The 72,089-nt window shown below is 45.1% G+C and overlaps 3 protein-coding genes across 5 annotated transcripts; 1 reads left to right on the forward strand and 2 right to left on the reverse strand.

Annotated features, from left to right (window-relative positions):
- The first annotated feature begins 2,878 nt into the window (after positions 1–2,878).
- LOC140104146 (methylcrotonoyl-CoA carboxylase beta chain, mitochondrial-like) lies at positions 2,879–18,215 on the forward strand. Of its 2 annotated transcripts, none has more exons than XM_072127534.1 (12): positions 2,879–3,219; positions 5,235–5,431; positions 5,639–5,817; positions 6,835–6,952; positions 7,037–7,211; positions 10,053–10,245; positions 10,482–10,573; positions 15,838–15,994; positions 16,076–16,198; positions 16,356–16,498; positions 16,741–16,822; positions 18,018–18,215. In XM_072127534.1, exons 1-12 carry the CDS (start codon positions 3,020–3,022, stop codon positions 18,096–18,098), a joined length of 1,740 nt encoding a protein of 579 aa, XP_071983635.1. In that variant the 5' UTR covers positions 2,879–3,019; the 3' UTR covers positions 18,099–18,215. The 2 variants fall into 2 exon arrangements, with proteins under 2 accessions (XP_071983635.1, XP_071983636.1); XM_072127535.1 differs by having other exon boundaries at positions 2,880–3,219; positions 6,835–6,915; positions 7,033–7,211.
- Positions 18,216–19,295: 1,080 nt separating this feature from the next.
- Positions 19,296–42,603, reverse strand: RPE65 (retinoid isomerohydrolase RPE65). The gene is made up of 14 exons (XM_072127270.1): positions 42,497–42,603; positions 39,438–39,520; positions 39,203–39,353; positions 33,643–33,750; positions 33,423–33,564; positions 31,863–32,010; positions 31,648–31,729; positions 22,888–23,020; positions 22,138–22,277; positions 21,674–21,803; positions 21,462–21,576; positions 20,551–20,645; positions 20,360–20,471; positions 19,296–19,602 (listed from the first exon to the last, which is right to left on the reverse strand). The coding sequence occupies exons 1-14, from the start codon at positions 42,505–42,507 to the stop codon at positions 19,451–19,453; spliced, it is 1,602 nt and encodes a 533-aa protein (XP_071983371.1). The 5' UTR covers positions 42,508–42,603; the 3' UTR covers positions 19,296–19,450.
- Positions 42,604–45,336: 2,733 nt separating this feature from the next.
- On the reverse strand, positions 45,337–54,799 carry DEPDC1 (DEP domain containing 1). Of its 2 annotated transcripts, XM_072127371.1 has the most exons (12): positions 54,585–54,799; positions 53,281–53,546; positions 52,968–53,124; positions 52,089–52,204; positions 51,475–51,605; positions 51,354–51,401; positions 51,016–51,156; positions 49,574–50,356; positions 47,924–48,096; positions 47,669–47,845; positions 46,769–46,933; positions 45,337–46,644 (listed from the first exon to the last, which is right to left on the reverse strand). In XM_072127371.1, exons 1-12 carry the CDS (start codon positions 54,630–54,632, stop codon positions 46,504–46,506), a joined length of 2,346 nt encoding a protein of 781 aa, XP_071983472.1. In that variant the 5' UTR covers positions 54,633–54,799; the 3' UTR covers positions 45,337–46,503. The 2 variants fall into 2 exon arrangements, with proteins under 2 accessions (XP_071983472.1, XP_071983473.1); XM_072127372.1 differs by lacking the exon at positions 49,574–50,356 and having other exon boundaries at positions 54,585–54,795.
- Positions 54,800–72,089: the final 17,290 nt, after the last annotated feature.

Raw genomic sequence — 72,089 nt, forward strand, 5'->3', positions numbered from 1 at the left:
GTGGTCACAGGAGTTTTACCTTCAGGCTGCCATCACAAGGGCACAAAAATATCTGGTAATTAAAATCTGTTCTCGGCTTCTTTGAATGAAAAAAAAAAAATTTCCATATCTATAGAAAATATAGTAACTATATTAAAGCTGCTAATTGGGTGTCTGTCCACGGTGGGGATGTATGTGACATATGATTTATATGTATTGTATACAGTTTATAGATTTTTTAGGATGATCATAATAACTGTCTAATGTTGCTGAGCAGCCAACAGACATGTTATATCACCTCTCATGTGTTCTTAGTCTCTGTGAGGGCCAGTAAAAATGTACCCAAAAGTCTCACTTACATTAGGGTTAACTGCCTTAAATAATTCCCCCCCCCCCAGGGGTTCAATAAAGTTGTATTATATTGTATTAATTAAGTAAGTCTTTATTGCACAGCATGGTTTTCAGGCCCGTCATTCCCCAGATTTTCTCCACATAAAGCCTGTTTACCAGTTGCAAGTTTGTTCCTACTATCTCGCAACATGGGTTTGCAGGAAATCCCTTACAGAACCTAGAATCACTGAACAGACATAATGGGGCACATTTATTTTCCTGTCCGGTCCGTGTATAATGCCCTCTGCCACGATTCACAAAGATCCTGCACCCGATATCCTGTGTCGCTTCCCGCTCAGGTCCCCGGAGTTCACCTTCTTCTTCCTGGTACATGTAAGTGCATTGTCCGTGTATAATGCGCTGTGCGGGGAGTCACTAAGATCATGCACCCGATATCCTGCATGTGTCGCTTCCCCGCTCAGGTCCCCGGAGTTCACCTTCTTCTTCCTGGTGCATGTAAGTGCATTGTCCGTGTATAATGCGCTGTGCGGGGAGTCACTAAGATCGTGCGTCCGATATCCTGCATGTGTCGCTTCCCCGCTCAGGTCCCTGGAGTTCACCTTCTTCTTCCTGGTGCATGTAAGTGCATTGTCCGTGTATAATGCGCTGTGCGGGGAGTCACTAAGATTGTGCGCCTGATATCCTGCATGTGTCGCTTCCCCGCTCAGGTCCCAGGAGTTCACCTTCTTCTTCCTGGTGCATGTAGGTGCATTGTCCGTGTATAATGCGCTGTGCGGGGAGTCACTAAGATCCTGCGCCTGATATCCTGCATGTGTCGCTTCCCCGCTCAGGTCCTTGGAATTCTCCTTCTTCTTGCTGGTGCATGTAAGTGCATTGTCCGTGTATAATGCGCTGTGCGGGGAGTCACTAAGATTGTGCGCCTGATATCCTGCATGTGTCGCTTCCCCGCTCAGGTCCCAGGAGTTCACCTTCTTCTTCCTGGTGCATGTAGGTGCATTGTCCGTGTATAATGCGCTGTGCGGGGAGTCACTAAGATCCTGCGCCCGATATCCTGCATGTGTCGCTTCCCTGCTCAGGTCCCTGGAATTCTCCTTCTTCTTGCTGGTGCATGTAAGTGCATTGTCTAGGCGACACAATTCGAATCTGGCACTCAGTGCGAATCCATCGGATTGTCCAACGTCCCCCCCCCCCCCCCGATTTCTGTCGCATGAAAGCAGCACAGCTGCGCCATGATCTGATTGCGTGCAGCACAATCCCCCAGCTAAATACCTGTCACAGCAACGCAAATCCTGAAAACGTCAGAAAATTTGACGAAAGTGCGATCCACGGACCCTTAGTAAATAAGCCCCACTGGGTTCAGTTCAGTGTTTCAAGGTTTTGTCCAGCAAATCCTGCAAGCGCATGGACCAAATTTCTGGGAGCAAACTTACAAAATAGCAAATTCTTATGTAAAGGGGCTGCAATTTGTGACAATACATCGTCCACAAGTCCTTATAAGTCTGAGGTCTGCCGCCCCAAATCTCCCTATTTTAGCTCTCTGTCATGAAGGTCCCTGAACAACAGAAGTGATGTCCCATTACCACTTGGATAAAATACTGCAGCAACGTCAGAGGGGGGCAAGTATTTGTTTTTTAAATTACCCTGTTTTCCATATTCACAGAAACCCCTTTGATAAAAGTAATGTTGTAACTAAAAGATACAACTAATCCCACAAAAAACAAGCCCTCAATCAACATTCATGAACAGAAAAGCGAAAAAATATAGAAATGACTCCTCAAAACTGTCGCCTCTTACTCCATGTTTCTCTCCCTAGAGTTAGATCTGACTAATTTATCATTTGCCCTCCGTGCACCAGAAATTCCACCTCATGTGAGTCCGTGTTTATCCAGAATTTACGATTTCCTTTGCTTTCATTTATTTTAAAGATATAAACTTTTTCCAAATTCCAACGACTGTGAGGATATTCTGGGAACGACTCATCTCATGTAGCACCATGGAATAACAGAGCCACGAGATGGGATTTATGGATTTTGTAAAAATATCCTCCCAGGTGTCGGAGTGGAAGTCACAGACCAAATAAATGAAGAAAACAGCTAAAAGTAGAAAACACGTAAATGTATTTAACAAAGATGGAGAGTCACGATCCGTAATGGAGACATATAAGTAACACTATCAGGGCCGCCACCGGAAATACCATCAAAATGCAGAATAATTTGCCATAAAGGAAGGAATTTTCTGGAATGTCTTAAATTTTTGTGGACTGCAGACAAATATGTATAAAATAAATATATATATATAATATTTATTAATGTGTGTAGCTGTGTACAATTCTACATTCTCTTAGTATTCACGTTTTTCATAAAAGATGACATTTTTGTACAAAATAAATCCCTAAAACCAAATCCACACAATATGGCAGTTGCTCATAGCAACCTATCGGCACGACGCTTTCATTTCCCAAACCGGCCTTTTACCAAAGTGACGCGTGATTTGATTGGTCGATGAGAGGAAGCGCTTCACTCTGTACTCGCCCTCTTGCGGCCGCTGCTCGAACTGCAACAACAATTTCCACCCTGCGATGACGAATCTGCGGAGGCGGAAGTGCAGGCTGTGGCGAATGTGCTGCGGGGGAGCGGGTGTTTGCCCTTCACTGTCAGACTTTGCCCTGCCATAGCCTGGCGCTGATGCCATGGCATCCCTGGGGTTACACAGGCTCCGGGCACCTGCGCTGGGCCGCTGCCCGCCTGCCCTGTGCCGTCCGCACAGCACCCAGGCTTCAGGGCGGAGGAGGGGGGCCCAGGCCTTCCCTGCCCTCCCAGGGGCTCTCCTGCCCATCCACACTCATGTATATGAAGCCAACAGCAGGAACAGTGCCAGGTGCAGGAGCAGGTGAGTCTCTGCCCCCCTCAGGCAGGGCAGGGAACTTCTACTTCTAAAAAAGTTCCTAAACTTTCCATTGCATCAGTTATCATATCATATACGTCATAATCCTAATTAATGAACATCTAATTAAAGGAAATCCATTATCACAATCCATCCTAATAAACTAGGGACATTACCCATAGATCCAGGCACCAGGACTTTTAAAATTATGCTAATGAGTCACAAGGGTTCTGGTGGGGTTGTTACCAGAGTCCCACCTTGCTGTAGTTTCACAGGCTGTTACACTGTGCAGAAGCACCTCTAGGGGAAGTCCCGAGGAGGAGACAGTGTAACAGCCTGTGAAGCTATAGTACAGGGGGCTCTGGAAACACCCACAGGAGCCCTTCTTGCTCATTAGTATTTGTTTAAAAGGAAGGAGGCCACGGAAAAGGGATATAAGAAGATTCCCACAGTCACAGTGTCTGGATCTAGGACCTGGTTTCTTTTAATAAATACAATATTTAAAAGAAATCTACCATTTGTTTTTATGCATTGTGAACCAACCATACCTTGTGAATGTTGTAGCTGCACTGATTCAGAAACATATCTTGTTTAATCCCTTAACTGAGTGGTTTAGTTCAAAAAACAATTACAAAATTCAGGACCTTGGGAAAGCTGGGTGCAGAATGGCTGCCGTACATAAACACATTACATGGAGCTTCCTCAACGGTCCAGACATGACTAATCAACCCTAGCTGGATGACTCATACACAGAAGCTGGGGGATGGTGCAGCGATTGATTATTTCTGCCTGTCAGGGACAACACAGTGATGTGTACTAGGCTTATGTTGGACAGGACAAGGCTGGAGCATAATTGGAGTAAGAGGAGAAGCGCCGGGGCAACCACAGGAGCAACAGAACCTCATTATCCTAATGTTTGTTTTTTCAGCAAAACCACTCAATTCGGGGATTAAACAAGATATGTTTCTGCATCAGTGTAGCTGCAGCATTCTCAGGGTATGTTTGGTTCATAATGCATCAAATCAAATGGTAGATTTCCTTTAAAGTTCACTTTTCTTCTTGGAAATCAATTGAATCTGGTCACAGAAAAGCTGGGTGACAACTGACATGACAACCTTTCAGCCTAAATGGTTTTGGTGTTCATGAGGTCTGGGAAAGCTGGGAGACTACTGACACTGGGCTCATTCCAGCTTTTGTAGAAGCCAGCACCTAGATTGCTGGGATTTGCAGCCTGTGCCAGGGGCCTGGGAAAGCTGGGTGACTACTCACAGTAGTCTGTTTCAGCCTTCCAAGGCAGAATCACCCACATTCCCAGGGTCAAGGGATTTACAGCTCCAAATACCTGGCAGGTTTATTGCTCAGGAGTCTGGGAAAGCTTGGTGACTGCTTGTATTGCAGGGTCTGTTATTTCTGCAGGTATCGTGTAATGTCCCTGTCCAGATATTACATGGTGGTGCTCCAGGATCTCTAGAATCATCCTCCCAAACCTGCTGAGCCTGTAGGGGGCGTCATGGTTGGTAATTATGTGCAAATCCCAGACATGAGCAGCGTCATGTCAGGAATCAATTATTAGACATGTGGTCACCCAGCTTTCCCAGAATACTGCACAGTGACCCTCGTCCTAGTCAGCTATAATGCAGGGAGCCCAGTCCTCTTATCTTCGCTCCTATCATACCCTTTTAGTTTTTGTTGAATTCCATCTTGCTAGCAACAAGACAGAAGTTCACAAAGTTATCGGATTACATAGAAGTCTATGGAGAGGGGAGGGGGATCAGTGAGTCGCAGCAGCGAGGTCTCCTCCGAGCAGCTATAGAGATGAGAACTGCTGGAAAATAAGGATGACAAGTCACATAATGAGCAGAAACTAAAATCAAGTTTTAAAATTATGCTAATAAGCCTGAAGGGCTCGTGGGAGGCGTTACTATTATGAACCCTATTATTTTCAGAATCTTCTGGTATACGGTGATTAGGGGCTCGTCACATTAGACAGGACGCTCTCATGTTACGTTTTTTTCCTCCAGATACATGGAATTGCTGGAGAAGGTGAAATTAGGAGGAGGTGAGAGCGCGATACTACGGCACACGCAGAGGAACAAGAAGCTGCTGGTGCGGGAGAGGCTGAAGAGGCTCCTGGATGATGACAACTTCCTAGAACTGTCCCCATTCGCCGGCCTCGCCCTGCCGTACGGTGACGTCCCCTCTGCCGGGTGCCTGTCTGGTGAGACCCTGAGACTTGATCTAATCATAGATCGGCCAGTAATGGGTTAAAGTGATGGCGTGAGCCGGTGTATGACATCACCAGGAGCGCTGCTCTGAAGGCTCAGCCATTGATTTCGGTTGCGCTGGTTAATGCCGGACAACCCCTTTAATAGTAATATTTGTATGTTCTATCGGCTCAGTGTTCCGGATGTTTTGTATCTTTTAGGTATTGGGAAGATCTGTGGGATTTGGTGCATGTTAATCGCTAATGACGCCACAGTGAAGGGGGGCACCGCTTACCCCATATCTGTAAAGAAGCAGCTGCGAGCCCAGGAGATCGCCATCCAGAACAGGCTGCCCACCGTGTACCTGGTGGACAGCGGGGGCGCCTTCCTGCCCCTGCAGGTATCACACCCACTACTGCTACATTGTATTCCTGATGGACCATTACAGGGCAACATAAAGGTCAGGTGTGACCCTGCAGACTGCAGCCAGTGCTACGCATGGTCCCTGGAGAGATGTGTAATCACACCTATGTGTTAGTAGCAGCAGGACTGTGATGTGTGCAATTATATTCCAGGATTGTAGCTTCTCACACTGCTGTGCTCTGTGATCTCTGCAGACAGACAGGTATTATCCCTAGAGAGATGTGTAATCATATATTTGTGTATGTTGTTAGTAGCAGCAGGACTGTGATATATGGATTACTATTCCAGGATTGTAGTTTCTCCAAGGGGGAAGGTTGTCCTCACACTGCTGTGCTCTGTGCTCTCAACAGACAGTGTTAGTTATTGTCTCTGGAGAGATGTGTAATCATATCATTGTGTATGTTGTTAGTAGCAGCAGGACTGTGAAGTAAGGATTTATATTATGGAATTGCCCTGACACTGCTGTGCTCTGACATGGCTCACCTGGCTTTCCCTCTAGTCCTAGTAAAACCTGTAGCATGCTTATGGCTGAATGCTATCATACTTATTCAGGAGAGTGATGTGCAGCAGTGTGAGGGACAAAAGCTAAAGCTGGACGCACAGAGCACAGCAGTGTGAGGAGATGCCCCAGTGAACTTGTAGAGGCTACAATCTGGGAATATAACTACATGTATCACAGTCCTGCTTCTACTAACACCATACACAAAGGTCTGATTACACACCTCTCTATGGACAATACCTAACACTGGATGCACTTATCATGGTCACACCTGCTGACAGGTTCCCTGTGAGATTGTGCTGCCTGTGTTACATCAGTGGATGTGGCCATGCAGATATCCAACCAGTTTTTGTTGAGACTAAGTAACGAGACCCTACAAGTGACTGTCTGGTTCTATTCTTAAAGGGTCATTCCAGTTTTATGTGCACAGATCTGGGTGGGTTATAGCAGTACAGCCTGGGTATCCGTGTGATATGTAGCGTCTTGTGTGCGCAGGCTCAGCTGTTTCCAGACAAGGAGCATGGCGGGAGGACGTTCTATAATGAAGCCATCATGTCAGCCATGAAGATCCCTCAGGTACGAGCAGCGGGGTCTTATTACCCTATCACCGGGGGTAAGTCCAGGCACCGTGTGACATCATGACTCCCTGTATATATGGAGCCCGTGTACCCTGACACCCGCTGTGTGCTGCATGTAGCCGTCGTGTGTGGCTCATGTACGGCCGGTGGGGCCTACATCCCAACCATGGCAGAGGAGACCATCATTGTAGACCGGATTGGCACCATATTTTTAGCCGGACCCCCGCTGGTCAAAGCTGCTACAGGGGAGGACGTCTCTGCCGAGGACCTGGGCGGAGCCAGGCTGCACTCCAGGTAAAAGCAGGAGGGATTTTACCAGCGTACCAAAGGGCCAACCTATTAAGCTGTGGAACAGCTCAATAGAGAGAGCTAAGAGCACAGCAGTGTGAGGACACACCCACTAGGAAGAGCTACAATTCTGGAATATAAATCTATATTTCACAGTTCTGGATCTACTGGCAACATAGACAGAGGTGTAGGTGTGATTACACATCGTTTCAGGGACCATGCATAACACAGGATGTAAAGAGCACAGAGCACAGCAGTGTGATGACCCCCTCCCTTCACTGCACTAGAAGAAGCAAAGATTTTGGACTATAATTCCATATAAATCCTGCTGTTACTAACATCATACACACCTGTATGATTATACATCTCTCCAAGGACAATGCCTAACACTGGCTGCAGAGAGCACAGAGCACAGCAGTGTGAGGTCTGATTACACATCTCTCCAGGGACAATACATAACACTGGCTGCAGATAGCACAGAGCACAGCAGTGTGAGGTCTGATTACACATCTCTCCAAGGACAATGCCTAACACTGGCTGCAGAGAGCACAGAGCACAGCAGTGTGAGGTCTGATTACACATCTCTCCAAGGACAATGCCTAAAAGTGGCTGCAGAAAGCACAGAGCACAGCAGTGCGAGGTCTGATTACACATCTCTCCAGGGACAATACATAACACTGGCTGCAGAGAGCACAGAGCACAGCAGTGCGAGGTCTGATTACACATCTCTCCAGGGACAATACATAACACTGGCTGCAGAGAGCACAGAGCACAGCAGTGTGAGGTCTGATTACACATCTCTCCAGGGACAATACATAACACTGGCTGCAGAGAGCACAGAGCACAGCAGTGTGAGGTCTGATTACACATCTCTCCAGGGACAATACATAACACTGGCTGCAGAGAGCACAGAGCACAGCAGTGTGAGGTCTGATTACACATCTCTCCGGGGATAATACATAACACTGGCTGCAGAGAGCCCAGAGCACAGCAGTGTGAGGTCTGATTACACATCTCTCCGGGGACAATACATAACACTGGCTGCAGAGAGCACAGAGCACAGCAGTGTGAGGTCTGATAACACATCTCTCCAGGGATAATACATAACACTGGCTGCAGGGAGCACAGAGCACAGCAGTGTGAGGTCTGATAACACATCTCTCCAGGGATAATACATAACACTGGCAGCAGAGAGCACAGAGCACAGCAGTGTGAGGTCTGATTACACATCTCTCCAAGGACAATGCCTAACACTGGCTGCAGAAAGCACAGAGCACAGCAGTGCGAGGTCTGATTACACATCTCTCCAGGGACAATACATAACACTGGCTGCAGAGAGCCCAGAGCACAGCAGTGTGAGGTCTGATTACACATCTCTCCAGGGACAATACATAACACTGGCTGCAGAGAGCCCAGAGCACAGCAGTGTGAGGTCTGATTACACATCTCTCCGGGGACAATACATAACACTGGCTGCAGAGAGCACAGCGCACAGCAGTGTGAGGTCTGATTACACATCTCTCCAGTGACAATACATAACACTGGCTGCAGAGAGCACAGAGCACAGCAGTGCGAGGTCTGATTACACATCTCTCCAGTGACAATACATAACACTGGCTGCAGAGAGCAGGGAGCACAGCAGTGTGAGGACTGATTATACATCTCTCCAAGGACAATACATAGCACTGGCTGCAGAGAGCACAGAGCACAGCAGTGTGAGGTCTGATTACACATCCCTCCAGGGACAATACATAACACTAGCTGCAGGGAGCACAGAGCACAGCAGTGTGAGGTCTGATTTCACATCTCTCAAGGGACTTTACATAACACTGGCTGCAGGGAGCACAGAGAACAGCAGTGCGAGGTCTGATTACACATCTCTCCAGGGACAATACATAACACTGGCTGCAGAGAGCACAGAGCACAGCAGTGTGAAGTCTGATTACACATCTCTCCTGGGACAATACATAACACTGGCTGCAGAGAGCACAGAGCACAGCAGTGTGAGGTCTGATTACACATCTCTCCAGGGACAATACATAACACTGGCTGCACAGAGCACAGCAGTGTGAGGTCTGATTACACATCTCTCCAGGGGCAATACATGACACTGGCTGCAGAGAGCACAGAGCACAGCAGTGTGAGGTCTGATTACACATCTCTCCAGGGACAATACATATCACTGGCTGCACAGAGCACAGCAGTGTGAGTCTGATTACACATCTCTCCAGGGACAATACATAACACTGGCTGCAGAGAGCACAGAACACAGCAGTGTGAGGTCTGATTACACATCTCTCCAGGGACAATACATAACACTGGCTGCAGAGAGCACAGAACACAGCAGTGTGAGGTATGATCACACATCTCTCCAGGGACAATACATAACACTGGCTGCAGAGAGCACAGAGCACAGCAGTGTGAGGTCTGATTACACATCTCTCCAGGGACAATACATAACACTGGCTGCAGAGAGCACAGAGCACAGCAGTGTGAGGTCTGATTACACATCTCTCCAGGGACAATATATAACACTGGCTGCAGAGAGCACAGAGCACAGCAGTGTGAGGTCTGATTACACATCTCTCCAGGGACAATACCTAACACTGGCTGCAGAGAGCACAGAGCACAGCAGTGTGAGGTCTGATTACACATCTCTCCAGGGACAATACATAGCACTGGCTGCAGAGAGCACAGAGCACAGCAGTGAGTGGATGCACCCACAATGCACATGGAGAAGCTACAACCCTGGAATATGTATCCATGTTTCACAGTTGCTACTCCCACCATACACAAGGTGTAATAGTGTTACTCCCATCTTATGCTGTGTCTCCCATCTCTGCCCAGAGTCAGCGGATGTGTCGATCACTTTGCGCCTAATGAGGCCGATGCGTATGACTGCGCCCGAATGATCATCTCCACGTTAAACTTTGAGCCTGAGCCCTCGGAGCACCCGGAGTATGAGGAGCCGGTGTACGATCCCGAGGAGCTGGCAGGACTGGCACCGTGCGACTACCAGCACAGTCTGGATGTGAAGCTGGTGAGTTATATATATATATCTGTATATATCACCTCCATACACCCTAGTAGTAAAGGGTTAATAAGCCGCAGCATCTTTGTTACATTTGCTCTTGTTGTTAAGTTATAACTGACATCAGGAGCAGCAAGAAGTTCTGCAGCTTCCCTTCCCGTGTCAGCGTTATGGAGGGAAGATGTGTGTCTTCTATCAGATAGTACATGGCGGTATAATATCCACTCATCTCATGGACTCTGCAGATACTCAGCCGCCTGCTAGATGGCAGTAAGTTCCTGGAGTTCAAAGCCGATTACGGGACCACCCTAGTGACGGGATTTGCATCAGTTGAAGGGTATGTGTAATTACATAGGGGGCAGTATTATAGTAATTATATTCCTGTACATAGGGGGTAGTATTATAGTAGTTATATTCCTGTACATAGGGAGCAGTATTATAGTAGTTATATTCCTGTACATAGAGGGCAGTATTATAGTAGTTATATTCCTGTACATAGAGGGCAGTATTATAGTAGTTATATTCCTGTACATAGGGGGCAGTATTATAGTAGTTATATTCTTGTACATAGGGTCAGTATTATAGTAGATATATTCCTGTACATAGGGGGCAGTATTATAGTAGTTATATTCTTGTACATAGGGGCAGTATTATAGTAGTTATATTCTTGTACATAGGGGCAGTATTATAGTAGTTATATTCTTGTACATAGGGGGCAGTATTATAGTAGTTATATTCTTGTACATAGGGGGCAGTATTATAGTAGTTATATTCCTGTACATAGGGGGCAGTATTATAGTAGTTATATCCCTGTACATAGGAGGCAGTATTATAGTAGTTATATTCCTGTACATAGAGGGCAGTATTATAGTAGTTATATTCCTGTACATAGGGGGCAGTATTATAGTAGTTATATCGCTTTACATAGGGGGCAGTATTATAGCAGTTATATTCCTGTACATAGGGGGCAGTATTATAGTAGTTATATTCCTGTACATAGGGGGCAGTATTATAGTAGTTATATTCCTGTACATAGGGGGTAGTATTATAGTAGTTATATTCCTGTACATAGGGAGCAGTATTATAGTAGTTATATTCCTGTACATAGAGGGCAGTATTATAGTAGTTATATTCCTGTACATAGAGGGCAGTATTATAGTAGTTATATTCCTGTACATAGGGGGCAGTATTATAGTAGTTATATTCTTGTACATAGGGTCAGTATTATAGTAGATATATTCCTGTACATAGGGGGCAGTATTATAGTAGTTATATTCTTGTACATAGGGGCAGTATTATAGTAGTTATATTCTTGTACATAGGGGCAGTATTATAGTAGTTATATTCTTGTACATAGGGGGCAGTATTATAGTAGTTATATTCTTGTACATAGGGGGCAGTATTATAGTAGTTATATTCCTGTACATAGGGGGCAGTATTATAGTAGTTATATCCCTGTACATAGGAGGCAGTATTATAGTAGTTATATTCCTGTACATAGAGGGCAGTATTATAGTAGTTATATTCCTGTACATAGGGGGCAGTATTATAGTAGTTATATCGCTTTACATAGGGGGCAGTATTATAGCAGTTATATTCCTGTACATAGGGGGCAGTATTATAGTAGTTATATTCCTGTACATAGGGGGCAGTATTATAGTAGTTATATTCCTGTACATAGGGGGCAGTATTATAGTAGTTATATTCTTGTACATAGGGGGCAGTATTATAGTAGTTATATTCCTGTACATAGGGGGCAGTATTATAGTAGTTATATTCCTGTACATAGGGGGCAGTATTATAGTAGTTATATTCCTGTACATAGGGGACAGTATTATAGTAGTTATATTCCTGTACATAGGGGGCAGTATTATAGTAGTTATATTCCTGTACATAGGGGGCAGTATTATAGTAGTTATATTCTTGTACATAGGGGGCAGTATTATAGTAGTTATATCGCTTTACATAGGGGGCAGTATTATAGTAGTTATATTCCTGTACATAGGGGGCAGTATTATAGTAGTTATATTCCTGTACATAGGGGGCAGTATTATAGTAGTTATATTCCTGTACATAGGGGGCAGTATTATAGTAGTTATATTCCTGTACATAGGGGGCAGTATTATAGTAGTTATATTCCTGTACATAGGGGACAGTATTATAGTAGTTATATTCCTGTACATAGGGGGCAGTATTATAGTAGTTATATTCCTGTACATAGGGGGCAGTATTATAGTAGTTATATTCTTGTACATAGGGGCAGTATTATAGTAGTTATATTCTTGTACATAGGGGGCAGTATTATAGTAGTTATATCGCTGTACATAGGGGGCAGTATTATAGTAGTTATATTCCTGTACATAGGGGGCAGTATTATAGTAGTTATATTCTTGTACATAGGGGGCAGTATTATAGTAGTTATATTCCTGTACATAGGGGGCAGTATTATAGTAGTTATATTCTTGTACATAGGGGGCAGTATTATAGTAGTTATATTCCTGTACATAGGGGGCAGTGTTATAGTAGTTATATTCTTGGACATAGGGGGCAGTATTATAGTAGTTATATTCCTGTACATAGGGGGCAGTATTATAGTAGTTATATTCCTGTACATAGGAGGCAGTATTATAGTAGTTATATTCCTGTACATAGAGGGCAGTATTATAGTAGTTATATTCCTGTACATAGGGGGCAGTATTATAGTAGTTATATCGCTTTACATAGGGGTCAGTATTATAGCAGTTATATTCCTGTACATAGGGGGCAGTATTATAGTAGTTATATTCCTGTACATAGGGGGCAGTATTATAGTAGTTATATTCCTGTACATAGGGGGCAGTATTATAGTAGTTATATTCCTGTACATAGGGGGCAGTATTATAGTAGTTATATTCCTGTACATAGGGGGCAGTATTATAGTAGTTATATTCCTGTACATAGGGGACAGTATTATAGTAGTTATATTCCTGTACATAGGGGGCAGTATTATAGTAGTTATATTCCTGTACATAGGGGGCAGTATTATAGTAGTTATATTCTTGTACATAGGGGCAGTATTATAGTAGTTATATTCTTGTACATAGGGGGCAGTATTATAGTAGTTATATCGCTGTACATAGGGGGCAGTATTATAGTAGTTATATTCCTGTACATAGGGGGCAGTATTATAGTAGTTATATTCTTGTACATAGGGGGCAGTATTATAGTAGTTATATTCCTGTACATAGGGGGCAGTATTATAGTAGTTATATTCTTGTACATAGGGGGCAGTATTATAGTAGTTATATTCCTGTACATAGGGGGCAGTGTTATAGTAGTTATATTCTTGGACATAGGGGGCAGTATTATAGTAGTTATATTCCTGTACATAGGGGCAGTATTATAGTAGTTATATTCCTGTACATAGGGGGCAGTATTATAGTAGTTATATTCCTGTACATAGGGGGCAGTATTATAGTAGTTATATTCTTGTACATAGGGGGCAGTATTATAGTAGTTATATTCCTGTACCTAGGGAGCAGTATTATAGTAGTTATATTCTTGTACATAGGGGGCAGTATTATAGTAGTTATATTCTTGTACATAGGGGGCAGTATTATAGTAGTTATATTCCTGTACATAGGGGGCAGTATTATAGTAGTTATATTCCTGTACATAGGGGGCAGTATTATAGTAGTTATATTCTTGTACATAGGGGGCAGTATTATAGTAGTTATATTCCTGTACATAGGGGGCAGTGTTATAGTAGTTATATTCTTGGACATAGGGGGCAGTATTATAGTAGTTATATTCCTGTACATAGGGGCAGTATTATAGTAGTTATATTCCTGTACATAGGGGGCAGTATTATAGTAGTTATATTCCTGTACATAGGAGGCAGTATTATAGTAGTTATATTCTTGTACATAGGGGGCAGTATTATAGTAGTTATATTTCTGTACATAGGGGGCAGTATTATAGTAGTTATATTCTTGTACATAGGGGGCAGTATTATAGTAGTTATATTCTTGTACATAGGGGGCAGTATTATAGCAGTTATATTCTTGTACATAGGGGACAGTATTATAGTAGTTATATTCTTGTACATAGGGGGCAGTATTATAGTAGTTATATTCTTGTACATAGGGGGCAGTATTATAGTAGTTATATTCTTGTACATAGGGGGCAGTATTATAGTAGTTATATTTCTGTACATAGGGGGCAGTATTATAGCAGTTATATTCTTGTACATAGGGGACAGTATTATAGTAGTTATATTCTTGTACATAGGGGGCAGTATTATAGTAGTTATATTCTTGTACATAGGGGGCAGTATTATAGTAGTTATATTCTTGTACATAGGGGGCAGTATTATAATAGTTATATTCTTGTACATAGGGGGCAGTATTATAGTAGTTATATTCTTGTACATAGGGGGCAGTATTATAATAGTTATATTCTTGTACACAGGGTGCAGTATTATAGTAGTTATATTCTTGTACATAGGGGGCAGTATTATAGTAGTTATATTTCTGTACATAGGGGGCAGTATTATAGTAGTTATATTCCTGTACATAGGGGTTAGTATTATAGTAGTTATATTCTTGTACATAGGGGGCAGTATTATAGTAGTTATATTCCTGTACATAGGGGGCAGTATTATAGTAGTTATATTCTTGTACATAGGCGGCAGTATTATAGTAGTTATATTTCTGTACATAGGGGGCAGTATTATAGCAGTTATATTCTTGTACATAGGGGACAGTATTATAGTAGTTATATTCTTGTACATAGGGGGCAGTATTATAGTAGTTATATTCTTGTACATAGGGGGCAGTATTATAGCAGTTATATTCTTGTACATAGGGGGCAGTATTATAGTAGTTATATTCCTGTACATTGGAGCAGTATTATAGTAGTTATATTTTCTTGTACATAGGGGGCAGTATTATAGTAGTTATATTCCTGTACATAGGGGGCAGTATTATAGTAGTTATATTCCTGTACATAGGGGGCAGTATTATAGTAGTTATATTCCTGTACATAGGGGGCAGTATTATAGTAGTTATATCCCTGTACATAGGGAGCAGTATTATAGTAGTTATATTCCTGTACATAGGGGGCAGTATTATAGTAGTTATATTCCTGTACATAGGGGGCAGTATTATAGTAGTTATATTCCTGTACATAGGGGGCAGTATTATAGTAGTTATATTCTTGTACATAGGGGGCAGTATTATAGTAGTTATATTCTTGTACATAGGGGGCAGTATTATAGTAGTTATATTCCTGTACATAGGGGGCAGTATTATAGTAGTTATATTCCTGTACATAGGGAGTGGTATTATAGTAGTTATATTCCTGTACATAGGGAGCAGTATTATAGTAGTTATATTCTTGTACATAGGGGGCAGTATTATAGTAGTTATATTCCTGTACATAGGGGGCAGTATTATAGTAGTTATATTCCTGTACATAGGGGGCAGTATTATAGTAGTTATATTCCTGTACATAGGGGGCAGTATCATTATAGCCATGTTATATGTAGGGGGTAGGTTGCAGTGTTTGTCTTGTTCTCTGTGCTTTGAGGTTATAATCTGTAGATTGTGTTTTCCCTCTTAGTAATCTGCTTGGGGTTGTGGCTAGTAATGGACATCTGACACATGACGCTGCTCTAAAAGGAAGCCACTTTGTCCAGATCTGTAACCAGCGTGCTATCCCTCTGCTGTTCCTTCAGAACACGACCTCTCAGGATCACCTACCTCCGAATGTGTCAAAGGTTGAGGCTCTTGAGTTGACTTGTGGAGAAAAACATTTGTTGTTCTGTTTCTTTAGAATAATTTTTCCCTTTGTTTTTCAGGCAGAACAACTTACAAACAGATTGAAGGCTCAGGCCTGTATGATGGCGGCTGTAGCCTGCGCCACGGTGCCCAAAATTACTTTGGTGGTCGGTGGCTGCCACGGAGGAGAGAGCTTTGCCATGGTGAGGAGGGACAGGGGGGCGGCTGCAGGGAAAGTTATTATCAATCTCTAGTCTCTGGATTATTAATTATTTTGGATTATTTTGGCCGGAGCTCGACAGATCTGATTAATCAGAGATTCCTGGAATATTCCTTCAAGGGTTTTTTTTCCTTTTGTAGTGCGGGAGATCATACGAGCCAAATTTTCTGTTCCTGTGGCCCAATGCAAGAGTCGGTCTGGTGGACCCGTACCGGTTGTCTTGGAGCAGTCAGAAGGACGAGGGTCGGACGGACGAGACTGAATTCAGGACTCTGCTGAGCAGGTGAGAAGATAATGGTGCCGCCTATCCTCGCAGGTGTCAGCCAGTCACTTTCCACCTGCAGGAGACTGATCTGACCCGGTTATGTCCGTGTTGTAGGATCCCTTGATGTGTTGTCCCCTCCGTGTGGACAGAATAACTTGGTACAACCAGTTTTAAGGGTTTTCCTGAGATTATAATGAGGAGTCGCTGTATAATCCATGAGGTGCCGGCTCCGGGATAACCTGTTACTGTGTTATTTTCAGATTGAAGGAGGAAAGTTCTGCGTTTTATTCATCGGCCAGACTCTGGGATGATGGAGTGATCCTTCCTCAGGACACGCGACATGTGAGTATTTACACTTCCATATATAAGGTCTTCCCTCGGGCGGCTCAGGTGTCGCTTTGCACTCGGTCTCCTTGTTGCTGTCGTTACACTTTGTTTGCAACGACTTTTACCATGTCTCCTGTTGTGAGTGGTTCTGACCCGTGCTCATCATCTGTTCTGTGCTTCCTCCTGTTGTGCATGGTTCTGACCCATTCCTCCTCCTGTTATGTGACCGGCGCTTATACTGTGCTTCCTCCTATAGTGTGATGTTCTGATCCGCGCTTATCGTGTGCCTCCTCCTGTTGTGCATGGTTCTGACCCGTGCTTATCCCATGCCTCCTCCTGTTCCTGTTGTGTAATGTTCTGACCCGCGCTCATTGTGTGCCTCCTCCTGTTGTGTAATGTTCTGACCCGCGCTCATTGTGTGCCTCCTCCTGTTGTGCATGGTTCTGACCCGCGCTCATTGTGTGCCTCCTCCTGTTGTGTAATGTTCTGACCCGCGCTCATTGTGTGCCTCCTCCTGTTGTGCATGGTTCTGACCCGCGCTCGTCCTGTGCCTCCTCCTGTTGTGTAATGTTCTGACCCGTGCTCATTGTGTGCCTCCTCCTGTTGTGTAATGTTCTGACCCGCGCTCATCGTGTGCCTCCTCCTGTTGTGCATGGTTCTGACCCGTGCTTATCCCATGCCTCCTCCTGTTCCTGTTGTGAAATGTTCTGACCCGTGCTCATTGTGTGCCTCCTCCTGTTGTGCATGGTTCTGACCCGTGCTTATCCCATGCCTCCTCCTGTTCCTGTTGTGTAATGTTCTGACCCGTGCTCATTGTGTGCCTCCCCCTGTTGTGCATGGTTCTGACCTGCGCTCATTGTGTGCCTCCCCCTGTTGTGCATGGTTCTGACCCGTGCTCATTGTGTGCCTCCCCCTGTTGTGCATGGTTCTGACCTGCGCTCATTGTGTGCCTCCCCCTGTTGTGCATGGTTCTGACCCGTGCTCATTGTGTGCCTCCCCCTGTTGTGCATGGTTCTGACCCGCGCTCATTGTGTGCCTCCTCCTGTTGTGCGTGGTTCTGACCCGCGCTCCTGTTGCAGATCTTCTTACTATATAGATCTGTCAGTAGTGCAGCCTCAGGCCTGTAACATCAGAAGTTCATATCTCAGGCAGATTTGGTCTTTGATGAAATAGTATAATTTATTTTTTCTTTGCTGTTTTTTCTTTCTAGGTTCTTGGCAAATGCTTAAAAATCATCAGACAACAAAGATATGAAACGCGTTTCCAGAGATCTCCGGTGCTGCGGATGTGACGGGCGATGGGTCTACCGCAGGAAGGTTATAAATATCATGTTATTATAATGAAACCCAGGATGGAAATCCCAAGGTGCCGTTTTTTTAGTTTAATAAATTATAATAATTGTAACAGATGAAGGTTGGGGACGTCTCCATCTCTCCGCGGCTGCTGATGGGTTCCCTCTTTCTCTTGTATTGAAGTCTCATGTAATTCAGCCCCTGGTTATATTATCGGAGCCGCTGCCTCCTCCCAATGACTTCCCATAGATGGAAGATAAAGACACCAACGAGGAAAATATAATTAATTGCATCTACAAAATTAATATGTTATAAACCGGAGCATCCATGTGGGTGGCAGCAACAATGCTATAGGTGATTGTATATAGCACCAGGGGGCAGATAGATGCAGTAGGTGACACTCGCGCCTGATTGACAGGTGATTGTTTTATAAGATTCTTCCTAGTCGTAGCGTGTAAAGGGCTCCACTACTGAAAACCACTTTATGTAAGAATTGCAGGACCCCAGTGAGGGTCCATTCCTTACATCTTTAAGTCTAGTGGTCACATGTCTTGCTGTTTGCACTTCAGTTACATTAAGGTGAATGTGGCTGAGATGCAATACCCTGCACGTCCACTATAATATCCAATGCACTGTACTTGGTGTGCAGTGAAAAGACACCAGTTATCCTAATGTTGCAGTCTCTTATCACAGCAGATCCCCCCTAAAACTTATCTGATATTCTGCTTAATGATCATCAATATCAAATCTACCAGCAAAATCCATCATGACAAATTGGGTAAAATTACCCATATATTCAGTTAACATGACTGTGGTATCTTCTTATATTTGTTATCAATGGCCTCCTTCCTTCTTAATCATCTTTTAAAATTAAAAGTCATAAAGGCTCCTTTGGGACAGTAGCAGAGCCCCTCCGTGCTGTAGCTTCACAGGCTGTTACACTGTCTCCCTTCCCCCTCCTTTTGCCTCATCTCACACGGTGGAAGTACTGTTGCACATTGTAACAACTTGTGAAGCTACAGCATTGGCTGATTATCACAGATGAGAAATATAAGAAGATCCCACAGTCGCGGTGCCCAGATCTATGAGTTATGTCCCTGGTTTATCAGGATGGATTGTGATGGGAGATTTCCTTTAACTTGCACTATTGATTTATCCAAATATTCTTATAAACAGACAAACATGAGCCGCCATCAGTCAATACAAAGCAAAATATATTTATTAATGGGGAGGAGGCAGATTGGATATATGAGAATATTCCTCCGGGATCAGGACAGATGAATAGATATATAAATATACAGACTGTATCTTCTATCTTACACTCCATGAGCCGCCAGATTTTCCGGTTTATTTAGGGTTTTTTAAACATTCCATGAAACGTGACCGGGATTAAGGTGTCGACCTCGGCCCGAGCAATTTCACTCATGTCCTTGGCGTCCAGGATCAGCAAGAACGAGGGCTTGTGCCCGACCGCTGGGGAGACGGCCACACTGAGTATTACACCTGTAGTAATATATACAAGGGAGGTTATAGGTGAGGTTCTAATGGGATCAACCTAAGCTCATCCTGCTCTATAACATGCTGCCTGCAGATAGGACACTATGTATAATGTGCTCAGCTCATCCTGCTCTATAACATGCTGCCTGCAGATAGGGCACTATGTACAATGTGCTCAGCTCCTCCTGCTCTATAACATGCTGCCTGCAGATAGGGCACTACTTACAATCTGCTCAGCTCCTCCTACTCTATAACATGCTGCCTGCAGATAGGACACTATGTACAATCTGCTCAGCTCCTCCTACTCTATAACATGCTGCCTGCAGATAGGACACCATGTACAATGTGCTCAGCTCCTCTGCTCTATAACATACTGCCTGCAGATAGGACACTATGTAGAATCTGATCAGCTCCTCCTGCTCCATAACATGCTGCCTGCAGATATGACACTATGTACAATCTGATCAGCTCCTCCTGCTCTATAACATGCTGCCTGCAGATAGGGCACTATGTACAATGTGCTCAGCTCCTCCTGCTCTATAACATGCTGCCTGCAGATAGGACACTGTACAATGTGCTCAGCTCCTCCTGCTCTATAACATGCTGCCTGCATATTATATTGCATTTTCCTTGTGTGTGTTCCCTTTAAATCCCATTTCTATGTATCTTTGCTTAATTTCTTCCATAATTTTGTAGCAAATGTTTCCATTAATCCTGTGACTAAGGAGAATGAAGTATCTGCGTGTCTGCCCGGTGTCCTTACCATCATCTTCCTCCAGGGCATCGGGGGTCGGCACGAATATGGGCTCGGAGGGGTAAGTGTTGGGCTCCTGCCACACCCAGGTTTCTTTGCTCTTGACGTTCAGTTTCATGAGCTGCGATTCAACATACGGCGATCACCTACCCTGAGCCTCCGCCATGCTACATACTGACTGTATATATGTATGTACTTACCCTGTCAGGAATGAAGTGGTTGAGCCCCAGTCCGTAAGCGTATTTGTAATCCTTACCGCCGTACGCCTTGTAGTTGATTTGTGGGAATTCAAAAGCTGACGGAATAAAATATAGGAAATATAAATAATATTAATATCACAATTTATTCTAAAATTCCATAGTTTTTAGCTTATGATCCCGGGGACGTCCGTATGAGGTTTGTCCCATTACCCCAGTGACTGTGTACACGGCTGCGGTATATGCTGGCGCTATCCCAGCCTCATACTATCTGCAGTCTAGAAGACTAGCAAGCACTGCCACCTAGTGGCCAGAAACATAGTGGCAGCTCCTGAACTTTCAATGAATGAACCAATGCGATCTGCAAAGTCGCCCTGCACGGGGCACCCAGCTTTCCTGGACTCCTAAATGGGAACTGTCTCCAGCTTTGCAGTAATCTATCCTCCGCTTTTTGGTTGGATCATGAACTTATCTCTATCCTGTATCAGTGGGGCTTGTTCATTGTCTATCCGACCACTGGGGCCCCACCAATTGCTGGAACAGGGGTCTGTAGATCCTCTGTATAATATGAGAGGTGGAACTGGGGGGCTATCCCCAGCAGTGATGTGTGACCACTGCCTTATTCACATAGAGGGACTGGAGACCCCCAAGACCAGTGCTCATATCATCACTACCAACCAAACTACAAGCTTAAAGGGCATCTACCAACAGGATCAAGGGCTGTATGCAAATGAGCCTGAGGGGCTCCATGCTCCATGGGTGTTAACGGTGGCTGGAGCCCCTGAGGCTCATTCACATACAGTCCTTCATCTTTGATGTAGATGCCCTTTAAATTCTGTCAACAATCTGCAGTCTCTTAGGAGGCTTCTTCTCCAGACTGTGGTGAATGGGATCTACATTCGGGTCATACAGACCTTGTCGTGGGCCGGAGAAGAGCACCTCGGGTTCCAGCCAGATGGTGTCGTCGCTGCGCAGGGTGGCGGTGGCGGTAGTGTACGGCAGCGTCACCAGGTTCTTTCCTGCGTCGCTCTGAGAGGAGAAGTCACAGAAGGAGTTATGTGAGCAGAGCCGCAGTGTAAAGCACAGGGGGGGCAATATTATAGGGCCTATAGGGGGCGCACTTTACCTTCTGGATGTCCAGCGGCAGGACGTATCTCCGCACTTCTGGCTGCGGCGCCTTCTCCGCAAGTCTCTTCACTTCATCCCAGTTCTCCCGTAAGTTGGCCAGATACAAATAATTGTAGATGAATTCAAAGCTGCGGAGATAGAAGGTCACGGTGACTGCAGGAGGGGCCTCCGCGGTGATGACCTTTATTATGGGGTCATCCAACAGTGAAGGAGACCCCTATAAACTTCATTTCAGAGGAGGGGGTCACAAAAATCAAAGTTATAGAAAAGCGAGTGTCTCCCTCTGCAGGACCCAGGGCGTCAGTACATCAATGTAACAGACGTGTAATACCACTTCTCCCCAGTGGAGGCAGTGCAGAGACTGAACACCTTGTGCTGGGGGTCATTCACTATGTACAGTATCTGATCTGTATCCCCCTTTAATTATCACCCGCCCTGGAGATTATAGGGTGATGATGTTACCCCTTCCAGCAGCAGACGTCCGCTATGAGAAATCCATTGTCTTCATATGTGTTAATGTGATGGAAAATGTTGAAGGCCGACGTCCTGTATTTTATGTTGAGGTATTCCCCGGTGTGCTTCTCAGCCACATGCATCCACACCTAGGAAGCAGAGAGGATTACAAATAATTGGTTTCACTATTTCTTGTATTGATCGCCTATTCATGTAAATGGGACTGAGGTGCAGTTCCAGGCACCACTACTATACAATGTACGGCGCTGTGCTAAAAAAAACCCCCTCTGAAACAACCCTAATGAGGACATAACTGGATAGTGACCGGCCTTCTAACTTGAGATACAAGAATGGGGTCCTGCCTCTGCATAGACGTGTAACTGCCCGTGCCTTCTATGAGGGGGTGTAACCACCAAGCGAGCTGCCCCGTATACAACCATTACCATAACCTGGCTCCTTATCAACAATCCGTGTAACCATCAAGTCTAGGGCCTTTATTCCTGAGTAAACACTCATATCTACTTGTGTGTGGCTCAATAATGATTCTACAAATGTCTGCACCTCCTCCCCTCTCACAGCAAAACTCACAGCTGCAAGGAGAAGCTCCATCTCCCTCTGATTGGTCTGGAAATACAATAAACTATTACAGGGAGATGTTACGGATATATGAGGCCGATTCCCCTGCCCCGAGAGGTCTGAGTATACAGCATGTGCCGCCATATGGTGCATATATCATGGAAAAGCTGAGACCCCCCTTACCCCCATAGTCTCATGAGACTCAAAGCAATCCATGTAATTCGCCCCCCAGATGCTCCAGGCAGAGAGGAACTTGAAAAGATTAATCTTCACAGGTTGTTCTACAAAGAGGAGATAATTTGAAGACATCCCGAAACTGCAAGAGAGAAGGAGACTCAGCGGATGTCACCTGCATTATAATAGTAGTTATATTCCTGTACATAGGGGGCAGTATTATAGTAGTTATATTCCTGTACATAGGGGGCAGTATTATAGTAGTTATATTCCTGTACATAGGGGGCAGTATTATAGTAGTTATATTCCTGTACATAGGGGGCAGTATTATAGTAGTTATATTCTTGTACATAGGGGGCAGTATTATAGTACAGGCAGTCCCCGGGTTACATACAAGATAGGGTCTGGAGGTTTGTTCTTAAGTTGAATTTGTATGTAAGTCGAAACTGTATATTTTATAATGGAAGTTTTAGACAATTTTTTTTCTTTTGCCCCAGTGACAATTGGAGTTTCAAAATTTTTGGTGTAATTGGACCAATAATTATCAATAAAGCTTCATTACAGACATCTTACAGCTGATCATTGCAGTCTGGGACTATAGTAAAGCATCCAGAGAGCTTCACCAGAGGTCACATGGGGCAGAGGGGTCCGTCTGTAACTATGGGTTGTCTGTAAGTCGGGTGTCCTTAAGTAGGGGACCGCCTGTAGTTATATTCTTGTACATAGGGAGCAGTATTATAGTAGTTATATTCCTGTACATAGAGGGCAGTATTATAGTAGTTATATTCCTGTACATAGGGGGCAGTATTATAGTAGTTATATTCCTGTACATAGGGGGCATTATTATAGTAGTTATATCTCTGTACATAGGGGGCAGTATTATAGTAGTTATATTCCTGTACATAGGGGGCAGTATTATAGTAGTTATATTCCTGTACATAGGCGTCAGTATTATAGTAGTTATATTCCTGTACATAGGGGGCAGTATTATAGTAGTTATATTCTTGTACATAGGGGGCAGTATTATAGTAGTTATATTCCTGTACATAGGGGGCAGTATTATAGTAGTTATATTCCTGTACATAGGGGGCAGTATTATAGTAGTTATATTCTTGTACATAGGGGGCAGTATTATAGTAGTTATATTCCTGTACATAGGGGGCAGTATTATAGTAGTTATATTCTTGTACATAGGGGGCAGTATTATAGTAGTTATATTCTTGTACATAGGGGGCAGTATTATAGTAGTTATATTCCTGTACATAGGGGGCAGTATTATAGTAGTTATATTCCTGTACATAGGGGGCAGTATTATAGTAGTTATATTCCTGTACATAGGGGGCAGTATTATAGTAGTTATATTCCTGTACATAGGGGGCAGTATTATAGTAGTTATATTCCTGTACATAGGGGGCAGTATTATAGTAGTTATATTCCTGTACATAGGGGGCAGTATTATAGTAGTTATATTCCTGTACATAGGGGGCAGTATTATAGTAGTTATATTCCTGTACATAGGGGGCAGTATTATAGTAGTTATATTCCTGTACATAGGGGGCAGTATTATAGTAGTTATATTCCTGTACATAGGGGGCAGTATTATAGTAGTTATATTCCTGTACATAGGGGGCAGTATTATAGTAGTTATATTCCTGTACATAGGGGGCAGTATTATAGTAGTTATATTCCTGTACATAGGGGGCAGTATTATAGTAGTTATATTCTTGTACATAGGGGGCAGTATTATAGTAGTTATATTCTTGTACATAGGGGGCAGTATTATAGTAGTTATATTTCTGTACATAGGGGGCAGTATTATAGTAGTTATATTCTTGTACATAGGGGGCAGTATTATAGTAGTTATATTCCTGTACATAGGGGCAGTATTATAGTAGTTATATTCTTGTACATAGGGGGCAGTATTATAGCAGTTATATTCCAGTACATAGGGGGCAGTATTATAGTAGTTATATTCTTGTACATAGGGGGCAGTATTATAGTAGTTATATTCTTGTACATAGGGGGCAGTATTATAGTAGTTATATTCTTGTACATAGGGGGCAGTATTATAGTAGTTATATTCCTGTACATAGGGGGCAGTATTATAGTAGTTATATTCTTGTACATAGGGGCAGTATTATAGTAGTTATATTCTTGTACATAGGGGGCAGTATTATAGTAGTTATATTCTTGTACATAGGGGGCAGTATTATAATAGTTATATTCTTGTACATAGGGGGCAGTATTATAGTAGTTATATTCCTGTACATAGGGGGCAGTATTATAGTAGTTATATTCTTGTACATAGGGGCAGTATTATAGTAGTTATATTCTTGTACATAGGGGGCAGTATTATAGTAGTTATATTCTTGTACATAGGGGGCAGTATTATAGTAGTTATATTCTTGTACATAGGGGGCAGTATTATAGTAGTTATATTCCTGTACATAGGAGCAGTATTATAGTAATTATATTCTTTTACATAGGGGGGCAGTATTATAGTAGTTATATTCTTGTACATAGGCGGCAGTATTATAGTAGTTATATTCTTGTACATAGGGGGCAGTATTATAGTAGTTATATTCTTGTACATAGGGGGCAGTATTATAGTAGTTATATTCCTGTACATAGGGACAGTATTATAGTAGTTATATTCCTGTACATAGGGGCAGTATTATAGTAGTTATATTCCTGTACATAGGGACAGTATTATAGTAGTTATATTCCTGTACATAGGGGCAGTATTATAGTAGTTATATTCCTGTACATAGGGGGCAGTATTATAGTAGTTATATTCCTGTACATAGGGGGCAGTATTATAGCAGTTATATTCCTGTACATAGGGGCAGTATTATAGTAGTTATATTCTTGTACATAAAGAGCAGTATTATAGTAGTTATGTTCCTGTACATAGGGGGCAGTATTATAGTAGTTATATTCTTGTACATAGGGGGCAGTATTATAGTAGTTATATTCCTGTACATAGGGGGCAGTATTATAGTAGTTATATTCCTGTACATAGGGGGCAGTATTATAGTAGTTATATTCTTGTACATAGGGGGCAGTATTATAGTAGTTATATTCCTGTACATAGGGACAGTATTATAGTAGTTATATTCCTGTACATAGGGGCAGTATTATAGTAGTTATATTCCTGTACATAGGTGGCAGTATTATAGTAGATATATTCTTGTACATAGGGGGCAGTATTATAGTAGTTATATTCCTGTACATAGGGGGCAGTATTATAGTAGTTATATTCCTGTACATAGGGGGCAGTATTATAGTAGTTATATTCCTGTACATAGGGGGCAGTATTATAGTAGTTATATTCTTGTACATAGGGGGCAGTATTATAGTAGTTATATTCTTGTACATAGGGGGCAGTATTATAGTAGTTATATTCCTGTACATAGGGGGCAGTATTATAGTAGTTATATTCTTGTACATAGGGGGCAGTATTATAGTAGTTATATTTCTGTACATAGGGGGCAGTATTATAGTAGTTATATTCTTGTACATAGGGGGCAGTATTATAGTAGTTATATTCCTGTACATAGGGGCAGTATTATAGTAGTTATATTCTTGTACATAGGGGGCAGTATTATAGTAGTTATATTCCAGTACATAGGGGGCAGTATTATAGTAGTTATATTCTTGTACATAGGGGGCAGTATTATAGTAGTTATATTCTTGTACATAGGGGGCAGTATTATAGTAATTATATTCTTGTACATAGGGGGCAGTATTATAGTAGTTATATTCCTGTACATAGGGGGCAGTATTATAGTAGTTATATTCTTGTACATAGGGGCAGTATTATAGTAGTTATATTCTTGTACATAGGGGGCAGTATTATAGTAGTTATATTCTTGTACATAGGGGGCAGTATTATAATAGTTATATTCTTGTACATAGGGGGCAGTATTATAGTAGTTATATTCCTGTACATAGGGGGCAGTATTATAGTAGTTATATTCTTGTACATAGGGGCAGTATTATAGTAGTTATATTCTTGTACATAGGGGGCAGTATTATAGTAGTTATATTCTTGTACATAGGGGGCAGTATTATAGTAGTTATATTCTTGTACATAGGGGGCAGTATTATAGTAGTTATATTCCTGTACATAGGAGCAGTATTATAGTAGTTATATTCTTTTACATAGGGGGGCAGTATTATAGTAGTTATATTCTTGTACATAGGCGGCAGTATTATAGTAGTTATATTCTTGTACATAGGGGGCAGTATTATAGTAGTTATATTCTTGTACATAGGGGGCAGTATTATAGTAGTTATATTCCTGTACATAGGGACAGTATTATAGTAGTTATATTCCTGTACATAGGGGCAGTATTATAGTAGTTATATTCCTGTACATAGGGACAGTATTATAGTAGTTATATTCCTGTACATAGGGGCAGTATTATAGTAGTTATATTCCTGTACATAGGTGGCAGTATTATAGTAGATATATTCTTGTACATAGGGGGCAGTATTATAGTAGTTATATTCCTGTACGTAGGGGGCAGTATTATAGTAGTTATATTCCTGTACATAGGGGGCAGTATTATAGTAGTTATATTCTTGTACATAGGGGCAGTATTATAGTAGTTATATTCCTGTACATAGGGGGCAGTATTATAGTAGTTATATTCCTGTACATAGGGGCAGTATTATAGTAGTTATATTCACGTACATAGGGGGCAGTATTATAGTAGTTATATTCTTGTACATAGGGGCAGTATTATAGTAGTTATATTCCTGTACATAGGGGGCAGTATTATAGTAGTTATATTCTTGTACATAGGGGGCAGTATTATAGTAGTTATATTCTTGTACATAGGGGGCAGTATTATAGTAGTTAGATTCTTGTACATAGGGGGCAGTATTATAGTAGTTAGATTCTTGTACATAGGGGGCAGTATTATAGTAGTTATATTCCTGTACATAGGGGGCAGTATTATAGTAGTTATATTCCTGTACATAGGGGCAGTATTATAGCAGTTATATTCTTGTACATAGGGGGCAGTATTATAGTAGTTAGATTCCTGTACATAGAGGGCAGTATTATAGTAGTTATATTCCTGTACATAGGGGTGCAGTATTATAGTAGTTACATTCTTGTACATAGGGGGCAGTATTATAGTAGTTATATTCCTGTACATAGGGGGCAGTAATATAGTAGTTATATTCCTGTACATAGGGGCAGTATTATAGTAGTTATATTCTCGTACAAAGAGGGCAGTATTATAGTAGTTATATTCTTGTACATAGGGGGCAGTATTATAGCAGTTATATTCTCATACATAGGGGCAGTATTATAGTAGTTATATTGCTGTACATAGGGGGAAGTATTATGGTAGTTATATTCCTGTACATAGGGGGCAGTATTATAGTAGTTATATTCCTGTACATAGGGGGCAGTATTATAGTAGTTATATTCCTGTACATAGGGGGCAGTTTTATAGTAGTTATATTCTTGTACATAGGGGGCAGTATTATAGTAGTTATATTCCTGTACATAGGGGGCAGTATTATAGTAGTTATATTCCTGTACATAGGGGGCAGTATTATAGTAGTTATATTCTTGTACATAGGGGCAGTATTATAGTAGTTATATTTTTGTACATAGGAGGCAGTATTATAGTAGTTATATTCTTGTACATAGGGGGGAGTATTATAGTAGTTATATTCCTGTACATAGGGGGCAGTATTATAGTAGTTATATTCCTGTACATAGGGGGTAGTAGTATAGTAGTTATATTCTTGTACATAGGGGGCAGTATTATAGTAGTTATATTCTTGTACATAGGGGCAGTATTATAGTAGTTATATTCTAGTACATAGGGGCAGTATTATAGTAGTTATATTCTTGTACATAGGGGCAGTATTATAGTAGTTATATTCTTGTACATAGGGGGCAGTATTATAGTAGTTATATTCTTGTACATAGGGGGCAGTATTATAGTAGTTATATTCCTGTACATAGGGGGCAGTATTATAGTAGTTATATTCTTGTACATAGGGGGCAGTATTATAGTAGTTATATTCTTGTACATAGGGGGCAGTATTATAGTAGTTATATTCTTGTACATAGGGGGCAGTATTATAGTAGTTATATTCTTGTACATAGGGGCAGTATTATAGTAGTTATATTCTTGTACATAGGGGGCAGTATTATAGTAGTTATATTCTTGTACATAGGGGCAGTATTATAGTAGTTATATTCTTGTACATAGGGGGCAGTATTATAGTAGTTATATTCCTGTACATAGGGGGCAGTATTATAGTAGTTATATTCTTGTACATAGGGGGCAGTATTATAGTAGTTATATCCTTGTACATAGGGGGCAGTATTATAGTAGTTATATTCCTGTACATAGGAGGCAGTATTATAGTAGTTATATTCTTGTACATAGGGGGCAGTATTATAGTAGTTATATTCTTGTACATAGGGGCAGTATTATAGTAGTTATATCCTTGTACATAGGGGGCAGTATTATAGTAGTTATATTCCTGTACATAGGAGGCAGTATTATAGTAGTTATATTCTTGTACATAGGGGGCAGTATTATAGTAGTTATATTCCTTTGCATAGGGGCAGTATTATAGTAGTTATATTCTTGTACATAAGGGCAGTAATATAGTAGTTATATCCCTGTACATAGGGGGCAGTATTATAGTAGTTATATCCCTGTACATAGGGGGCAGTATTATAGTAGTTATATTCTTGTACATAGGGGGCAGTATTATAGTAGTTATAGTCTTGTACATAGGGGCAGTATTATAATAGTTATATTCTTGTACATAGGGGGCAGTATTATAGTAGTTATATTCCTGTACATAGGGGGCAGTATTATAGTAGTTATATTCTTGTACATAGGGGGCAGTATTATAGTAGTTATATCCTTGTACATAGGGGGCAGTATTATAGTAGTTATATTCTTGTACATAGGGGGCAGTATTATAGTAGTTATATTCTTGTACAAAGGGGGCAGTATTATAGTAGTTATATTCTTGTACATAGGGGGCAGTATTATAGTAGTTATATTCTTGTACATAGGGGGCAGTATTATAGTAGTTATATTCTTGTACATAGGGGGCAGTATTATAGTAGTTATAGTCTTGTACATAGGGGGCAGTATTATAGTAGTTATATTCTTGTACATAGGGGGCAGTATTATAGTAGTTATATTCTTGTACATAGGGGGCAGTATTATAGTAGTTATATTCTTGTACATAGGGGGCAGTATTATAGTAGTTATATTCTTGTACATAGGGGGCAGTATTATAGTAGTTATATTCCTGTACATAGGGGGCAGTATTATAGTAGTTATATTCCTGTACATAGGGGGCAGTATTATAGTAGTTATATTCTTGTACATAGGGGCAGTATTATAGTAGTTATATTCCTGTACATAGGGGGCAGTATTATAGTAGTTATATTCTTGTACATAGGGGGCAGTATTATAGTAGTTATATTCCTGTACATAGGGGGCAGTATTATAGTAGTTATATTCTTGTACATAGGGGGCAGTATTATAGTACTTATATTCTTGTACATAGGAGGCAGTATTATAGTAGTTATATTCCTGTACATAGGGGGCAGTATTATAGTAGTTATATTCCTGTACATAGGGGGCAGTATTATAGTAGTTATATTCCTGTACATAGGGGGCAGTTTATAGTAGTTATATTCTTGTAAATAGGCGGCAGTATTATAGTAGTTATATTCCTGTACATAGGAGGCAGTGTTATAGTAGTTATATTCTTGTACAAAGGGGGCAGTATTATAGTAGTTATATTCCTGTACATAGGGGGCAGTATTATAGTAGTTATATTCCTGTATATTGGGTGCAGTATTATTGTAGTTATATTCCTGTACATAGGAGGCAGTATTATAGTAGTTATATTCCTGTACATAGGGGGCAGTATTATAGCAGTTATATTCTTGTACATAGGGGGCAGTATTATAGTAGTTATATTCCTGTACATAGGGGGCAGTATTATAGTAGGTATAGTCTTGTACATAGGGGGCAGTATTATAGTAGTTATATTCTTGTACATAGGGGACAGTATTATAGTAGTTATATTCCTGTACATAGGGGGCAGTATTATAGTAGTTATATTCTTGTACATAGGGGGCAGTATTATAGTAGTTATATTCCTGTACATAGGGGGCAGTATTATAGTAGTTATATTCCTGTACATAGGGGGCAGTATTATAGTAGTTATATTCCTGTACATAGGTGGGCATTATTATAGTAGTTATATTCCTGTACATAGGGGGCAGTATTATAGTAGTTATATTCCTGTACATAGGGGGCAGTATTATAGTAGTTATATTCTTGTACATAGGGGGCAGTATTATAGTAGCTATATTCTTGTACATAGGGGGCAGTATTATAGTAGTTATATTCTTGTACATAGGAGGCAGTATTATAGTAGTTATATCCCTGTACATAGGGGGCAGTATTATAGTAGTTATATTCTTGTACATAGGGAGGAGTATTATAGTAGTTATATTCCTGTACATAGGGAGCAGTATTATAGTAGTTATATTCCTGTACATAGGGGGCAGTATTATAGTAGTTATATTCTTGTACATAGGGGGCAGTATTATAGTAGCTATATTCTTGTACATAGGGGGCAGTATTATAGTAGTTATATTCTTGTACATAGGAGGCAGTATTATAGTAGTTATATCCCTGTACATAGGGGGTGTGTGCTTGGTACGGTGGGCAGGTGATGGAAGGGCTCGGTTACCTGTGGACATATGAGGGGGTGAATCTGTCGCTACATGGGAACTGTACGACCACTTTGGACTTTGTTATGGGATCTTCTTTGTCTGTAAGAGAATATTTGTAGAATTAGTAAACCTTCCGGTTGCTGTCTCGTGGTTTTCCGGTGCAGAATTGTTCCCTTTAAGTTATAACTTTTGTTTCCTGCCCCCTCCCCCTCCTCCTCCTGTGGCCACCTACCTGCATGTAAAGGTGGGATCTTGACAACATTATAAGCAATTGCAAAATTCTTCCCAAAACAGTTCCCGATGTTGTAGACGGTGCCGTCGTTCTCGATGTGCGGATGCGCGGTGACGCCATTAATGGAGACGTATTTACAGAGATCGACCTGAAAGTCGCGGAGCAAATGGAGAAATAATCATCTGAGCCTCCAAAATCCCCCAAAAATCTGACAAATATGTAAATATACAAGATGTAAAACCTTCTGCTTTGTATATACAGAACAATGTGACGCCGCGGTTACCGACGGCGACTATGAAGTCATATGTTACGTTACTCGTATCTTACACTCTGCTTATAAGAACTACAGGTCACATGACTATAGGGGTTATTTGTAGACTGTTACCATGGAGATACATAGGTTAGCAACGCAGATGTAAACACATGATAGAGGTTTAGTATTTTGCAGACAGTTTGCTTCTTTTGTTTAGTGTGGCCCGTGCCCCACGTGCTGTCCTGTGACCTGTGACCCACGAGCTGACCTGTGACCCACGAGCTGTCCTGTGACCCGCGCCCCACGTGCTGTCCTGTGACCTTTGTTTTCCTGTGACCCGTGCCCCACGTGCGGTCCTGTGACCCGTGCCCCACGTGCGGTCCTGTGACCCGTGACCCACGTGCGGTCCTGTGACCCGTGACCCACGTGCGGTCCTGTGACCCGTGACCCACGTGCGGTCCTGTGACCCGTGCCCCACGTGCTGTCCTGTGACCCGTGCCCCACGTGCGGTCCTGTGACCTTTGTTTTCCTGTGACCCGTGCCCCACGTGCGGTCCTGTGACCTTTGTTTTCCTGTGACCCGTGCCCCACGTGCGGTCCTGTGACCTTTGTTTTCCTGTGACCCGTGCCCCACGTGCGGTCCTGTGACCCGTGACCCACGTGCGGTCCTGTGACCCGTGACCCACGTGCGGTCCTGTGACCCGTGACCCACGTGCGGTCCTGTGACCCGTGACCCACGTGCTGTCCTGTGACCCGTGACCCACGTGCTGTCCTGTGACCCGTGACCCACGTGCTGTCCTGTGACCCGTGACCCACGTGCTGTCCTGTGACCCGTGACCCACCTGCTGTCCAGTGACCCGTGACCCACCTGCTGTCCAGTGACCCGTGACCCACCTGCTGTCCAGTGACCCGTGACCCACCTGCTGTCCAGTGACCCGTGACCCACGTGCTGTCCAGTGACCCGTGACCCACGTGCTGTCCAGTGACCCGTGACCCACGTGCTGTCCAGTGACCCGTGACCCACGTGCTGTCCAGTGACCCGTGACCCACGTGCTGTCCAGTGACCCGTGACCCACGTGCTGTCCAGTGACCCGTGACCCACGTGCTGTCCAGTGACCCGTGACCCACGTGCTGTCCTGTGACCCGTGACCCACGTGCTGTCCTGTGACCCGTGACCCACGTGCTGTCCTGTGACCCGTGACCCACGTGCTGTCCTGTGACCCGTGACCCACGTGCTGTCCTTTGACCTGTGCCCCGTGTTGTCCTGTGACCCGTGTCATGTGACTTCCATCCTCCTCCTTATTTTACCTTCTTGATTGTTTCTAGGGTCTCGGGATCCACCTTTGTGATATAATTGGTTTCTGTACAAGCGTAAAAATCCTCCCCCACCGGGTAAATGTTCACCAGCGCGTTATCCGTCACCTCTATGCCCTTAAAGTAGGAAAAGAACCTAAAGGAGGAATAATCGGAAAAATATATATAATTAATACTTTATACATAAAAATCCAGAAAATTTTGTTTTCCTCACCTGGAGAATATATTTTTGCAAGGATCTGGATAAGCAAAAGTCCCGAACTCTGTGATCACAATCCTCTTCTCCGTCATCGCTCGGACGTAGGCGTCAGTTTTTATAAACCTGAAGGTCAGAGGTAAAGAAGTGTAACATTATCCAGCCATATGTACCTATAGAGGGCAGTATTATAGCAGTTATATTCCTGTACATAGGGGGCAGTATTATAGTAGTTATAGTCCTGTACATAGGGGGCAGTATTATAGTAGTTATATTCTTGTACATAGGGGGCAGTATTATAGTAGTTATATTCCTGTACATAGGGGGCAGTATTATAGTAGTTAAAGTCCTGTACATAGGGGGCAGTATTATAGTAGTTATATTCTTGTACATAGGGGGCAGTATTATAGTAGTTATATTCTTGTACATAGGAGGCAGTATTATAGTAGTTATATTCTTGTACATAGGGAGCAGTATTATAGTAGTTATATTCTTGTACATAGGGGGCAGTATTATAGTAGTTATATTCCTGTACATAGGGGGCAGTATTATAGTAGTTATATTCCTGTACATAGGGGGCAGTATTATAGTAGTTATATTCTTGTACATAGGGAGCAGTATTATAGTAGTTATATTCTTGTACATAGGGAGCAGTATTATAGTAGTTATATTCCTGTACATAGGGGGCAGTATTATAGTAGTTATATTCTTGTACATAGGAGGCAGTATTATAGTAGTTATATTCCTGTACATAGGGGCAGTATTATAGTAGTTATATTCTTGTACATAGGGGGCAGTATTATAGTAGTTATATTCCTGTACATAGGGGGCAGTATTATAGTAGTTATATTCCTGTACATAGGGGGCAGTATTATAGTAGTTATATTCTTGTACATAGGGGGCAGTATTATAGCAGTTATATTCTTGTACATAGGGGGCAGTATTATAGTAGTTCTATTCTTGTACATAGGGGGCAGTATTATAGTAGTTATATTCTTGTACATAGGAGGCAGTATTATAGTAGTTATATTCTTGTACATAGGGGCAGTATTATAGGAGTTATATCCCTGTACATAGGGGCAGTATTATAGTAGTTATATTCTTGTACATGGGGGGCAGTATTATAGTAGTTATATTCCTGTACATAGGGGGCAGTATTATAGCAGTTATATTCTTGTACATAGGGGGCAGTATTATAGGAGTTATATCCCTGTACATAGGGGCAGTATTATAGTAGTTATATTCTTGTACATGGGGGGCAGTATTATAGTAGTTATATTCCTGTACATAGGGGGCAGTATTATAGTAGTTATATTCCTGTACATAGGGGGCAGTATTATAGCAGTTATATTCTTGTACATAGGGGGCAGTATTATAGTAGTTATAGTCCTGTACATAGGGGGCAGTATTATAGTAGTTATATTCTTGTACATAGGGGGCAGTATTATAGTAGTTATATTCTTGTACATAGGAGGCAGTATTATAGTAGTTATATTCTTGTACATAGGGAGCAGTATTATAGTAGTTATATTCTTGTACATAGGGGGCAGTATTATAGTAGTTATATTCCTGTACATAGGGGGCAGTATTATAGTAGTTATATTCTTGTACATAGGGGGCAGTATTATAGTAGTTATATTCTTGTACATAGGGAGCAGTATTATAGTAGTTATATTCTTGTACATAGGGAGCAGTATTATAGTAGTTATATTCCTGTACATAGGGGGCAGTATTATAGTAGTTATATTCTTGTACATAGGAGGCAGTATTATAGTAGTTATATTCCTGTACATAGGGGCAGTATTATAGTAGTTATATTCTTGTACATAGGGGGCAGTATTATAGTACAGGCGGCCCCCTACTTAAGGACACCCGACTTACAGACGACCCCTAGTTACAGACGGAACTCTCTGCCCACTGTGACCTCTGGTAATGATCTCAGAAAGCTTTACTTTAGTCCCAGACTGCAATAATCAGCTGTAAAGTGTCTGTAATGAAGCTTTATTGATAATCCTTGGTCTTACTACAGCAAAAAATTTTGAAAATCCAATTGTCACTGGGATAAAGAAAAATTTTGTGTGGAGCTACAATTGTAAAATATATAGTTCCGACTTACATACAAATTCAACTTAAGTACAAACCCAAGGAACCTATCTTGTACGATTCCCGGGGACTGCCTGTAGTTATATTCCTGTACATAGGGGGCAGTATTATAGTAGTTATATTCCTGTACATAGGGGGCAGTATTATAGTAGTTATATTCTTGTACATAGGGGGCAGTATTGTAGCAGTTCTATTCTTGTACATAGGGGGCAGTATTATAGTAGTTCTATTCTTGTACATAGGGGGCAGTATTATAGTAGTTATATTCTTGTACATAGGAGGCAGTATTATAGTAGTTATATTCTTGTACATAGGGGCAGTATTATAGGAGTTATATCCCTGTACATAGGGGCAGTATTATAGTAGTTATATTCCTGTACATAGGGGGCAGTATTATAGTAGTTATATTCCTGTACATAGGGGGCAGTATTATAGTAGTTATATTCTTGTACATAGGGGGCAGTATTATAGTAGTTATATTCCTGTACATAGGGGGCAGTATTATAGTAGTTATATTCCTGTACATAGGAGGCAGTATTATAGTAGTTATATTCTTGTACATAGGGGGCAGTATTATAGTAGTTATATTCTTGTATATAGGGGCAGTATTATAGTAGTTATATTCTTGTACATAGGGGGCAGTATTATAGTAGTTATATTCCTGTACATAGGAGGCAGTATTATAGTAGTTATATTCTTGTACATAGGGGGCAGTATTATAGTAGTTATATTCTTGTACATAGGGGGCAGTATTATAGTAGTTATATTCCTGTACATAGGGGGCAGTATTATAGTAGTTATAGCCCTGTACATAAGGGGCAGTATTATAGTAGTTATATTCTTGTACATAGGGGGCGGTATTATAGTAGTTATATTCTTGTACATAGGGGGCAGTATTATAGTAGTTATATTCCTGTACATAGGGGGCAGTATTATAGTAGTTATATTCCTGTACATAGGGGGCAGTATTATAGTAGTTATATTCCTGTACATAGGGGCAGTATTATAGTAGTTATATTCCTGTACATAGGGGCAGTATTATAGTAGTTATATTCCTGTACATAGGGGGCAGTATTATAGTAGTTATATTCCTGTACATAGGGGGCAGTATTATAGTAGTTATATTCTTGTACATAGGGGCAGTATTATAGTAGTTATATTCTTATACATAGGGGGCAGTATTATAGTAGTTATATTCCTGTACATAGGGGGCAGTATTATAGTAGTTATATTCCTGTACATAGGGGGCAGTATTATAGTAGTTATATTCCTGTACATAGGGGGCAGTATTATAGTAGTTATATTCTTGTACATAGGGGCAGTATTATAGTAGTTATATTCTTGTACATAGGGGGCAGTATTATAGTAGTTATATTCCTGTACATAGGGGGCAGTATTATAGTAGTTATATTCCTGTACATAGGGGGCAGTATTATAGTAGTTATATTCTTGTACATAGGGGCAGTATTATAGTAGTTATATTCTTATACATAGGGGGCAGTATTATAGTAGTTATATTCCTGTACATAGGGGGCAGTATTATAGTAGTTATATTCTTGTACATAGGGGCAGTATTATAGTAGTTATATTCTTATACATAGGGGGCAGTATTATAGTAGTTATATTCCTGTACATAGGGGGCAGTATTATAGTAGTTATATTCCTGTACATAGGGGGCAGTATTATAGTAGTTATATTCTTGTACATAGGGGGCAGTATTATAGTAGTTATATTCTTGTACATAGGGGGCAGTATTATAGTAGTTATATTCTTATACATAGGGGGCAGTATTATAGTAGTTATATTCTTGTACATAGGGGGCAGTATTATAGTAGTTATATTCTTGTACATAGGGGCAGTATTATAGTAGTTATATTCCTGTACATAGGGGGCAGTATTATAGTAGTTATATTCCTGTACATAGGGGGCAGTATTATAGTAGTTATATTCTTGTACATAGGGGGCAGTATTATAGTAGTTATATTCCTGTACATAGGGGGCAGTGTTATAGTAGTTATATTCCTGTACATAGGGGGCAGTATTATAGTAGTTATATTCCTGTACATAGGGGGCAGTATTATAGTAGTTATATTCCTGTACATAGGGGGCAGTATTATAGTAGTTATATTCTTGTACATAGGAGGCAGTATTATAGTAGTTATATTCCTGTACATAGGGGGCAGTATTATAGTAGTTATATTCCTGTACATAGGGGGCAGTATTATAGTAGTTATATTCCTGTACATAGGGGGCAGTATTATAGTAGTTATATTCTTGTACATAGGGGGCAGTATTATAGTAGTTATATTCCTGTACATAGGGGGCAGTATTATAGTAGTTATATTCTTGTACATAGGAGGCAGTATTATAGTAGTTATATTCCTGTACATAGGGGGCAGTATTATAGTAGTTATATTCCTGTACATAGGGGGCAGTATTATAGTAGTTATATTCCTGTACATGGGGGGCAGTATTATAGTGGTTATATTCTTGCACATGGGGGGCAGTATTATAGTAGTTATATTCTTGTACATAGGGGGCAGTATTATAGTAGTTATATTCGTGTACATAGGGGGCAGTATTATAGTAGTTATATTCTTATACATAGGGGGCAGTATTATAGTAGTTATATTCTTGTACATAGGGGGCAGTATTATAGTAGTTATATTCTTGTACATAGGGGGCAGTATTATAGTAGTTATATTCCTGTACATAGGGGGCAGTATTATAGTAGTTATATTCCTGTACATAGGGGGCAGTATTATAGTAGTTATATTCCTGTACATAGGGGGCAGTATTATAGCAGTTATATTCCTGTACATAGGGGGCAGTATTATAGCAGTTATATTCCTGTACATAGGGGGCAGTATTATAGTAGTTATATTCCTGTACATAGGGGGCAGTATTATAGTAGTTATATTCCTGTACATAGGGGGCAGTATTATAGTAGTTATATTCCTGTACATAGGGGGCAGTATTATAGTAGTTATATTCCTGTACATAGGGGGCAGTATTATAGTAGTTATATTCTTGTACATAGGGAGCAGTATTATAGCAGTTATATTCTTGTACATAGGGGGCAGTATTATAGCAGTTATATTCTTGTACATAGGGGGCAGTATTATAGTAGTTCTATTCCTGTACATAGGGGGAGTATTATAGTAGTTATATTCTGGTACATAGGGAGCAGTATTATAGTAGTTATATTCCTGTACATAGGGGGCAGTATTATAGTAGTTATATTCTTGTACATAGGGGGCAGTATTATGTGTGTGAGTGGTTGGGCAGTGATAATAGTAGATAATAATTCTAATGTCTGCGGCTTCTGTGTAATCTGTGCAGCTGTTCTTAGCCCCCGGTCCTCGGGGCCCCCCTGGCAGTACATGAGATGTGATCCAGTCTTCGCTGCTGTAGTTTATTTGACCTACACAACCACATTCAGATACAATATTCTGTGTATAGTTATGTGACTTACCTGCGGTGATAAGTCACTTGTCCCTCCTTGAACTCAAACTTATGTAGCAGCGCTTGTCCATCGAACAGGTGATAAAATTGCTCGGCGCCGACCTCGAACAGTCCGGGTCCACATCGCAGGAGACTCCCGGACAGCCACGGGGGCAGCCGACCTGTCCGAGAGGGAACGGATGAAGAACAGGCAAAGGGACAGCCCCAATATCTATTTATAGCTCAGGTATGTCAGGGGCACTTACCTGTGATGTGGACGCTCATCGGGGTGGCCAGCTCCTCCACCGTCTCAAAGAGTTTCTTATATCCGCCAGCCGGGTGCTCCACGCTGCACAACAACACAACGGGTGAGAGTGGGCGGGGCTGCCTGGAGACAGAGGACAACGGGAGGCGGGAATCATAGCCCCTCCCACTGTCTTCACAGCAGAAGAGAAATGCTTTACAGTCAACAGAAAACTCTCCCAGTGTACGGGGGAGAGTCCTCACACAGCTGTGCCCTGGGCTCTTTGAATTAAGCTATTCCATAGCTCCTCCTTCCGGCTCCAAACGACTGCTATAGTATCCAGCCTCCTACAGTCATTACTCAGAGCAGAAGGATAAGTAACAGAACAAAAAAACAGCAGTATGAGGAGATGCCCCCTGTGCACTTGGATAAGCTACAATCCTGGAATAAGTATCTATATTTCACAGTCCTGCTGCTACTAACAACATACACAAATGTCTTGTGTGATTACACATCTACCTTAGGACAATATTTAACACTATCTGCAGCAAGTACAGAGCACAGCAGTGTGAGGACACGCCCCCAATGCACTTGGAGAAGATAAAATCCCTGAATATAAATCCACAGTTCACAGTCCTGTTGCTACTGACAATATACACAGAGTTCAATACATAACAGTGGCTGCAGAGAACATAGAGCACAGCAGTGTCAGGACATGTTCCCCAATGCACTTGGAGAACCTACAGTCCAGGAATATAAATCCATATTTCACAGTCCAGCTGCTACTAACAACATCCACAAAGACGTCTGCAAAGAGAGCAACAGTGTGAAGACACGCCCCTAGTGCACTTGGAGAAGCTAAAATACTAATATATATTTATAATTCACAGTCCTGCTACTATTTATATACACAAATATTTCACATCTCTCCAGGGACAATACATAACACTGGCTGCAGGGAGCACAGAGCACAGCAGTGTTAGGACACGCCCCAGGTGCACTTGGAAATGTTACAATCCTGGAATATAAATCCATATATCACAGTGCTGCTGCTACTATTAACATACATAAAATGTTTGATTACACATTTCTCCAGGGACAATACATAACACTGGCTGCAGAGAGCACAGAGCACAGCAGTGTGAGGTCTGATTACACATCTCTCCAGGGACAGTACATAACACTGGCTGCAGGGAGCACAGAGCACAGCAGTGTGAGGTCTGATTACACATCTCTCCAGGGACAATACATAACACTGGCTGCAGAGAGCACAGAGCACAGCAGTGTGAGGTCTGATTACACATCTCTCCAGGGACAATACATAACACTGGCTGCAGAGAGTACAGAGCACAGCAGTGTGAGGTCTGATTACACATCTCTCCAGGGACAATACATAACACTGGCTGCAGAGAGTACAGAGCACAGCAGTGTGAGGTCTGATTACACATCTCTCCAGGGACAATACATAACACTGGCTGAAGAGAGCACAGAGCACAGCAGTGTGAGGTCTGATTACACATCTCTCCAGGGACCATACATAACACTGGATGCAGAGAGCACAGAGCACAGCAGTGTGAGGTCTGATTACACATCTCTCTAGGGACAGTACATAACACTGGCTGCAGAGAGCACAGAGCACAGCAGTGTGAGGTCTGATTACACATCTCTCCAGGGACAGTACCCAACACTGACTGCAGGGAGCACAGAGCACAGCAGTGTGAGGTCTGATTACACATCTCTCCAGGGACAATACATAACACTGACTGCAGAGAGCACAGAGCACAGCAGTGTGAGGTCTGATTACACATCTCTCCAGGGACCATGCATAACACTGGATGCAGAGAGCACAGAGCACAGCAGTGTGAGGTCTGATTACACATCTCTCCAGGGACCATGCATAACACTGGATGCAGAGAGCACAGAGCACAGCAGTGTGAGGTCTGATTACACATCTCTCCAGGGACAATACATAACACTGACTGCAGGGAGCACAGAGCACAGCAGTGTGAGGTCTGATTACACATCTCTCCAGGGACAATACATAACACTGACTGCAGAGAGCACAGCAGTGTGAGGTCTGATTACACATCTCTCCAGGGACAATACATAACACTGGCTGCAGAGAGCACAGAGCACAGCAGTGTGAGGTCTGATTACACATCTCTCCAGGGACCATGCATAACACTGGATGCAGAGAGCACAGAGCACAGCAGTGTGAGGTCTGATTACACATCTCTCCAGGGACCATGCATAACACTGGATGCAGAGAGCACAGAGCACAGCAGTGTGAGGTCTGATTACACATCTCTCCAGGGACCATGCATAACACTTGATGCAGAGAGCACAGAGCACAGCAGTGTGAGGTCTGATTACACATCTCTCCAGGGACCATGCATAACACTGGATGCAGAGAGCACAGAGCACAGCAGTGTGAGGTCTGATTACACATCTCTCCAGGGACAATACATAACACTGGCTGCAGAGAGCACAGAGCACAGCAGTGTGAGGTCTGATTACACATCTCTCCAGGGACAATACATAACACTGGCTGCAGAGAGCACAGAGCACAGCAGTGTGAGGTCTGATTACACATCTCTCCAGGGACCATGCATAACACTGGATGCAGAGAGCACAGAGCACAGCAGTGTGAGGTCTGATTACACATCTCTCCAGGGACCATGCATAACACTGGATGCAGAGAGCACAGAGCACAGCAGTGTGAGGTCTGATTACACATCTCTCCAGGGACCATGCATAACACTTGATGCAGAGAGCACAGAGCACAGCAGTGTGAGGTCTGATTACACATCTCTCCAGGGACAATACATAACACTGGCTGCAGAGAGCACAGAGCACAGCAGTGTGAGGTCTGATTACACATCTCTCCAGGGACCATGCATAACACTGGATGCAGAGAGCACAGAGCACAGCAGTGTGAGGACACACTGAAATTGATAGTTTTCTCAGCTGCAGAAACTTTTTGATACTTAAGAAAACATTGTGGCGAAATCTGAGCGTCTCCTACAAGACGCCTCTGCGGGTTGTGGGGCGAGGATGGGAATACGGATGGCGTCTACTTACCGACCGGCCATGATGCCTCCTAATACGGGACGAGCCGCTGCCGAGTCCCCGGGTCTGAAGTCCTCGTCTATTTATAGGGACTTTCATTTGTTTCCAGAGAATAATCTCCTTAAAGGGACGGCGCAGCCAATGAGCGACCGGAGGGGGAACAGAAGATCCTTTCAGGAGCCGCCATTCTCTCTCCGCTGAGTCTTCAGCCTCTTTGCTCCGTGGACAAGGAGATTCTTTGAAGAAATTGTTTTACTTCCAAATCCTTTGAAACCAGCAGTGGATTAAATGAAGGAATTCGGTCACAAGCGGCAAGTCCCGGGATTTTCTCAGCCTAATGAGTCGCCCTGCAGAAAGTGGCGCAGATACTTCTTATTCGTCCCAGAGACCGCGACCTCTCCGGGGATCCAGGAATCTGCTCAATAAAAGCCACAATTCTGTCGCTATTTTCTTATCAGTCACTGGGAAAGCTGGGTGACATCCAATACATCCCAGGTCCTACAGGGTTAATTAATACACAGCTTTTCCAAAACCCCCAGAACATCCGTAATGTCCTATCACTTAATATACACACACAAGAATTGGAGAGTCTGTAACATAAGGATAAAGTCAGGGAGGCATTCTTTACAGTAAATGCAGAGAAGCTCCTGATCTTCAGTGTTATCCACCAGTAGCGGGGTTCACCCATGTGGAGAAGCCGTATATATGATCTGACTACACACAGGGGTCCCTTGTAGTCTGGTGCCATGGAATCACATAACTCAGGGAGGGATTCTTTACAGAACATGCCTTCTATATAACATCACCAACACATAGGGAGGGAAGAGGCCCCTGTGGATAGAACAGCACACACGGGGTTTGGAGTCTTGAATTGTATCATCTCTGCAACATTTGGATTCTTTACAGTTTGTGTATTACAGTAAATTGTCTTCATTGTGATCCAAGTGTGGATAGGAATCCATGTGAAGGAACGGTATATCTGAGCAGAATGCACACATCTGTAACCATGGAGACACATCTGTAACCATGGAGACACATCTGTAACCATGGAGACACATGTTATATCCACAGGGGACTCTTCCCTCCCTTTGTGTGTACTCATCAGATTGGGGAGGGAATCTTCACAGTAAAAGCATCAACTTTATATTTTTTGAATGTCACCCATGCAGAGGTTCAACTAGATAACAGCCTCCGTGTGAACAAACCGTATACACCAGACCATAATACACACATGGTCTATAGTCCTGCATAGTCCTGCCTCACTGTATGGAGGGAGTCTTTACAGTACAAGCATTGAAGCCACTTATCTTCCATGTAATATCACCAATACAAGTCATCCCATCTGATCTATATCTGTAACCATTGAGTCACCTCACCAGCCGGAGATTCCATAAAATGTCCACAGATGGAGGGTCATGTGATCTCTGTCCCTGAGCAATCGCCCTGCCAGGACCTTCATGTTTTATTGCCCGGCTTCCAGATGCTGTCAACTTGCTGTGTGTCAGCGAAATGTCTCCGCAGATAGATTAGTCGTCAGTCACTGGTTTGTGACATACGGAAAATGCTTGTACTGATGAGAATCCCTCCGGAACTAGAGCAGATCTATTTATAAACCCCCCCCCCCTTGTTACCCAGGACAAGAAAACCCTCTGTGTCGTCTGTTTTATATTAAATGCTCCTTCCCGCTATTTGCCTCTTTATATTGGTGACCTAACACTGAAGATGCATCTACTGTAAAGAATCCTTCCCTAAACTGATCGGCTTCACTTTACATATCAGGAAAGCAAAATGTTAGATGTATATTGGTAAATTACCTAAAATCCTGCCCCCCCCCCCCCCCCCCCATATTATAAAAACCACAAGGTAAAGTGGACAACCCCTTTAAGACTATATACAATAAGGCATTGCAATAGTTTACATAAGGTTTAGAGAGAAGCCACCACTTCCCGCTGTCCTGTATGAGGCTCATTGTTCGGGGGGTTGTGTAAGGGGATTACAGGGGCTTATTACCGGGTTCTGTCCTCGGCCGCCGAGAACCAAGAACCTTTGTCCTGGAACATTTTATAACGAGATTATTAGGAGAATTATCCATGAACTTCCCAGAGTGTTCTATACATTCACTGATATGTATCATCCTCGACTCCGGACAGGAAGGGGTCAATGTCGCCAGTGCAGGGGGCAGCGGAGTCCAGCGACATTATAAAGGAGACTGTAATCACTGGTGTATGGAAGGTTAGTGCTCCATCACAGCTCCTCCCCTCTGCTCAGAGTGACTGCTGTAATATCCAACCAGAATCCTGCTAGAGGGGAGGAGCAGAGCGCAGAGAGCGACACCTTACAGATCTGCAGCAACTACCAACAACATGCACAATTACACATCTCTCCAGGGACAACACCCGGCACGGGCATGTCCTCACACTGCTGTGCTCTCTGCAGCCAAAGTGCTGCCACTAATATACAAATAGGTATGATTACACAACTCTCCAGGGACAATACCTGGCTGCACAGAGCACAGCAGTGTGAGGACATGTTCCCAGTGCATTTGGAGAAGCTACAAACCTGGAACATAAATCCATATCTCACAGTCCTGCGGTGATGATAGTTATGATTACACAATTCTCCAGTGACAATACCCAACACTAACTGCCAAGAACACATCGCACAGCAGTGTGAGGACACACCTCTAGCAGCTACAATCCCAAAATAGAAATCCATATTTCACAGTCCTGCTGCTACTAACAACATACCTACCCCCCAGTGTGCACAGACCCTTACACAATAACTCCCCAGACTCTGTAACACGAGCAGTAAATTTCCTGCTGGTTTCTATAATAATAAAACTACAACAACAATTATACAAAAAAATCATTTATTGATTTACCATTTATATAAATTCTTGCAAGTATAAAGCTCGTTTCTTCACGCAAAACGTATAAAACAAGAAACTTTCAGCGAAATAGAAGCACAAAACACACGAGACATAAATATAAGAGCAACTTTACACGGCGGAGTGCAACACACGGGGGGCGCGCGGGAGGAGGAGGCGCGCAAGGAGGAGGCGCGAGGGAGGCACAAGGATGAGGCACGAGGTTTATAAATGGCACCGGCCTCCCCCGCATCAGAGATTGCTTAAAGGGGAACTCCATGAATTCTCACTGGGAAATAGATGGAGTTCCCCTCTAAGCCTGTACATTAGCCTGCAGCCTGATTGGCCACTACAACTCTCAGCAGACTCGTGCAGGGGAGATGGTGCCAGTAATTGTGCAAATAGGCAAAGTTAGAAATGTCAGTAAAAAATATATATTAAAAAAAACACAAAACATTAAAAAACTGATTCCTGCCGGAGGCCACAGGTCCTGGTGCTGTACTGATGGGTCTGTGGGTCGGCTCCTCCAGCTGCAGGTCTTTGGTGTAGTGTAAAAAGAAATCCTTCCATACGACATGTGGAGCGGAGACTCATCTACTACATAGAATCACAGCCGCCATCGAAACGAAGGAGCAGGAAGGACCCACCGCGGGTCGGCATAGGGGCAGCTGCGGGGGTCTAATAGGTCATCACTATGGAAATGAGAGCAGCCGGTATGAACCTGGCGAAGAAGCTGCATGTACATGGAAAAATCCACAATACTCGGCCATTGCCATTTAAGCAATTGCCTAATACACGTACAGAAAGGCTTTCCTTCTGCCACTACTTGCAGTACCACTTCTCACCACAGCCACTGCACTTTCCCCATAGACTGCAATGCAACAGCGCCCCCCACAGAGAGGAAAATAATCTTATCAATTTACAGACATTTCAGGACAAATTTCACCCAATTTAACCCCATTTTTGGGACAATTCTGGAGCAGTTGTCTAATAACCAGTTACCTCATTGTAAACTTTTTCCTTAAAAGCCAAAATTTTTACAGATAAATAACCAATTCCCTGAAATTGTCAGAAAGATTTATGAAAAATCTTTCTGTAAACGGTGGAGACCCCGAAGGCAGCGGCGGGACCCTCCTCCTCACTGCGGCGATAGTCAATATCTTATGTTACGAAACTTTGGTCTCCTGAGGACCAGCATCGGCTGCTTGATGGTCGGCTTGTCCCCGAAGAGTCGCGCCTCGCTCTCGGTGGTCGGGAAGCGGCTGCGGTAAATCTCCGGATATTCTCTCTGAAACTAAATGTACAAGGAATCAGTAACTGATCTCCACCCTCTGATGCGCAGCTGCATATCCCCCGCCCCCATAACCCGCTGCTCCCGTCTAGTGTATACAGGACCCCTGCAGACGCATGGGACGCACCTGCTTCAGCTTTTTCTTCTTGTCCTTCATTGATAGATTCTTATCCTTCACGATGCCCTCCAGCAGCTCCATGATGGCGGCTTGTGACGTCACCACCTTCTGCTCTTCAAACTCCTGCGCGCTGATCTGCTTACAGAAGTAGAAGCCCGGGGTGGGGTCCTTCATCTGTATAAAAGGGGCAGAAATACTTAACTACTAAATGAGCAAGACGCAGGACCCCCAGCCTCTGCTGGAGATTTGTTGCCTTTCATAAGGTCCAACAAAATCAGAATACGAGACCGATCCAATTCCCTGCTCAGGTTAGATTTGTCCCTGCTGTAAGGCAACCGTCTGCAGCAGCCGCCCTCCCCCAGCCCCAGCCGTAAGGCAACCATCTGCAGCAGCCGCCCTCCCCCAGCCCCTGCCGTAAGGCAACCATCTGCAGCAGCCGCCCTCCCCCAGCCCCTGCCGTAAGGCAACCATCTGCAGCAGCCGCCCTCCCCCAGCCCCTGCCGTAAGGCAACCATCTGCAGCAGCCGCCCTCCCCCAGCCCCTGCCGTAAGGCAGCCGTCTGCAGCAGCCGCCCTCCCCCAGCCCCAGCCGTAAGGCAGCCGTCTGCAGCAGCCGCCCTCCCCCAGCCCCTGCCGTAAGGCAACCATCTGCAGCAGCCGCCCTCCCCCAGCCCCTGCCGTAAGGCAACCATCTGCAGCAGCCGCCCTCCCCCAGCCCCAGCCGTAAGGCAGCCATCTGCAGCAGCCGCCCTCCCCCAGCCCCAGCCGTAAGGCAACCATCTGCAGCAGCCGCCTTCCCCCAGCCGTAAGGCAACCATCTGCAGCAGCCGCCTTCCCCCAGCCGTAAGGCAACCATCTGCAGCAGCAGCCGCCCTCCCCTTGCACTATGTAGATAGGCTCAGGAACCTACATGGACTCTCTGCAGATACTGCACGTGGTCCTGTACGGCCGTCTGCAGGTAGCAGGGCACTTGGAGGATCTCCTGGTGGTGGTCCATGAGGAAGGAGACCAGTCTTGTCGCCAGCAGCTCGTCCAGATCCACCTCCTCGGAGCAGCACAAGACGCAGCGGGAGAACGTTTGGATCATCTGATTGGAAGACAAGAAGTTATAGCAGGTCCAGGATAAAGGGACCGGGCGCTGCCAGCTCCTCCCACAGCGACTTACCAGCGAGCGGGTGCCCATGGCGTCGTGCAGGCGCGGCATGTCCACGTTCTGGCTCATGCGGGAGATCATCCTCATCAGCAGCTGCAGCTTCCTGCGGTTGGGGGGCGGCAGCAGGAGGCAGCAGAGCTGAAGGGCATCGATGGCCACGCGCTCCAGGTGAGGCTGCAGCAAACCTGAGGATGACAGGAGGACAAGGTCTCCATGAGGAGGGACAGAAGCTCTTCTCTAGTCACACCCAGAGCTGCACTCACATTTATACTTTGATATCCATCAAACACTGTGGTTCGGTCGGTTCCGGTCACTCGTCAGGATTCTGGGTATTGAAAATGAACCAAAATCCATCCTGATAAACCCGGGACATTACTCCTAGATCCAAGCACCGGGACTGTGGTGTCTTCTTATATCTGTTATCCATGGCCTCCTGCCTTCTAAAATCAACTTTTAAAATTGTACTAATGCGCATGAAGGGCTCCTGGAGGCGTTACCAAAGCCCCTCCATGCTGTAGCTTCACAGGATATTACTCTGCACAGGAGCACTTCCCCCTCCCTCTGTGTGAGATTATAGCATGTAGCGGGAGGGGAAAGTGCTACATGATCAGGGGTGGGAGACCATGTAACAGCCTTTGAAGCTGTAGCACAGAGGGTCATTAGCAGGTGTCCCTGATTTATCATGCTTGATTTTGATGGCAGATTACGTAATAATGATAAAAGGCTGATAACTGAAGAATCAGAACATGTGAATGCAGCTTTGGATGTGAACAGAGAGAGAAAAAAAAAAATTAAATTGATGGATTTAAAAAAAAAAAAACAAAAAAACAAAAAAACAACAACAACAACAACAACAACAACCACAAGAATACCCACACACCAAAAACTGATATTTCTTTGCAGATTGACGGATACTAAATCAAGAAGGGATCAGCCATGAGCAGATGGACAAGAAGGTGGAGACCCGTGCAGCTGTGTCAGGGGGGAGGGGCATATAAAGCAAAGCATGAAAGACATTGGATTCGATTATTCTGATCCTCCACCTGGAGTCTTATATAGAAGAACATCCATTGAGTTGCAGCTCTGGATGTGACTGGAGAGACTATCTATAAATCACCTCCTGATCGTTGTATAAGCTGCAGGAATGAGCAGAATCCTAGGTGCAGCTTTAGAGGTGAGTGGAGAAGAGTTATGCATAGTATATAGGGCGAGGGGGTCCGTGGTCTGGTGCCCTAGGGGGGCAGTGACTGCAGGATTAGGGGGGCGCACATCACATAGATGAGCAGGAGAGCTGTGTACACATTCAGGTCTATGCACAATACATGGGGGCTGCAGGAAAATAGCTGACAATATGCTAATTACCCCGTCTAGTGGGCGGCCCCTTCCTGCTCCAGCCTTAGACCACCCACCCTGACATAGCGGTAACTGCCCCAGAATCTCCACCTATTGTGTGATGTACAAGGTCCTCGTATTCTAGGGGAGAATTAAAGGGGAGGTTATTGGGGGGGGGGGGGGGTGCTGGAAAGTCGTGCGCAGATTTGGTTACAGAAATCAGAGTTTGGGTTGTGATCACATTGGGTTAATGCGGGGAGGACTACAAGTCCCAGAAGGGATTAGAGCAGACACATGACACACACATGCAGGACACAGGGTTACCCTTACTTTGGGTGCAGGGAGCGTGCAGTGCAGGAGGGGGGGCAGGACTGGACAGCTCCATGCTGCTCTGGCACAAGCGTTTGGTGATGCCCGGCTCGGCCTCTTCCGTGGAGCTCAGCCGTTTCTGCAGTCTCCCTTGTCCGGCCTCCCCGGGTCGGATGGTGATCTCGGCCACCGGAGTGTTAATACTGGCACAAGACCCCAGACAGTCCCCCAGGCTTTGTGATCTGGACAGCGTCCTGCGGGCAGTCTTCGGAGCGCCCCCTGCTGCAGAAGTCTGAGTATTGCTGTCAGCAGAGGTCTGGTCTTCTCTGCCAGGGGCACCGCATGGAGGTAGATTTGGGGATCTGGTGGTTAGAGAAACTGGAGAACAAGTTTCCGAGGAATCGCTGCCATCATTTACTTCGGAATAGGAGGCGTCTGCGATTCCTTCCATGGAGCAGCTGCGCAGGGGGATCCTGGCATCTTTCCTGCATGTGGACAGGTTCTGGCAGCTGCCGCCTATGACCTGTGACCTCTGCCCCAGGCAGCTGTACAGCTTCTCTCTATCAGGATTGTGCAGGGCATAGTCCTTGTGCTCCCGGCCCAGCTCCCCAAAGCCGTGGTCATCCTCATCCTCCTCCTCCTCGTTGGGGACCTTCCGCACCAGGCTGAGGAGCAGACACTCCGTAGACTTAAAGTTTGTGTTGCTGAGTTTGGGGGAGCGGGAGGAGCGCGGGGCGGACGCCTCCTTCTGTACCTTCTGCGTCTTGTGACGCCTGCGGGGCACCGTAATGTAGCCACAAACAACTAACCAGGAGGAAAGACAAGTTAATATGTGCAGAGAGGAAGGAGAAACGTGAGGTTAGTAGCCGCAGGTTAGCGGAGAACAGCGGCAAAGCAAAAGGGACAGAACACAGCGATAAGCGGCATCAAATCCTGCACAGACACAAGGCCTGAAACACTCTGTGCTGCCAATCATCCTGCTGCTCTTACAGTACAGAAGTTATCTGTGCTCCATGCACTTGGGGAGGTCCTCACACTGCTGTGCGCTGTGCCTCTACCTGTCCTGAGTAAGAACCTCAGGTGGCTTCTGGTTGGAAACTACATTACTCACTGAGAAAGGGGCTATGCAGCACAGAGAAACGAGCACAGCAGTGTGAGGACACTACCGTGGTGCATGTGGAGCAGCTACAATCCTGGAATACAAGGTCACATGACTGGTGGACACATAGGATGGTGGATAACTCTCTATAGCGAGGATAACTCCCACCTTAGGACATATGCGGGTATTGGGACCCTTCTGCATCTGTGGTTAGCAGCCACCTCCATCAGCCAACAAGACGTCACCTAACCCCAGAGCGGAGCCACCAAGCGGCGGCCATGCAGGACCTCAGAGCGGCTGAGCGGGGCCCGGCGCACTACAATAACACAATGGTCTAGCGGGCGATCCGAGAGCAGAGACTTACCCAGAATATTCACAAAAAGCTCATAATACTCGTACGTGAGCAGCGGCTCCGGGAGGTTCAGGAAGTAGTCGGCCACCGTCCTGAAGACGTCTCGCTCGAAGCCCGGGTAGGTGGGCTGGCTCAGGTCGTTGTTTCTTGGCCCTTAACACACAATTGGTATATTAGATAGAAAGGAACAGGGAGAGTAGGATCAGACTACGGAGTTTGTGGTCTGTTACCATGGAGATGCAAAACACCAGAAAAGTTTACACTGTGCAGCCGGAGCATAGAAGGGCTCTGGTAACACCCCCAGAGCCCTTCAGGTCAAGGAAAGACACAGATGTCCACCCAATACTTACAATTGGCGAGACACTTCATTGCAGACAAGACCCAGTGAGGAAGATCATCTGTAAGACGACAAGACTCGTCAGGAGGACAACGAGGAACAATCAGAAGAGACGACGATGAGAGGACACTCACCGCTCTTGTCCTGCAGGAAGACCACTCCGTGTTTGCTGGTGTGCGTCATGTTATACATGATGTGCCCGGGGTTCATCTGGGCCGGATCCAGAACCTCATCCAGTGCCGGCAGCGCCAGGATTTTCTGGAGGCTGAGAAGACAAGACACAAGGATGAGCCAAAAATACGGATCAGCGGGACTACAACCCCCAGCTGTCAGGACATGATGGGTGTAGGAGAGGTAACATATAAGCAAGTGGATCAGAGAGGGGTCAGCACTTCCTTAAAGGGGAAAGTTCCACATAGTGGCAGATTCTGCAATAATAATCATCCAGTGACTGTAAGGAGTCTCATTCACCGATACATGAAGAGCATCACAGCAGGTACTGAACGTGCAGAGCTCCTGCAATGTAACTGGGCTCTTGCACAGCAGGACAACCCGGAGCTTTTGCTCCCCTGTGCTTTATACTGCAGCTCTGCTCCACACGAGACCAACAGAGTCCATAGAAGGAAAGAGAACCAACAACTCTAAGCCCCTATATACAGCACCTGCTATATATACACACTATACAGTACAAATTCCTATACACATGTAGCGACCCATAACAGCCCCCACCAGCAGGGGGCGTACTTACTGGATCAGGGTGATGTTTCCCCAGATATCTTCTACATCCTTCTTGGTGAGATCCTTTGCACCAGAGTCTTCTCCTTCCTTATCTACGTCCATCGCTTCCTCGGGTTCATTTTCTTGCTGATCAAACAAGAAGACAACGAGAGGTTAAAGGAACAATCCAGTCCGACGAGTCATTACCTGATACAGGACTCCGGGTACCAGGAATGTGATGACAATGAGCCCCGTCCCTGCAGGATTCCTGTAACACGTAGTCAGGGACAGCGAGAGGGCGACACGTGAAACAGCGACAATAACCCGATACAAGGTCCGACTCATAGGAACCAGTCATTAGAGAGGATGTCTGGATCTGTAGATGGGGAGAGCCGCTGGTATGTGCAGGACGGGTCTTTTGTAACTGTTGACTATTCTGAACATATTCGGACCTTATATTATTTAACCCTGACATTGCCGACTTAATAAAGCATGAGGGCAGCGACCTGCAGTGTAAGGCATGGCGGACGGAGAGGGCAGCGACCTGCAGTGTAAGGCATGGCGGACGGAGAGGGCAGCGACCTGCAGTGTAAGGCATGGCGGACGGAGAGGGCAGCGACCTGCAGTGTAAAGCATGGCGGACGGAGAGAGCAGCGACCTGCAGTGTAAAGCATGGCGGACGGAGAGAGCAGCGACCTGCAGTGTAAAGCATGGCGGACGGAGAGAGCAGCGACCTGCAGTGTAAAGCATGGCGGACGGAGAGAGCAGCGACCTGCAGTGTAAAGCATGGCGGACGGAGAGAGCAGCGACCTGCAGTGTAAAGCATGGCGGACGGAGAGAGCAGCGACCTGCAGTGTAAAGCATGGCGGATGGAGGGAGCAGCTGTACTAATGCTGATAGATTCTCCTACCCTGCTGTCCGCGGCGCTGCGCCTCTTCATGCTCCTCTTGGAGAAATGCGGCATCTTAAAGAGATTCTCCTTCTCCTTGAAGACATTCTCCAGGCTGCTCCTCTTCCACAGCGGCTGCCGGCTCGGAATGCTCTTTACTGGGGACGTGGAGGGGAACCTGCTCCAAGAATATTTAGTAGTTATAAAGTGGAACTCTGCGCCCCCCTAATCCTCTCTGCACCCCATAGAGCACCTGCCTCCCTCCGTAGCAGGACTACAACCCCCAGCATTCTGACTTATCAGGGCACGCTTGGAGTAGTAGTGCATGTGGTACCTGAACAGCTGGTGATTGTCCTCCAGGTCCTCCGAGCCCCACCGCCCCTTCAGGTCCTCTATCACGTGATTCTTCAGGAACTTGCGGAGGAGTTGGATCGTCTGCTGCCGCGTCACGTCCGACCCAAAGTTACTGTTATTCCGGAGGAGGTGATGCAGCCAATCCACCGCCTCCGAGGCCGCGAAGCAGTTCCCGTACGTCTTGAAGTTCTGCCGATGTCTCTTTAGGGGCATCCCGGCCCGGAAATACTTAGTGACCTCGTTCCACTGCGAGAGAGGAAGGAAAAGCGAAGTTACACGAGACCCGGAGGACGTCCCGGCCGCGTCCCGGATCAGGCAGTAACGAGATCCAGGGGTAGGACAGCGAGAAACCAGTCCGTGCACATCCCACACCACCCCCCTCTGTGTACACCCCCCAGTTGTCGGGGCCCTTCTGTGTACACCCCCCTGTAGTAGTCGGGACCCCTTCCCTGTACACCCCCCTCCCCCATTCTGTCGGCCACCAGAATTCCCAATAGTTGGACCCTTGGAATTAGACATTTCGGGGACATAGATCCATGGATGCCGCCTGCGCACATGATAACACTTCCTGTCACACATCCTCGGCTGGACAGATGGTGAGTATCGGCCCATTATACGCCATCTGTCCGTGGGCACCAGATGACATCGTACACGTGGCGTATAACCCGTCACCCAGCTTTCCCAGAGGCTGACACAACCAAAACATCTGGAACAAATCCGCCTGGAGACACCAGAGGGGACAGGATGTGACATTCCTATACGGAGCGGCTCCCGGGGGAGGGGCGATCTATAGGGGGACGCAGGGGGAAAGACCCAGAATGTACAACCGGGTGACAAGGGGAAGTGACAAGGGACACAAAACCACACACAACAATCTGTGCGCCCAAAACTGACGCAGAGACGGGTGTACGTGACGTGTAATGGGTGCAAGTACTGGGTGTATCCAGGTGTATGTGTGATGTATGGGGTACGGCCGGGTGTGCGTGTATGGGGTACGGCCGGGTGTGCGTGTATGGGGTACGGCCGGGTGTGCGTGTATGGGGTACGGCCGGGTGTGCGTGTATGGGGTACGGCCGGGTGTGCGTGTATGGGGTACGGCCGGGTGTACGTGTATGGGGTACGGCCGGGTGTACGTGTATGGGGTACGGCCGGGTGTACGTGTATGGGGTACGGCCGGGTGTACGTGACATGTGTCGCCGGGTGTGCGATGTAGTACGTGCATCTCCGGGGCTCCCGGTCCGCTCACCCCTCTGCCCGTCCCCCGCACTGCGGACCAGTCATTACCAGTTTGGTTGCCCGGTACGGGCCGGGGGTGATGATGCGACTCTCCATCTCCGGGTGTAGGTGACCCGAGCCGCCCGCGGCCCTTTAATCCGCCCGAGACACGTGACCCGATCCCGGAGCACAACCGTTCTCCGGACAAGTTTGAAAGACGAGCAAACACGGAGCTGAGCAGTGATTGGTTAAACAGGAAGACCATGTGATACACTAAGCACCAATCACCGTTTCATCAACTAGTGAGCCGGGTAGGGGCGGGGTCGGGAGCTGCAGCGTGTGACGTCATGTATGAGGAGTCCCGCCCCCCGCTACTGGCAAACTACAACTCCCAGCATCCCCCGGCCCTGTAACTCCGCTATTATACTACAACTCCCAGCATGTCCCAACCCTGTAACTCAGCTATTATACTACAACTCCCAGCATGTCCCGACCCTGTAACTCAGCTATTATACTACAACTCCCAGCATGTCCCGGCCCTGTAACTCCGCTATTATACTACAACTCCCAGCATGTCCCGGTTACTGTATCTGTAATACCTAAGCTCTTGTGTAACTACAACTCCCAGCATCCCCCAGTCACTGTATCTGTAATACCTAATCTCTTGTATAACTACAACCCCCAGCATCCCCCGGTTACTGTATCTGTAATACCTAAGCTCTTGTATAACTACAACTCCCAGCATCCCCCGGTCACTGTATCTGTAATACCTAATCTCTTGTATAACTACAACTCCCAGCATCCCCCAGTCACTGTATTGGTAATACCTAAGCTCTTGTATAACTACAACCCCCAGCATCACCCGGTCACTGTATTTGTAATACTCCCAGCATCCCCCGGTCACTGTATCTGTAGTACCTAAGCTCTTGTGTAACTACAACACCCAGCATCTCCTGTTCACTGTATCTGTAGTACCTAAGCTCTAGTGTAACTATAACCCACATCATGCTCTGATGCTGTAATGATGGTTTGCATTCATCCCATAGCCTTGCCTCCAGCTTTGCTGCAGTTCTGTTACAGTGTGTCAGCAGCGGGTCCTCAGCCTTGGTGCCCGGGGGGGGGGGGGGGGGGGGGGGGGTGGGTGAGGGGTCGTTACACTGAGCTGTGACTGTGTAAATGTTGGTTTTCTCGGACTCGTTAGCAGATAGTTAATCACCTCTTGACGTGTAATTGTGTAATTTACTTTCCTTTGATTGTTTTGGTGACTGCGAGTCCTTCATCAGACCCGCGATGTGTGAGCAGGAGATACGTGACCACGAGGAGACAATCAGAGGCGATTAACATTGTGTCACCTCCTCATATCCAGATACAAGGAGAAGACGCAACAATCCAAATGTAACAAAATGTAACAAATTGTCATTGTGTCTACAGGGATTCAGACTTCTCTATTGTTACTGATTAAAGGGGTGTTCCAGGATTTATTATGTACTTGTCCTTCCGATAGATCATTGATAACAGATCCTTCACTCCTAGGATGTCCAGGTGTAGTATTATTACACTGCTCTCCAAGCACAGCGCTGTACATTGTGTAGTGGCAGTGCTTGGTATTGCACTTCAGCTCTATTCACTTGAATGGGACTCAACTGCAAACAGGCAACGTGAGTAACGGATGCGCCGGCTGGTGAAGGGGGAGCGGCACTCACTTGAGTGTGCTTGTCCTTTTACCTGCTGATTGTTTGGGTTCCCAGCCGGTGCCATTACCCAACCAACAAGATGCTAGAGAAGTGCGGCCTTCATTGGTGGGGAAGTCTCTAAAGCAAAATGCCTGGGAGTAAGGATGACCAGTGGACCTATGGGCAAAATCTGTTTAAAGGACATCTACCACCAGGATAGAGGACTGTAAACCAAGCACACTGACATGATGGTATGTTTCCCCTCTGGCAGGATCCACTCTTCTTTTAGCTTCTTAAGCCCTTGCTTTTATGAAAAAAAGGTTTTAAAAACTATGCAAATGAGCCTGAGCCCTCAACCTCATTTGCATAATTTTTTAACCTTTTATTTCATAAAGACATGGGCTTAAGAAGCTAAAAGAGTGGACCCTGACACCAGCATGTCAGCGTGCTTGGTTTACAGTTCTTCATCCTGGTGGTAGATAGATTCATCCAGTGTTAGGTATTGTCCCTGGACAGATGTGTATGTTATAAGTAGCAGAAGGTCGGTGAAATATGGATTTGTAATGTCCTTGTGGACTGGTCACCACTAAATTTAGCTGCAGTTAGTTTCCTGGAGAGGGTTTGGATAGCTCTCCAATGCCACCTTTAAATTTACTTCACCTTTAAGGCTGGGGTTCCCTTGGTCTGACAGGTAATAGTTGCTATAGCTTCCTTTTTTGCTATCTACTGCTCAAGTCTAGTATTGACACTGCAGTACATCATGCCTACTACTGAAGGGTTAAAAAGTGATATTTATGTTATGTGGCAACATTTATTATCTTTCCTGGAGAATCTCAGGTGGTGATTGGTTGGTGTCTGGAAATAGCCAGAACAGAGGGTCTATAAATTTGGTCTAGATTTTTAGGTTGTGCTTTAGTGATGGGAAGTCCGGCTCATCTTAGTGCTGGCTCATTAGGCTCAGCTCACTAAAAAGAGCCGGCTCTTCTGGCTCCTGAATGGCTCCCTATTAAAAATATAATAGGGAGCCGCAGGCCAGACAGTCACTAGACACCACACCATTTTAACCCCATTTTATCGGGTTAAAGGGGACGTGGTGAGCCGGTTAGGGGCGGGGTTTAGTGAGCCATTGGCTCACTAACGGGAGCCGGCTCAGGTCGTTCACGAACAAGAGCTGGCTTTTTGAGCCGTCTTTTTGTGCCGCCTCATTTGCGAACGACCCATCACTATTGAGCTTCTTTGTCTTTTGATCTCTGTACATAGAGACTATGTTGCTGCCCTTGCAGCAGAGATCACCTGGCTCCTGGTTCCAGCCTTCTCGCCACTGGATCAAGGCTGAGTTCCTCCTAAATTTCTACTCCACAATGGAATCATTGCCACAGCCAACCAATCCACTGCCTTGTGTGTACCTGCAGGAAGGACCATCATCAGTCTGTGACCACAGTGTGGACTGTGTCTGCCTTTAAAGGGGTATTCCTCCTACGAAGACAAGATTTTTAAATATACTCAGGATAAAATATCACATTCTCTAATTCCCTGTTATTAACAGAAATGCAGCATTTTACAGATATAATTCCAACCTGTCTCTATCAGTCCTGCTGTACACAATTTTGGTTGCCCCTAGACACACCCCTGGATCTTCTGAATTTAGGGTCGGCAGACATCTTGTTTTTCTGTGTGAGGCTGCGCTGCTCCCTGCAGTGGCCCCTCCCCCTGCATTCCAGGACGAGCTCACACGGATACACACTGACTTCCTGCCAACAAACAGGAGCGTGAGGAGAATAAAGCTACAAGCTACAGCCAGATAAGATCTTTATATCAGGGGAGGGAGGTATATAGCAGAACTGTGTGTGTTATAGGTGAGTTAGCAGAGCTGAGAGTGTCATTGTGTGTTATATGCATCTCATGGATCTCATCATCTCTGATCTGTCTCATCTCTCTTTCTATGTGCCAGATACTGATGAATATTCCGAAGCTAAATGAAAGTGTATATAACCCTGCACCCTGATAATCTAAGCACATTGTCAGCTCACAGCATCTCACAGCACAGAGGGATCATGAAGTGTCTGCTCAGAGAGTCCCCGCTCACAATCTGGAGTCTTACACCAACCATCACTGAGTGATAGGAGCTAAAACACCAGTAAGGGGATACAATTTATCTTTATTGTGTAACATCACGGGGGGTTGAAATTTGAGAATTTTCTTTCATGGGTAAAACCCCTTTAAAGTTGCAGTGCAGGGGGCACCAGAAATCCTGAATCTGGTGTCCCCTGCATTATACACAGGACACTGCACATAGTACACACTGCACATAGTATACACTGCACATAGTACACAGGACCCTGCACATAGTACACACTTCACATAGTACACAGGACACTGCACATAGTACACAGGACACTGCATATAGTACACACTGCACATAGTATACACTGCACATAGTACACAGGACCCTGCACATAGTACACACTGCACATAGTACACAGGACACTGCACATAGTACACACTACACAGGACACTGCACATAATACACAGGACACTGAACAGAGTACACCCCCTGCACATAGTACACAGGACACTGCACATAGTACACACGACACTGCACATAGTACACACCCTACACATAGTACACCCTGCACATAGTACACACTGCACATAGTACACAGGACACTGTACATAGTACACACTGCACATAGTACACCCCTGCACATAGTACACCCCTGCACATAGTACACACTGCACATAGTACACACTGCACATAGTACACCCCCTGCACATAGTACACCCCCTGCACATAGTACACAGGACCCTGCACATAGTACACACCCCCTGCACATAGTACACACCCCCTGCACATAGTACACACTGCACATAGTACACACCTTGCACAGAGTACACACCCTGCACATAGTACACACTGCACATAGTACACACCTTGCACAGAGTACACACCCTGCACATAGTACACACTGCACATAGTACACTGCACATAGTACACCCCCTGCACATAGTACACACTGCACATAGTACACACCCTGCACATTGTACACAGGACACTGCACATAGTACACACTGCACATAGTATACACTGCACATAGTACACAGGACCCTGCACATAGTACACACTGCACATAGTACACAGGACACTGCACATAGTACACAGGACACTGCATATAGTACACACTGCACATAGTATACACTGCACATAGTACACAGGACCCTGCACATAGTACACACTGCACATAGTACACAGGACACTGCACATAGTACACACTACACAGGACACTGCACATAATACACAGGACACTGCACAGAGTACACCCCCTGCACATAGTACACACGACACTGCACATAGTACACACCCTACACATAGTACACCCTGCACATAGTACACACTGCACATAGTACACAGGACACTGTACATAGTACACACTGCACATAGTACACCACTGCACATAGTACACACTGCACATAATACACACTGCACATAGTACACCCCCTGCACATAGTACACCCCCTGCACATAGTACACAGGACCCTGCACATAGTACACACTGTGCACATAGTACACACCCTGCACATAGTACACACTGCACATAGTACACACCCTGCACAGAGTACACACCCTGCACATAGTACACACTGCACATAGTACACAGGACACTGCACATAGTACACCCCCTGCACATAGTACACACTGCACATAGTACACACCCTGCACATTGTACACAGGACACTGCACATAGTACATACTGCACATAGTACACACTACACAGGACACTGCACATACTACACAATGCATATAGTACACACTGCACATACTACACACTGCACATACTACACACTGCACATAGTACACAGGACACTGCACATAGTACACCCTGCTCATAGCACACCCCCTGCACATAGCACACACTGCACATAGTACACACTGCAAATAGTACACAGGACCCTGCACATAGCACACAGGACCCTGCACATAGTACACAGGACCCTGCACATAGTACACATGACACTGCACATAGTACATCCCCTGCACATAGTACACATTGCACATAGTACACCCCCTGCACATAGTACACACTGTACATAGTACACACTGCACATAGTACACACTGCACATAGTACACACTGCACATAGTACACACTGCACATAGTACACACCCTGCACATTGTACACACTGCACATAGTACACACTGCACATAGTACATGCCCTGCACATAGTACACACTGCACATAGTACACACTGCACATAGTACACACTGCACATAGCACACACTGCACATAGTACACACTGCACATAGTACACACCTCCTGCACATAGTACACCCTGCACATAGTACACCCCCTGCACATAGAACACACTGCACATAGTACACCCTGCACATAGTACACACCCTGCACATAGTACACCCTGCACATAGTACACCCTGCATAGCCCCTGCACATAGTACACACTGCACATAGTACACACTGCATAGCCCCTGCACATAGTACACACTGCACATAGTACACCCTGCACATAGTACACACCGCACATAGTACACACTGCACATAGTACACCCTGCACATAGTACACACCGCACATAGTACACACTGCGCTGTTTTTGATAAATGTGGGCCACAGTGTGATATGTTATTCTCCTGCGGAGGCTCGGTACCGCCATCCCCTCTATATAAGGAGGTGTGCGCTCCATAATTTGGAGACTATTTACACCACGTTCAATCAGATTCTGTTTCTGCCAATTTTCCAGCACAGATGTCAATTAACTATGCAAAAAATTGCACCATTGTATTTGGAAGTCTCCTGCGCCACATCAGTTTCTCGCAGACAGAGTTTTTCCGGACTGTGATTAGCGCACACAACAAACACTTCCGCTGCGTGTGGGCAGCGCCGCCCCTGACTGCTGCCACGTGTGGGCGTCTAATGGCACAGAGAAAGGTTTTTAGAAGAAAAATCTGCAAGGTTGTTGTGGGCAACAATCAGCGGTGACATTTTGAGGACTGATGGCGGATTTACTCGGCTTCCCCTGCAGTGCAGGAATATTTGCTCTGTCGGGGACTCGGTATAAACAAGAAAATGTCAGATTTTACTCACAGGATATGGAGAAGGCGTCAGGATAGTTTCAGGAGACGGAGGGAAGATGGGAATTAGCACCGGGTAACGTGATGAGGTCAGTGCGGGAGCTGTTGTATCTCCAGGGGCTATGCTGTGCAGCCCCAGCACCATCACAGGCTATGCTATGCAGCCCCAGCACCATCACAGGCTATGCTGTGCAGCCCCAGCACCATCACAGGCTACGCTGTGCAGCCCCAGCACCATCACAGGCTACGCTATGCAGTCCCAGCACCATCACAGGCTACACTGTGCAGTCCCAGCACCATCACAGGCTATGCTATGCAGTCCCAGCACCATCACAGGCTATGCTATGCAGTCCCAGCACCATCACAGGCTATGCTATGCAGTCCCAGCACCATCACAGGCTACGCTGCGCAGCCCCAGCACCATCACAGGCTATGCTGTGCAGTCCCAGCACCATCACAGGCTATGCTATGCAGTCCCAGCACCATCACAGGCTACGCTGCGCAGCCCCAGCACCATCACAGGCTATGCTGTGCAGTCCCAGCACCATCTCAGGCTATGCTGTGCAGTCCCGGCACTATCACAGGCTACGCTGTGCAGTCTCAGCACCATCACAGGCTATGCTATGCAGCCCCAGCACCATCACAGGCTATGCTGTGCAGCCCCAGCACCATCACAGGTTATGCTATGCAGCCCCAGCACCATCACAGGCAATGCTGTGCAGCCCCAGCACCATCACAGGCTATGCTATGCAGCCCCAGCACCATCACTAGGCTATGCTGCGCAGTCCCAGCACCATCACAGGCTACGCTGTGCAGTCCCAGCACCATCACAGGCTACGCTGTGCAGCCCCAGAACCATCACAGGCTACGCTGTGCAGTCCCAGCACCATAACAGGCTATGCTATGCAGTCCCAGCACCATCACAGGCTACGCTGTGCAGTCCCAGCACCATCACAGGCTACGCTGTGCAGCCCCAGCACCATCACAGGCTACACTGCGCAGCCCCAGCACCATCACAGGCTATGCTATGCAGCCCCAGCACCATCACTAGGCTACACTGCGCAGCCCCAGCACCATCACAGGCTATGCTGTGCAGTCCCAGCACCATTACTAGGCTATGCTGCGCAGTCCCAGCACCATCACAGGCTATGCTGTGCAGTCCCAGCACCATCACAGGCTATGCTATGCAGTCCCAGCACCATCACAGGCTATGCTATGCAGTCCCAGCACCATCACAGGCTATGCTATGCAGTCCCAGCACCATCACAGGCTATGCTGTGCAGTCCCAGCACCATCACAGGCTTCGCTGTGCAGTCCCAGCACCATCACAGGCTATGCTGTGCAGTCCCAGCACCATCACAGGCTATGCTGTGCAGTCCCAGCACAATCACAGGCTGTGCTGTGCAGTCCCAGCACCATCACAGGCTATGCTATGCAGTCCCAGCACCATCACAGGCTATGCTATGCAGTCCCAGCACCATCACAGGCTATGCTGTGCAGTCCCAGCACCATCACAGGCTATGCTATGCAGTCCCAGCACCATCACAGGCTATGCTATGCAGTCCCAGCACCATCACAGGCTACGCTGTGCAGTCCCAGCACCATCACAGGCTTCGCTGTGCAGTCCCAGCACCATCACAGGCTATGCTATGCAGTCCCAGCACCATCACAGGCTATGCTATGCAGTCCCAGCACCATCACAGGCTACACTGTGCAGTCCCAGCACCATCACAGGCTACGCTGTGCAGTCCCAGCACCATCACAGGCTATGCCTTGGTATTGTAGGAGAGTCCTATTTACTTCAATGGGACTGTGATTGCACCAGGCTATGTGACTGATGGGAGTGACATCACCTGGAACTGGAGCAACGCTCAGAGGGGTTAATCAGGAGATGGGACCTAAGATTAGGAAGTCGAAAAATAAATTCAGGAAAATCCCTTTAAAAAAAATGTCCATTAGCTAAAAAAAGAAAAACTTGCAATTTTGTTGTTTATTGTCAATTTTATTTACATTTATTAGGAAAATATTTTTATGATTCTTTAAATGCATGAAAAAAAATGTTGCCCCTTGTGTCGAAAAAGACCAAAATGAAGTTTTCAGTAAAAAGTCTTTGCTTAAAAAGATTCAACAAATCCATCAAATAAACAAAGTTTGGGGCCAAATCATGAATTTGCTAAATTTCGTGCAATTTGCGGCAAAGCGGTTTCCCTAAAACTGACTTAAATCCTGTGTATTATTTACTAGGGTAAGATAATAACAAAGCCATCGGCCCAAAACCTGATGCTGCAGCAGTGAGAGATCCTGAGGCTGCAGCAGTGAGAGGTCCTGAGGCTGCAGCAGTGAGAGATCCTGAGGCTGCGGCAGTGAGAGATCCTGAGGCTGCAGCAGTGAGAGATCCTGAGGCTGCAGCAGTGAGAGATCCTGAGGCTGCAGCAGTGAGAGATCCTGAGGCTGCAGCAGTGAGAGATCCTGAGGCTGCAGCAGTGAGAGGTCCTGAGGCTGCAGCAGTGAGAGATCCTGAGGCTGCAGCAGTGAGAGATCCTGAGGCTGCAGCAGTGAGAGATCCTGAGGCTGCAGCAGTGAGAGATCCTGAGGCTGCAGCAGTGAGAGATCCTGAGGCTTCACCAGTGAGAGATCCTGAAGCTGCAGCAGTGAGAGGTCTTGAGGCTTCACCAGTGAGAGATCCTGAGGCTGCAGCAGTGAGAGAACCTGAGGCTGAAGCAGTGAGAGACCCTGAGGCTGCAGCAGTGAGAGATCGTGAGGCTGCAGCAGTGAGAGATCCTGAGGCTGCAGCAGTGAGAGATCCCGAGGCTGTAGCAGTGAGAGATCCCGAGGGTGCGGCAGTGAGAGATCCTGAGGCTGCGGCAGTGAGAGACCCCGAGGCTGCGGCAGTGAGAGACCCCGAGGCTGCGGCAGTGAGAGATCCTGAGGCTGCGGCAGTGAGAGATCCTGAGGCTGTGGCAGTGAGAGATCCTGAGGCTGCGGCAGTGAGAGATCCTGAGGCGGCGGCAGTGAGAGACCCTGAGGCTGCGGCAGTGAGAGATCCTGAGGCTGCAGCAGTGAGAGGTCCTGAGGCTGCAGCAGTGAGAGGTCCTGAGGCTGCACCAGTGAGAGATCCTGAGGCTGCAGGAGTAAGAGATCCTGAGGCTGCAGCAGTGAGAGGTCCTGAGGCTGCAGCAGTGAGAGGTCCTGAGGCTGCACCAGTGAGAGATCCTGAGGCTGCAGCAGTGAGAGATCCTGAGGCTGCAGCAGTGAGAGATCCTGAGGCTGCAGCAGTGAGAGATCCTGAGGCTGCAGCAGTGAGAGATCCTGAGGCTGCAGCAGTGAGAGGTCCTGAGGCTGCAGCAGTGAGAGATCTTGAGGCTTCACCAGTGAGAGATCCTGAAGCTGCAGCAGTGAGAGGTCCTGAGGCTTCACCAGTGAGAGATCCTGAGACTGCACCAGTGAGAGGTCTTGAGGCTGCAGCAGTGAGAGCTCCTGAGGCTGCAGCAGTGAGAGATCCTGAGGCTGCAGCAGTGAGAGGTCCTGAGGCTGCACCAGTGAGAGATCCTGAGGCTGCAGCAGTGAGAGATCCTGAGGCTGCACCAGTGAGAGATCCTGAGGCTGCAGCAGTGAGAGGTCCTGAGGCTGCAGCAGTGAGAGGTCCTGAGGCTGCAGCAGTGAGAGATCCTGAGGCTGCAGCAGTGAGAGATCCTGAGGCTGCAGCAGTGAGAGATCCTGAGGCTGCAGCAGTGAGAGGTCCTGAGGCTGCAGCAGTGAGAGATCCTGAGGCTGCGGCAGTGAGAGGTCCTGAGGCTGCGGCAGTGAGAGATCCTGAGGCTGCGGCAGTGAGAGATCCTGAGGCTGCACCAGTGAGAGATCCTGAGGCTGCAGCAGTGAGAGGTCCTGAGGCTGCAGCAGTGAGAGGTCCTGAGGCTGCAGCAGTGAGAGATCCTGAGGCTGCAGCAGTGAGAGACCCTGAGGCTGCAGCAGTGAGAGATCCTGAGGCTGCAGCAGTGAGAGATCCTGAGGCTGCAGCAGTGAGAGGTCCTGAGGCTGCAGCAGTGAGAGATCCTGAGGCTGCAGCAGTGAGAGATCCCGAGGCTGCACCAGTGAGAGGTCCCGAGGCTGCAGCAGTGAGAGATCCTGAGGCTGCAGCAGTGAGAGATCCTGAGGCTGCAGCAGTGAGAGATCCTGAGACTGCAGCAGTGAGAGGTCCTGAGGCTGCAGCAGTGAGAGATCCTGAGGCTGCAGCAGTGAGAGATCCTGAGGCTGCAGCAGTAAGAGATCCTGAGGCTGCAGCAGTGAGAGGTCCTGAGGCTGCAGCAGTGAGAGATCCTGAGGCTGCAGCAGTGAGAGATCCTGAGGCTGCAGCAGTGAGAGGTCCTGAGGCTGCAGCAGTGAGAGGTCCTGAGGCTGCAGCAGTGAGAGATCCTGAGGCTGCAGCAGTGAGAGATCCTGAGGCTGCAGCAGTGAGAGATCCTGCTGACAGTTTCTGCTCTGGTGTTGTCAGTGTATTCTGCTCTCAGGCCACCAGGTGGCGATGTCAGCTTTTATTTTTAGATTTTCTTAGTTTCTTTTATCTTTATGAATCACAGATTTCATTTTCTTCTCTTTCGCCTCCGGCAGAAGATGGAGATTTTTTTCGATAAACAGCGATGTCATTTTTATCCACGATATTATAACGTAAACAGTGAAACAATAAAGTCTTCACATAAAAGGAGATTTGTTTCATGACTGTTCTGAGGATTATTACCATGAAAAGTGCGGAGAGAAGATCCGTGTCATCCGAGCGCAGAAATAGCGACACTCAGGGACCCCCCGCGCTCCGCACTGACCCTGCAGCCATCACATAAAGGGAAACCATCAGCAGTCCTGACCAGACACAGGCAGTAGCAGCCCTGGAGATCTGTGTGTCATCAGTGCACCTAACAGGTTAACTACCGTATGGGGAGGGAATCTGTACAGTAACATGACATACCCTTATGTCTCTGGTTAGTAGCAACAGGACTGTGAAAAATGGATTTATATTCCAAGATGCACTGGGGGTGTGCCCTCACACTGCTGTGCTCTGTGCTCTCTGCAGCCAGTGTTATGTACTGTCCCTGGAGAGATGTGTAATCAGACCTCACACTGCTGTGCTCTGTGCTCTCTGCAGCCAGTGTTATGTACTGTCCCTGGAGAGATGTGTAATCAGACCTCACACTGCTGTGCTCTGTGCTCTCTGCAGCCAGTGTTATTGTCCCTGGAGTGATGTGTAATCAGACCTCACACTGCTGTGCTCTGTGCTCTCTGCAGCCAGTGTTATGTATTGTCCCTGGAGAGATGTGTAATCAGACCTCACACTGCTGTGCTCTGTGCTCTCTGCAGCCAGTGTTATGTATTGTCCCTGGAGAGATGTGTAATCAGTCCTCACACTGCTGTGCTCTGTGCTCTCTGCAGCCAGTGTTATTGTCCCTGGAGAGATGTGTAATCATACTTTTATGTTTGTTGTTAGTTGCAGCAGGACTGTGAAAAATGGATTTATTTTCCAGGATTGTAGTTTCTACAAATGCACTGGGGGCGTGTCCTCACACTGCTGTGCTCTGTACTCTCTACAGCCAGTGTTATTGTTCCTGGAGAGATGTGTAATCATACTTTTATGTCTGTTAGTAGCAGCAGGACTGTGAAAAATGGATTTATTTTCCAGGATGCACTGGTGGGGGGGGGGGGGGGGGGTGGTCCTCACACTGCTGTGCTCTGTGCTCTCTACAGCCATAGTTATTGTCCCTGGAGTGATGTGTAATCCTACTTTTATGTCTATTCTTAGTAGCAGCAGGACTGTGAAAAATGGACTTATATTCCAGGATTGTAACTTCTTAATGGGAATCTGTCATAGGTTTTATCACACAAAGCTGCAGTCAGTGCTACATATTGTTCTAAGGATTGTAGCTTCCTCAAGTGCACTGGGGGTGTGTCCTCACACTGCTGTGCTCTGTGTTCTCTGCAGCCAGTGTTAGATGTTGTCCCTAGATGTGTAATCACACCTTTGTGTCTGTTGTTAGTATCAGCAGGACTGTGAAATATGGATTTATAATCCAGGATTGTAGCTTCTCCAGGTGCCCTGTGGGCATTTCCTTACACTGCTGTGCTCTGTGCTCTGTGCATTAAGCTGCACCACAGAACCTCTGTTTGTCAGGGATGCCACCTCCAGGGATGAAGAAGGTGGAATACTCTGTTGGGCTCGCTCTGCCAGTTCCTCTCCGTCCCCTATGGAGCATTCGCTGCCTCCGGAGCTGTAATCTTGGATCGGATCCTGTGACGCTTCCACTTGGTGATTTCATTAGCTAATTTGGCTTCAGCTGCCAGAAACTTGCAGATGACAAACAGATATTTTTGACACACGTAATAGATCCCAATGGTCCGGAGCCGCGACGCTCTGACGCTCCGTTATTAACCCCTTACACAACACTAGACAGATAGCGACACAATCCTGCCTTATAGCAGTCAGTACTGGGGTCCAAGGACCAGGGGGCTCCATGATGAGCCCCTGACAGTGAGACCCTCCACATCCCCCCATATACAGGAGTCAGCACCTCTGTAGTGCAGGGGGTGGGTGCCATCACAGTTATGGGGGCACTGATGGTAATTACTCCCACTAGAGTCTTATAGGATGTATCTTATGTGTCACCTAGAGGAGTTTATTCAATGTATCACAATCACTGTCACTGTCAGGATATATATTCCAGGATTATATCTTCTCTACCTGCTCCGGGCTTCTCCTAACACTGCTGTGCTCTGTGCAATTAGCGGATCCGTAGCCCCTCCCTTCTACTCCGAGTTCTGGTTGGACATTACAGCCAGTGTCGGACTGGCCCACCAGAGTAGCAGAGGATCCTCCGGTGGGCCCTGGCTCAACCCAATATTGCACCCCATAGGTCCACCAGAAAACACCACAATTTGGAGGCTGCCCGAGTATATTTCCTGGGGGATAATGAAGAGTGGCCCCCAGATTTATTTTCTCTGGTGGGCCGAAGGAGACCCAATCCGACACTGATTACTGCAATTAGCAAATGTGAAGGTGCAGAAAGCTAAGTGCACAGCAGTGTGAGGACCCCCCCCCCCCCCCCAGTGCACTTGGAGAAGCTACAATCCTGGAATATAAATCCATATCTAGCACTACTTCTGCTACTAACAACATATGCAAAGGTATAGTTACACATCTCTCCAGGGACGATACCTAACATTTGCTGCAGAGAGCACAGAGCACAGCAGTGTGAGAACAACCCCCACTACAATTAGAGAAAATACAATTCTGGAATATAAGTCCATATATCACAGTCCTGCTGCTACTAACTACATTCACAAAGGTCTCATTACACATCTCTCCAGGGACAATACCTAACCCTGACTGACAGCTGCAGGGTCAACACTGGTGACAGGTTCCCTTTAAGAGATCCCTACCATCTTTTATAGTAATTACATAAAATATACCATATACTGGGCTCCTACACAGTACGGGGTCCCCCCTCCTAAATCTGGACCATGACTTATTAGACTTCCGATTTCTTTCCCCCGATTTTTTGGAATGTAAAACTAGAAATCCCACAATTATAGTAGTTATATCACTGTCGTCATGTAATGAATGTAACCATTGTCGTCATGTAATGAAGCAGCGTATATTATATGTTATTTTACGGACAGAACCTGCGGCGGATTTATCTGATTAGAATACCCCCCCCCCCCCGGCCCGGAAATTGATTTGTCTTGCGGAATATTCTCCAAATGACTTTGGCTTCATTAGTATTTGCTTCTGGCTGAATAGAAAAATAAAATAACATCTATTGTGCGCACAGATGGCGGCTTTATTACACACCAAGAATTACACCGCACAGTGCATGGTATTATGTGTGGTATAGGTGAATAATAACAATTTCATCTACGGGACTGCGAGATCTCATCATATATACAGATCCATGATAGGAGGATCTCCATCATCCATCACAGGGGGCAGTATTATAGTAGTTATATTCCTGTACATAGGGGGCAGTATTATAGTAGTTATATTCTTGTACATAGGAGGCAGTATTATAGTAGTTATATTCTTGTACATAGGGGGCAGTATTATAGTAGTTATATTCCTGTACATAGGAGGCAGTATTATAGTAGTTATATTCTTGTACATAGGGGGCAGTATTATAGTAGTTATATTCCTGTACATAGGAGGCAGTATTATAGTAGTTATATTCCTGTACATAGGGGGCAGTATTATAGTAGTTATATTCTTGTACATAGGGGGCAGTATTATAGTAGTTATATTCCTGTACATAGGGGGCAGTATTATAGTAGTTATATTCCTGTACATAGGGAGCAGTATTATAATAGTTATATTCCTGTACATAGGGGGCAGTATTATAGTAGTTATATTCCCGTACACAGGGGGCAGTATTATAGTAGTTATATTCTTGTACACAGGGGGCAGTATTATAGTAGTTATATTCCTGTACATAGGGGGCAGTATTATAGTAGTTATATTCCTGTACATAGGGAGCAGTATTATAATAGTTATATTCCTGTACATAGGGGGCAGTATTATAGTAGTTATATTCTTGTACATAGGAGGCAGTATTATAGTAGTTATATTCCTGTACATAGGGGGCAGTATTATAGTAGTTATATTCCTGTACATAGGGGGCAGTATTATAGTAGTTATATTCTTGTACATAGGGGGCAGTATTATAGTAGTTATATTCCTGTACATAGGAGGCAGTATTATAGTAGTTATATTCTTGTACATAGGGGGCAGTATTATAGTAGTTATATTCTTGTACATAGGGGGCAGTATTATAGTAGTTATATTCCTGTACATAGGGGCAGTATTATAGTAGTTATATTCTTGTACATAGGGGGCAGTATTATAGTAGTTATATTCCTGTACATAGGGGGCAGTATTATAGTAGTTATATTCTTGTACATAGGGGGCAGTATTATAGTAGTTATATTCCTGTACATAGGGGCAGTATTATAGTAGTTATATTCTTGTACATAGGGGGCAGTATTATAGTAGTTATATTCTTGTACATAGGGGGCAGTATTATAGTAGTTATATTCCTGTACATAGGGGGCAGTATTATAGTAGTTATATTCCTGTACATAGGGGGCAGTATTATAGTAGTTATATTCCTGTACATAGGGGCAGTATTATAGTAGTTATATTCCTGTACATAGGGGGCAGTATTATAGTAGTTATATTCCTGTACATAGGGGGCAGTATTATAGTAGTTATATTCCTGTACATAGGGGGCAGTATTATAGTAGTTATATTCCTGTACATAGGGGCAGTATTATAGTAGTTATATTCCTGTACGTAGGGGGCAGTATTATAGTAGTTATATTCCTGTACATAGGGGCAGTATTATAGTAGTTATATTCCTGTACATAGGGGGCAGTATTATAGTAGTTATATTCCTGTACATAGGGGGCAGTATTATAGTAGTTATATTCCTGTACATAGGGGGCAGTATTATAGTAGTTATATTCCTGTACATAGGGGGCAGTATTATAGTAGTTATATTCCTGTACATAGGGGCAGTATTATAGTAGTTATATTCCTGTACATAGGGGGCAGTATTATAGTAGTTATATTCCTGTACATAGGGGGTAGTATTATAGTAGTTATATTCCTGTACATAGGAGGCAGTATTATAGTAGTTATATTCCTGTACATAGGGGGCAGTATTATAGTAGTTATATTCCTGTACATAGGGGGCAGTATTATAGTAGTTATATTCCTGTACATAGGGGGCAGTATTATAGTAGTTATATTCCTGTACATAGGGGGCAGTATTATAGTAGTTATATTCCTGTACATAGGGGGCAGTATTATAGTAGTTATATTCCTGTACATAGGGGGCAGTATTATAGTAGTTATATTCCTGTACATAGGGGGCAGTATTATAGTAGTTATATTCCTGTACATAGGGGGCAGTATTATAGTAGTTATATTCCTGTACATAGGGGGCAGTATTATAGTAGTTATATTCCTGTACATAGGGGGCAGTATTATAGTAGTTATATTCCTGTACATAGGGGGCAGTATTATAGTAGTTATATTCCTGTACATAGGGGGCAGTATTATAGTAGTTATATTCCTGTACATAGGGGGCAGTATTATAGTAGTTATATACCTGTACATAGGGGGCAGTATTATAGTAGTTATATTCCTGTACATAGGGGGCAGTATTATAGTAGTTATATTCCTGTACATAGGGGGCAGTATTATAGTAGTTATATTCCTGTACATAGGGGGTAGTATTATAGTAGTTATATTCCTGTACATAGGGGGCAGTATTATAGTAGTTATATTCCTGTACATAGGTGGCAGTATTATAGTAGTTATATTCCTGTACATAGGGGGCAGTATTATAGTAGTTATATTCCTGTACATAGGGGGCAGTATTATAGTAGTTATATTCCTGTACATAGGGGGCAGTATTATAGTAGTTATATTCCTGTACATAGGGGGCAGTATTATAGTAGTTATATTCCTGTACATAGGGGGCAGTATTATAGTAGTTATATTCCTGTACATAGGGGGCAGTATTATAGTAGTTATATTCCTGTACATAGGGGGCAGTATTATAGTAGTTATATTCCTGTACATAGGGGGCAGTATTATAGTAGTTATATTCTTGTACATAGGGGGCAGTATTATAGTAGTTATATTCCTGTACAAAGGGGGCAGTATTATAGTAGTTATATTCTTGTACATAGGGGGCAGTATTATAGTAGTTATATTCTTGTACATAGGGGGCAGTATTATAGTAGTTATATTCCTGTACATAGGGGGCAGTATTATAG

This window comes from Engystomops pustulosus, chromosome 10, assembly GCF_040894005.1.
Source record: "Engystomops pustulosus chromosome 10, aEngPut4.maternal, whole genome shotgun sequence".
NCBI lineage: Eukaryota > Metazoa > Chordata > Amphibia > Anura > Leptodactylidae > Engystomops > Engystomops pustulosus.

What these genes read in the sequence shown, in the direction of transcription:
- LOC140104146 (XM_072127534.1), top strand. Translation starts at nt 3,020, where the DNA reads ATGGCATCCCTGGGGTTACACAGGCTCCGGGCACCTGCGCTGGGCCGC. An exon ending in AGTGCCAGGTGCAGGAGCAG is followed by an intron (nt 3,220 to 5,234) that starts GTGAGTCTCTGC and finishes TTTTTCCTCCAG; the next exon opens with ATACATGGAATTGCTGGAGA. An exon ending in ACAGTCTGGATGTGAAGCTG is followed by an intron (nt 10,246 to 10,481) that starts GTGAGTTATATA and finishes TGGACTCTGCAG; the next exon opens with ATACTCAGCCGCCTGCTAGA.
- RPE65 (XM_072127270.1), bottom strand. An exon ending in AGTCTCATGAGACTATGGGG is followed by an intron (nt 22,278 to 22,887) that starts GTAAGGGGGGTC and finishes TCTGCTTCCTAG; the next exon opens with GTGTGGATGCATGTGGCTGA. An exon ending in GACGTCTGCTGCTGGAAGGG is followed by an intron (nt 21,804 to 22,137) that starts GTAACATCATCA and finishes CTATCTCCGCAG; the next exon opens with CTTTGAATTCATCTACAATT.
- DEPDC1 (XM_072127371.1), bottom strand. Translation starts at nt 54,632, where the DNA reads ATGGAGAGTCGCATCATCACCCCCGGCCCGTACCGGGCAACCAAACTG. An exon ending in CGTACCGGGCAACCAAACTG is followed by an intron (nt 53,547 to 54,584) that starts GTAATGACTGGT and finishes CCTCTCTCGCAG; the next exon opens with TGGAACGAGGTCACTAAGTA. An exon ending in GACAATCACCAGCTGTTCAG is followed by an intron (nt 53,125 to 53,280) that starts GTACCACATGCA and finishes TTCTTGGAGCAG; the next exon opens with GTTCCCCTCCACGTCCCCAG.